Source organism: Gordionus sp. m RMFG-2023, chromosome 2, assembly GCF_954871325.1.
Source record: "Gordionus sp. m RMFG-2023 chromosome 2, tfGorSpeb1-WG-v2, whole genome shotgun sequence".
NCBI classification, from domain to species: Eukaryota; Metazoa; Nematomorpha; class Gordioida; order Chordodea; family Parachordodidae; genus Gordionus; species Gordionus sp. m RMFG-2023.
In genome coordinates, this window is record NC_088776.1 from 6,548,448 (window position 1) to 6,620,536 (window position 72,089).

At 27.9% G+C, this 72,089-nt stretch overlaps 4 protein-coding genes and 1 long non-coding RNA gene across 6 annotated transcripts; 2 read left to right on the forward strand and 3 right to left on the reverse strand.

Moving 5' to 3' along the window:
• Nucleotides 1-272: 272 nt before the first annotated feature.
• On the reverse strand, nt 273-7,352 carry LOC135923729 (uncharacterized). Its single transcript, XM_065458640.1, has 2 exons — nt 7,226-7,352; nt 273-1,889 (listed from the first exon to the last, which is right to left on the reverse strand). The coding sequence occupies exons 1-2, from the start codon at nt 7,318-7,320 to the stop codon at nt 347-349; spliced, it is 1,638 nt and encodes a 545-aa protein (XP_065314712.1). The 5' UTR covers nt 7,321-7,352; the 3' UTR covers nt 273-346.
• A 4,271-nt stretch (nt 7,353-11,623) lies between these two features.
• LOC135923759 (uncharacterized) lies at nt 11,624-16,678 on the reverse strand. The gene is made up of 9 exons (XM_065458685.1): nt 16,546-16,678; nt 16,272-16,441; nt 16,160-16,230; nt 16,059-16,116; nt 15,836-16,012; nt 15,515-15,786; nt 13,039-13,102; nt 12,889-12,985; nt 11,624-12,807 (listed from the first exon to the last, which is right to left on the reverse strand). The coding sequence occupies exons 2-9, from the start codon at nt 16,314-16,316 to the stop codon at nt 12,338-12,340; spliced, it is 1,254 nt and encodes a 417-aa protein (XP_065314757.1). The 5' UTR covers nt 16,317-16,441; nt 16,546-16,678; the 3' UTR covers nt 11,624-12,337.
• A 2,803-nt stretch (nt 16,679-19,481) lies between these two features.
• LOC135925113 (uncharacterized) lies at nt 19,482-20,205 on the reverse strand. The gene is made up of 2 exons (XR_010571540.1): nt 20,097-20,205; nt 19,482-19,612 (listed from the first exon to the last, which is right to left on the reverse strand). It is a non-coding gene; the product is annotated as an uncharacterized LOC135925113 (long non-coding RNA).
• A 5,782-nt stretch (nt 20,206-25,987) lies between these two features.
• On the forward strand, nt 25,988-53,368 carry LOC135923652 (signal recognition particle subunit SRP72-like). 2 transcript variants are annotated; one of them, XM_065458517.1, is made up of 20 exons: nt 25,988-26,096; nt 26,136-26,250; nt 26,292-26,412; nt 26,476-26,541; nt 26,583-26,657; nt 26,699-26,816; nt 26,863-26,932; nt 29,658-29,726; nt 29,775-29,844; nt 29,893-30,021; nt 36,475-36,606; nt 37,235-37,325; nt 39,438-39,502; nt 40,951-41,070; nt 48,266-48,390; nt 49,147-49,224; nt 49,500-49,625; nt 49,816-50,147; nt 50,869-50,908; nt 53,130-53,368. In XM_065458517.1, the coding sequence occupies exons 1-20, from the start codon at nt 26,000-26,002 to the stop codon at nt 53,269-53,271; spliced, it is 2,181 nt and encodes a 726-aa protein (XP_065314589.1). In that variant the 5' UTR covers nt 25,988-25,999; the 3' UTR covers nt 53,272-53,368. The 2 variants fall into 2 exon arrangements, with proteins under 2 accessions (XP_065314589.1, XP_065314590.1); XM_065458518.1 differs by lacking the exons at nt 26,136-26,250; nt 26,292-26,412 and having other exon boundaries at nt 26,067-26,096; nt 53,130-53,355.
• A 4,099-nt stretch (nt 53,369-57,467) lies between these two features.
• Nucleotides 57,468-58,244, forward strand: LOC135923783 (sorting nexin-12-like). Its single transcript, XM_065458724.1, has 4 exons — nt 57,468-57,683; nt 57,726-57,821; nt 57,863-57,987; nt 58,030-58,244. The coding sequence occupies exons 1-4, from the start codon at nt 57,525-57,527 to the stop codon at nt 58,133-58,135; spliced, it is 486 nt and encodes a 161-aa protein (XP_065314796.1). The 5' UTR covers nt 57,468-57,524; the 3' UTR covers nt 58,136-58,244.
• The last annotated feature ends 13,845 nt before the right edge of the window (nt 58,245-72,089 follow it).

Here is a 72,089-nt window from a genome sequence, read left to right on the forward strand (position 1 = left end):
TTTTTAGTATTTAAAGTTACAAATTTGAAGATAAAGTAGTTCTTAATTAAATTGAACCCGTAATTAAGCGCTTGTCAAATTATTTTTTATATACAAGGGCTTTCAGTTCATATTTTAAGAAAATGATAAAATATGATTTTTTAAAAAATATTATATAACATTTACAAACTATGAATATATTTATTTTAATTAGATAATAATCTAGACTAATATATTATAATTTATGATAATCGGATGAATTTGAATACGTTACGAATATAATGTGACATGAGATCAATAATTCAACTACATACGTTCGTCAATTATCCTAAATCAGAAAACGCCAGTCAAAATTAGACATTTAACATTAACTCTTACAAGAAAATTTGTAAATAATAACACCGAGAGGGGTGGTCAGTGACAACAACACATAATTAGAGTCGAAAAGTGAGATATCCATTCCGGTAATGTATATGGCTCCGTGCTTCTCCATAGTTTCGAGCGGAATCGACTTGAATTCTTCCCTAAAATTTAGCTTTTTCGCGAAACAGGGTTCTTTGATATCCCACTCCCTGAGATTTCGTTCGGTATCTTCCAGGTAATAAAGCAGGACCCAGCCGCCCGAAGTGGCCAAACAAAGAAGACTACCCTTGAGGGTTAGAGTAACGATAGTGTCGTTTTGCACGTTGTAAGGGAGCTTGGAAGCGGCTCTGAATTGCCTGTAAGCTATTCCCGTTTCGTTTTGATCTTGCAAACTCATTTGGCTGATTTGAGTAGCTTGATTATATTGAGTTTGCATTGTTTGGGTAGACTTAGGAGCTGCGATAACGCTAACGGAAACGAGTAATTTAAGGTTGGCGGCCAGCACAGAGTTGGATTTAAAGGCAAAATTCCAAGGGGCGGCATAGTAGCAAGCACCAAATGGTAACGATTGTTGATAGGAATGAAAGCCCATGGTTAAGGAATGATAACACTCGAATCCTGTCAAGGCATAATTGCTACTGGAGGTGTAAAGGTCCTCACCAAAAGTAAGAGACCAGAGTTTAAGTTCTAGCGAGACGGAGGCCGTAGCCAGGGTACCGTTCCAGTAAGCCGTATGAACTATCTCGCTGCCATGTGCTCTAAGAAACCGCTCCATCCTAGCAGGAGCAAGTTCAGTTGGCCCTATTAAAGAGTTCAAAGAAGTATTGTTGCTAAGGGGAGATCGAGATTTCGGGCGGAATTGAGGTTGTTCCCAAATGCTTAAAAAACCGTTCCTAAAACCAACGCAAAAATAGTAAAGGGGGAGGAAAGGAGGTGCTTGACAGGGTCCAAGCAAACATAGAGTAGTCATGAAAGGGGCCTGACCCTCGACCGAACCAAATGGATGGGTTAAAGTGAAAGCCTGAATGGAATCGACTCGTTCCAAATCAACGGTGGAACAAACTTTTATAATGTTATCCTGGGCTATAGAAACCAAGATTAAAGGTTCAGGTGCATGAGCGTGATGATCGAAAATAAAAGGGTTCAGAATAATCATATCTCTAATAGCTCCGCTTTGATGCTTCACCAAAATGGCGGTACATTTCGTCTTAGTCACATGACTAGGATCATCATGACACTTAGTTATTTCGGGCTCAAATGGCGTACGATTAGTCGTGATTTCCCACTGGCATATTGCTCCAGATTCGTGCCCCGATATTAAATAGTTGTGATTGACTAGCGCTCTCGTGACATGATCTATTTGTTTAATTAGCCTAATTCGATCATCTAGAGGAGGATCAATGGATGGAATAGATTGGTTTTTAATAATAGGTTGCAGTGTTTTGTATTTCCATGATAGTAACTTTCGCTGAGAGTACCACGAAGCATAAAGAGTTTGCCAATAGAGGTTATATGTTTGAATAGAAGAGGATTCTTGCTCCATGTATCTGTAAAAACATTGTTTACAAAGAAGTTATGAGATAGTTGTGTATTAAACTTTTATAAAGATGCTATACCAAAAAATTTTATGAAGGTTACATTATATTAAAGTTAAGCTAAAACAATACCATAGCGTTCTAGCGCCTAATTAACAGATATCAAGCCAACGAGTGTTTCCTGTAGCAAGAATATGGTAATTTCTAGCGTTTGCAGATTAAAAATAAGATGGTCTGCTAACTAGTTTGACTGCATAACGCCCAATTTCTCAAAAGCTAGAATTCCCTGGTATACTCCAGCCAATAGAAAATTAAACAAAAGGATAGATAGTTAAACTTATATTACCTGACATAATAGTGGGTAAAAGGTAAAAAATAAAGCCTCCTTTCTTTAAAAAAATTCCTTCGGATCATTTAATAACTCATTATTCAAAAAACAAAATATCGAATCATATATGATATTCATGAGTCAATAATTCAAGGCACCGATCCAAACATCAAAAAAATTAATTATATAACTTTATCGAAAGCGTGAGATATCAGAGTTGTTAGGGCACTCTTTTTAAAAGGAGCTAACTCCCGCTCTTATAACTTGAAAAGATAGATATCGGAGTTAGAGATCTGCAAAGTTAGGCTTGGCCCGTACCTCGAGCCCTAATTATATTTTAAATAATCGGTTTCGGGCCGGGCCTAATATTTAAAAAAAATTTTGGACCAGGTCGGGTGGGACTTTGGAAATTTTTTTTAAATATATCTGTTATGGATGTTAGGATTTTAGATTGTCAACTCAAAAACAATATTGGCTTTGGTCAAGTCATCCACCGTGTTTATCCCAATCGTTACCAATACCCTAGGCATGTTCGGAAGTGATGCTCTCAATTAAATCATATAGGAAAAAAAATGAGGTAGATCTCAGGGGACTCCAATGAAATTTTACCTTCGTCAGCAGATTTCCCTGAAAATCTGCCGGTCCACTGGGGTGATTTGTACCCTTTTTTTAAACATTTTATTAAAAATTTTTTTTATCCCATTTCTCTTTTATACATACATATTTTTTAATTCATTTTTTATATATTATTAGTTTTTTTAATTATAATTCGTAAATGAAAAATTGGTGAAAATTTGTTATTTTATATAATAAAAAAAAATATGATAAAATAAAAATATATAAAAGCCTAAAAAAAAGGTAAATTATTTTTTTTTGTTTCCGCGGTTTATAAATTAGTTTATTTTATTTGTGTGTGAATATTAATAAAATAAAATAAAGAGTCCGAATTGTGAGTAACATTTTAAAAATTGTGTGTAATAAATCTTAAAATAAAAAAAATATACTTTCTTATAATGCCGATTCATTAAATTAACAAAATTAATTCCTATTGACCAAAGCCAATATTATTTTTGAGTTGACAATCAAATAAAATCCTTACATCCATAACACGCCCCCCCCCCATTAAAATAAGCGAAATCCTCCACCCTCACTATCGCCTAGAATTTCTTCTAATTCTTCATCCGTCATGAGGAAATTTAACATATTGTCCCATTCCTGGCTTCCTCCCAACTCTGGTACCCCCACCGGTTCTCTGAATATCTCCCATGAGTCGCGCCATTAGAAATGGGAATGAGGAGGCAGAATACAGAGTACGATCTCCGATTCGATTAGTAGCAGTGACAAATACTAGACCGATAGCTGAGATAGTAGGCCAGAGGGCGGACACGCTGCGACAAACTGGAAAATTACCAGAAGCGACCCCGCCATCTATAGTCGAATCGAGAGTAATGCAATGGCCCCTTATAGACATCTCTGGGGGAACATCGAACGGAAATCAGCAGGGGGAGACTATTATCGTAAACGTAGGGACCGGAGAGGCGCAGGAAATAGACCAGGACTCAAGGGAGGTATTCAGAGGACCGGTGGGGGTACCAGAGTTGGGAGGAAGCCAGGAATGGGACAATATGTTAGATTTCCTCATGACGAATGAAGAAGAAGAAATTCTAGTGAGGATGGAGGATTTGGCTTATCCTAATGGGGGGGGCGTGTTATGGATGTTAGGATTTTTGATTGTCAACTCAAAAACAATATTGGCTTTGGTCAAGTCATCCTATAGAAATTAATTCTGTTAATTTAATGAATCGGCATTATAGTAAAAGAAAGTATATTTTTTTTATTTTAAGAAAAAATTTATTATTAATAAATGAATATTTATTTTTAAAAAATAAATATATAAAAGCCTAAAAAAATGGTAAATTATTATTTTGTTTCCGCGGTTTATAAATTATTATACATTAGTTTATCTTATTTGTGTCTTGTGTGAATTATATTTTAATATTAATAAAATAAAATAAAATAGAGTCCTAATTGTGAGTAACATTTAAAAAATTGTGTAATAAATTTAAAAATAACTAAATTTGATTTTATTTATTGAAACTAAACGACATATTGAGTAACTATAAAAATTAATTTCTATATTTAAATAAATTCGGGCCGGGCCGGTAAATTTTTTTAAAAAAATTTCGGGTTCAGACCGGGCGGCAAAATTTTCATAAAAAAATTTAAATTCGGGCCGGGCCTGCCAAAACTTTTTTAAAAAAAATTTCGGGTCATATAAAGGGGTGCATAATGGGGCGCAGACTATGGTGAGATGGAGATAAAGGATACAAGAGTGTGGGCAAGGAATTAACGATACTGGATGATAGTGTAGGGTGGGATAGGGCTGCGGCATCCAGTAAACTGAGAGAAGTTGTGATGATAATGATTCATGCTGGGCATCAGGGAGTTGAAAGAATGAAACAGTGGGGCCACAATATGTATAGTGGCCAGGAATGAATGAAGAAATTTAAAGGCTGGATAGGCAATGTATAGTGTATCTGGGCTATACCCTTGAGGGATAAAAAGAGTACGTGACCGAAAGCGTCAGGCCGTGGGAAAGAGTACATGTGGATAAAGAGTATTTCCTCGTGGTAGATGCATAGTCCAAGTTGATGGAGTCTGAGGTTATGAGAGGATTGACCAGGCAAATTGTCAGAAAATTGAAAAATTTATGAGAAGATCGGAGTGGCAGGTGTTCGTGTCCGATGGAGGTTCGGCTTTTAGTAGTGAAGGGCTCACGAAACTTGTGCTGGCACAATCTTATAATCAGAGCTCGAATGGGCGGGGCGAGAGCATGGTGGGAGTGGTAAAGAGTTGGTTGAGGAAGGCAAAATATAGAGAAGGTGAGATATGGGTGTCGGTGGCTTATTATAATATTAGCCAGAAAGGAGGAGAGTTGTTGCCATCAGAAATGTTTTTGGAGTAGAACTTGGATTGGGTTGGATGTATTGAGGTCAGGAAATGAGAAGGGAGTGGAGATTGAACAAAAAAAATGATTGAAAGTTTGAAGTGGGTCAGACAGTGTGGGCAAGGTTGTATGGAAGTGAAAAGAAATGCGAGTGGAGAGTGGTGATAAAAAAAATGAGGAATGTTACACCGTATAAGATTTCCGGATAGGAGAATGGGGGTCAGACATGCTGAATAGCTGAGAAGTGGAATGGAATCAGGAGGTAAAGGTTGGAGATGATATGGCAGTGAATGGCCTGGGATATAATAGAACAGAGGCGGTCGTGGTCCGAAGCTGTGGGGCTAGAGGTGAAAGCACAGTTAGTGACCTGTAGTTATAAAAAATTCTTTGTTGCTGACTAGCTGAGGAGGGGAATAGAACCAGGTCGGTGGTGGTCCAGAGGAGAAAGGGCTGTGAATGGCCCGGAGTTATCGCTTTCCCAATAAATTTAACGAGATTTTAGATGGATAATATAACTTCCCCTTTGAGCCGAATAGTGGAGACAGTGGGTTTGGTTTGGAGAGAAGAAATAGAACGGGAATGGAGGCAGCTGTTTGATGTTTTAAGTGTGGGATGGAAAGGTATTTTAGGAGGGAATGTCAGCAGATGGGGTTACTATGAAGAATAGCTGAGGTCATCGTAGGTACTAGGAGTGAGAGCCTTGGCATCGTGGAGGTTCTGGGCATGAGGAGTTCCTGCTGAAAATAGATGCCCAGGTACTCGAGGAATTATTCCGACCATAGGACACAGGATCCCTCCCCCCACCAGCAAGAGACTTGGGATTGGGAAGGGTGTGCTTTTTTAAAATCTTTATCATGTTTTTGCTTATGCGCAATTTGGTTTTATTGATCATAAGACTCATGGTGAGTCTTGTTATATTATTTGAAGCCATAAAAAATATAAATTTTCATCTGATAAACCACTATGCCTTCCCCTGCAAAACCTGTTTAATAATACTAAAAAAATCACACAACAGGATTACTAAAATGAAGAGGGGTATATTTGGAGGTGAAAAGCAAGGGAAAATTTCCTTCTGCCCTTAAAAGCTTGCCTGTTTTTGCAGGTATCCTCAGCTATAATAAAAAAAAATTCCCCACCCTCACTTCCCACAAAAGTGTATATAATATATCACTATATACAAAAATTTGAAAGTAAAATAAGCAAAAGTTAATAATTTTTTTAAATAATGATGATAAAATTTATAGAAATAAAAGGTGGAAAATCAAAACTTTAAAAAAGTACCATTGCTTGCATTAAATGAACTTAAAGATCTCCTATAAAATCTATGGTTAAACTTAATTATCACCCCTCTCTACCCAGCAAAATACTTGCTACATATGATTTGTTGATGTCTTAAAAATATAACCTTAAAACAATTTAAATCATCCTGCTAGATTTTAAAAAAATCCTAAAATATAATTTTATTTTCATTCAGATGATAATCAAATCTCTAAAAACAAAGCAGTTTTATTGATTTTTTTAAATTAATTTAACTTTATAAAAATGTTAATTTAAATTAAAGAGGCAGGAGTAAAAAAAATAAAAAATTTATAAAGCTTTATTTTTGATGACCTCTATTATAGAGCTAATATTTAATTTTTAACTTTAATATTCAAATAAAAACATATAAAAATAATTTTTATGAAAATTAAAAGGGGTTAAAGTTAAAAAAAATAGGCAGATTGTTGATTTATGTATGGGAACATGGCTGTTTCAAGAACTTAAACTGGTTAATCTTTTTCTATATTGATATATGATTGTGAAATTTCCAAAACCGAATTTTATAAATCAGATATAAATTTAATAGGGAATTAAACTTCTTGGCATTTTATACAATATTTTATAGAAAATTTGACAAATTGTGTATTTTGGCAAATATTATTAAAATGTTTTAAGAATAAATATATATTTTTAAATTAAATAAAAATATTAGTTTTCAAATATATATGATTTAATTTAGGGCAATATATAATAAAAACATTTAATAAATATATAATAATTATTGGTTTATATATTAAAGTTTAAAATAGGTACTTGATTTCATATGGATACACAAATTCAATCATAAAATTTTTGTCAATCTCATTATAACATTTGTTTTTCCAAATTTCAGATAAGTTCCCCATCATTATTTTATACAATTTATTAAAGGTTTTTGATAAAAATTGTATTCTAGAGAATGATAGGCCATCCAATACATTAAATATTATAACTTGTATTTCATAAGGTAAAAGACTCAATTTATTATCACAAACAGGTGTTATCATTTTTTTAATGTCAAAATATAGACATATTTTCACAAAAATAGCTAAATATTACAAAAATTTAATAATAAATTGTTTCTATATATTTAATTTATATGAATAGATCTGTGGCTACGGAACAATTAATATCTTTTTAAACCTTCATGGAATAAGTGATAATAAGCAGGCTCCAGTAATTCATAAATGTTATTACTCAAAAATTATTACTATATTTTAGTCTGGATTCTTTAGTAGCTTAATATTATCAGGTAAAGTATTTATTTTATTCTGTTGTTCTTGAGTTATAAAAGGTTTTTGTGCCTGGTAATACCCCACCTTGTCATTCGTGCAACTTTTTATCTGCAGCATATATAAACATAAATAGACATTTTATATAGATCATTTTTATTAATAAAAAATATTAATATTTAAACCTTTGATCAATATTTCAAATCATCAATTTTATTAAAATTTTTTTTATATCATATGACATTTTAAAATAATTTGTTCGCTTTTTTGACTCTTTTGACAAATTTTAAATTATAGCATATCTGAAGGAGGGGGAGGGGATTCCACTTAGACATTCGAGTTATTTTTTTACCTGTGCTATAAATAAAGGGCATTAGTCAAATCATACAAAATATTAGTATTTGTAGCTGAGCTGAATTTGTCTATATTGAGTTACACTTTATTCTCAAATACTAAATTCCAAAATTGATTGTTAGATTTTAAGTTATTTAAATAATGGAGATTGATAATATACTTGATAATCAGTTTTAACTTATCCAGTTTCTATAATACATTTTTTTTCCAGATACCGTTGTTAGGGCTAAAGTTAGTATGAAAATGATTAATTTCTTTTTTCAAATTTTGAGGCTGTTATTCTTTTTCGAGAGTCAGTTTCTTTGTATTAAATTTATAGGTAAAAATTTTTTAATAAATTATCAGCAATACAATACAATTCATATTAAAAAATTTTTAAAAAAGAGTTAATATATATTTTTTAAAAAATCACTTAACTTTGTACGCACATTTAGCATGATTTTCTATTTATTTATTTAAAAATTAAGCAATTTTATATTTGTTCCCGGTGCATTATCAACGTTGTAATGATAACTTATTTATTTAAATGGCCCTTATTTTTTAAAATAGAATTAGTATAAAAATTACAAGGATAGCAATGTATCCCTTACTTCTATGAACGCTTAGTCACTAAAAGATAGCTTCTTGACTATACTTTTAAAATTTATAAAAACAGTTAATAATCATATCAATAACTTAATTAACCTTAAAAGATCAAAGGAAATAATTTAATTTTACTTATATTTTTTTATATAACTACATTGGGTAATATTATATTATATGAAAACAAATCGGTATATTTTATTTAAAATAGAGTAGAAGTTGTCTAATTTCGGTTCTTGATAATTCGGGCTGCTCCTTAATTTAAAAATTTTAAATCCTAATTAAATTGCTATCATTTACTATTAGAATACAAAAGGTTAAAAAATTGGGCACTGCCCTTTATTAGCCACAATTTATCAAATCTTTAACAACTCTCTCTATGCCTCATTTGGGGGTGGAGGGAGAACAAGAAATTTGGGCATTCTCATAAAAAATAATAATCATATAATATATTTAAGCATAGGCTACATCCTTCCCCTACATTATAATTGATGGCATAATTAAAAATAAATTATTATATAATTTATTTTAAGAACAGATAAGTAATATTTAAACGATATTTATAATTTATATAGGAGACTAAGGCCATTTTACATTCTTCCAAACGTCCTTTTTTGACCAATTGGGATTTCCTCTCATTAGAATATGTATAATTATTATAATTCAATATTTTAAAATAAAATTGGGTACACGAGCAAACGCTTCTCTTCTAATGTTCGTAAATGAAACAAATTTCATTCATGTTATATCCAGCTTTTTATAATTAATCAAAATCAATAGATGTTTTAAAAGTTATTCGCCGTAAATACGCTTCTTAATAATATAAGAGAGAATATGGTCAAAAGTCAAAATGTGTAATAGTGCTTAATGGTATAAAATATCTGGATAGTAAATATAAAAAAATTTATATTTTCAATAAAATAAAATCATATTTTTATTTGTAAACACTAAATACCTTATTTTTAAATTTAATGTCACAAAAAATTGAATTAATAAAATATAAAAAATAAAAACAACTTTATTTTCTTTTAATAATTTTTTAAAAAAATATGAAACAACTTGAAACATACTTAAAAATATCACGCTACTTTGTAAATTCTAGGAATTTTTTTTGTTTACGAATTTTTAAAAATTAAATAATAAATATTTCAGCGATGTTTTAATACAAAAATAAAAAACCAGGGAAGGTAAATTTTGATCAGTTTTTCAAAATAAGTCTCCGAATAAGGAAGAAATAGTAAAATAAAAATTTTTCCTTACATCAGGGCAAGGCAGGTAGAAAGAAATAAATATAAAAAAATTGTCCTGGCATATAAAAAGATAAATTATATATATTTTCTCACTCTTTATGCTTCCTTTTTTTTCTAGCTTTATATATTTATTTTTTTATATTCCATTTTAATAATTCTATTTACAAATGTATAAATGTTATGGGTATGCTAGTGTTGTTAAACGGCTTGTTTTGAGCCGACAGCTAACTCAATATTTTAGCCAGAAAAATATTGCTTAAGCCTTGAGATTTCGCTAATAGATGTCCAAACTTTTGTTCCTTCTACAAACAAAATCTTCAAGCTTGCGTAATATTATTCTGGATGAAATATTGAGTTAGCCGTTTTTAAAATTCGGCTCAAAACGAGCCATTTAACAACACCATGTATGACTTTGGAACAAAAACCTATCAATTGATGGATGTTGTAATTAGATAAATATATAAAAAAGACCGCTAGATATTGATATCTTGTTTGAGGAGATTATGCTCTCTATTTATCTCTTAAATTATCACAATTAATTCTCTTGTGATTTATTATAAGTTATTTTGTTTATCCCATTCAAATTACTTTTTCTGAAATTCCCACTTTTAATTTAAAATAAAACATATTATTTTATTTTCGAAATTTTAACATTTATTTATAATCAAATCCAAAAAATCATAATTTTTTTTATATAATTAGCAAGAAAATAAATATATTTTATTTATGGATCCTATACCCCTGAATATAATATATATTGTCAATATTTTTTTAGTGTATAGTCTGAACCCCGGGTCTGTGCTCAGAGCAGGCTTGAGCACAAAATTGGGTCGTAAATTTTACGACCAAGCAAATTAACAATACTACTTTGACCCCTTCACTTAAAAGGTTCCAAGTCTGGTGCAGCCAGAATATCAGGGTTAACATCCTTGGTAATAATCATAAATAAGCTTTAGGCGGTGTCCTTAATATATTTAAAAAAAACTCAAAATTTACAAATTTTCGCAAATAAATAAAATTATAAACATGTCCAAAATCTTTAATTCGTTTTTTTTAAAAAAGTTTTGCAAAAATTAAAATAAAAAAACGGGAAAAAAAAACAAGAATAAAATATGAAAAATATCAATGCCACCTAATACTTTAAATATTACTTACTAAAAATAATAAATTTTTGTAAATGACGAAAAATATTTTGGAATAGTATATTTTATTTTTACATTAAAAATAACTTATGTAATTTTTTGTTTTTAAATTAATAGATTTATTTATTTATATTTTTGATAATTAAGACACAGCAAAATAATTCTCCAAATATCGAAGACCCAAAGGATTATTTTAACAATTTACTGCGCATTTTTAAATTTCAAGGAATGTCACCCCTTAGCGTCGGTGGCCCACTTGACTTGATGGCAGAATATCATTAATAGAATATATAATTTATCATTAAAAAAAATAAGCGATTGGGAGGTTGATTAAGACAATATGCAAAAATATTGTCTAGCAAATCTTTATTAAAATTATAATTCTATATAATATGCATCACAAAATGTTATATTGTTATTTATTAAATTATAAAATTTGTAAATAAATAAATAACTTATAAAATTCAAATATATCGTATAGAAAAAGATTAAAAATTGATATATAAAAAATATTCCATAATTTATATATATAAAAAAATATTAATACTTATATATAAATAACATTTTAATTGAAAATAGATTTCGATATTTACTATATTCAAATTCGTGGCATTTTAAGTGATATCGCAGTTATGAGTATATTGATTGCATGATAAATATATGATATAAAAGAAATTATATTTTTTTAACCTTTGAGAGCATTCGGGACATATAGAGAGCCTAGAGTTTAAAAAATAAGTTACTTAAAATAGGAGAGGTACAACAGTCTGGATTTTTCAGTAGCCTTATAATTTTGGCTAAACAACATGCATTCAAAATTTTTGAGTGCTTTTTTTTGGGGGGGGGGGGATATCTAAAATTTTTAGTGAATTTTGATGAGCTTAACATTTTTTGTAAAAAAAATGCTTATAATTCAATATAAATGGGTATTTTTGGCTAGAAATCGTTTCAATTTGTTCATAAATATAAATGATAAAAAAATAAAGAGTATTATTGATGTTAAAAATAATATGGAATAAAAAAAAATTGATAAAATAGTTATTTGGGTCGAATTTATAATAAATAATTATCATATTAGATAGATGAATTTTTAAAAAAATATATATTTTATAAATATTATGGATGAAAAAATAAATTAATGCCTGAGCCTTACCCCATAAATGCTCTCGCGTTACTTTTTTTCTTCAAAGAATACTCTCAAGGATTAAAATGTATCTAATTCGGATCGATAATTAATTATGTATCACTATCATGTTTCCAGTTTAAAGCTAAGTCCCGATTATAAAGCGTAGTATACTATTTTATTTTTTTTAAAAAAAATGGTTTTTAAGTGGGACGCGGAATAGGGCGAATGAGAAAATATCTAAATGACGAGACGCTACAGCTAATTTGCGAATTTTTATGGCGCCCTTTTTTTTCGCTGTCGCAGGGAAAGGGGAGCAATGGTAATCCTTTGCTAACGTGATAATCGACGAGTTCTTTGATCCCACCGTCGAAGATTTTGTTGGCGGATCTGACGATACCCGTTTCGGGGTCCACTAACAAAAAATGCTTAACCACCGATGACCGAACCTGCGCTTGCTTGGTGTTTTTGTCCGATTCCTCGTGATGGATATCCATGGTTTCACTCGATTTCATGCCGACACACGACAAAACAAACTGCCATTGGCACAGCGCACTTCGTCTGACCAAAAAATCGCCGGGAGATTTCAAAAGATGTTCACTCACAATTCGATTGGTTGCGATGGAATGGTACCAAGGTTGGTTTAGGATTGGCATCTCAAAGATTTCCGGATCTTTATATAAAATTTCATTATTTTTTTTAAAAAAAACGCATAATATAAAACATAAATTCTAAAAATTATTTTTCTTTTTACCAAACGTTGTTTTTGAGCGAGCATTAAGTTCTCGATCGAATTCCAGAGTATTTAATTCGTTTAAATTTAGTGCCTGAGCCATAAAATTCTTATTTTTCTAATAAAATATATATAGTATTAAAAACATCGGAAATTAACTTTTAGTTATACCTCAACGGGTGAAACGTCAATCAAATTTCCTAGTAAACGTATCGTGTCTTGTTTAAATTGTAAACTAAATAGAGATTAAATAAATGTAATATTGGTTAATAAATTCTCTTAAACTAAAATATTCCGATTTTACGAATAGATTATTTTTTAAATTATTCGAAAAATAATATTTATGATATTTAATCTAGAATATTCAAATAAATTATTCGTAATATATTTGAATATTATTCATTCATCCAATTCGTTTGTAATGAATATCAGATTTGAAAGAAAAACGGCCAAACTGAATTCTGAGCAAAAAACTCAACTTCCAAGTTTTAAGTCCGAAAAGATAACCCAGCCTTAGAGATAGCGACGGGGGGGGGGGTCAAATCTTATCTCAAGGCACGGTAGATTTATTAAGGTATGCGTCAAAAACACAATAATTAGAGATATTTTTATTACGTATATTTGGCGTGTCAAAATCAACTTCAAATAGTCGAATTGAACAGTTTTAAAAGGATACAAGTTTAAAGAGTCTCCCTTCCCCCACCCATCTGGATTAAAAAATAATTCTCTCACCAGAGAGAAAAAAATATTTTAGTATAGCAATCAGTTTTGCATATCATAAATTTATTTTTGTTATAGTGAAATTTAATATGATATATAGTGGGCTAAGCGTATAAACTTATACTTGTATTAAGGCACAGGAAAATTCTGATCATCATTTTTAAAAAAACAAATTATTCTTTAAGGGCTATAACTTAATTAAATAAGATATTATCTATTCTATATCTTACAAATACCAACTTTTATCTAAAAATTTATTTACAGATATGACATTTTTATAATTTTAAAAAAGCTACGAGGGAGTACAACTTATTACCAGTGACATACGAGTCAGGTTTGGCTCATATTTTAATTTTATAAAATATACCCGCGCCAGGCATAAATTTTTTTAAAATAATACCCAAGCCAAACCAAATATTTCAAATCACCATTATTATATATATAAATTAAAAATAATTAGAACATATTTTAAAAAAATCAAGGATGGGCAGAGCCAAAAAATTTTTTAAATCCATGCAGGCCAAGCAAATGGTACCTCAACAGGCCTCTGTTTATTACTAAACAGCCAGATACATCTTAGACTAAGCAGACTAAATAGTAAGATAGAAAAAAAAGATAAAAAACCATAACCAATGCTGCCAAACACCTAAAACAAGCTTAAATAGGTTGTCCCAGTTCAAAAGATGTTTAGCCTGAGGTTAATAGAAATAAGTATCAAAAATAAGTCAAACCAGTCACACCCTGTAACTTTTTTTTAATTTTAAAGGCAGTTATAAGTGAATATTCTGATTAAAACACTTTAAAAATAATATATACATATTATTTATTATTCTTTACCTAATAGTATATAAAATAATGACAAAAAAAATCAATGTAAACATTGGTATCAGAGTTGTTTAGGATAAATAATGGCAACTTTAGGATTGGTAAAAAAATTGTGGATTAGTGCAGCCCTAACTATAATTATTGGCTCTGCTTCCAGTTCAAAAGTAGTTCTGGTTGGAATTTTTTTCACAGTAGTGAGGGTTCTAAGTTCTAGCTCCCTCAGTTTGGTTAATAAGCACTGTAATAAATTTAAGTGATTAATCCTCCCCTCTATAATTAATCGGAACATTTTCTTTGGTATCTGATATATTGTATTGGTATTGTAAGCGAGCTCCAGATACATACAATATATAAATCATTTGCTCATATTAGAACTAGTTGTAATATTAAAATTTCTGGTTTCCAAATTTAAATTATTGTGATACTTTATCTATTGTTTTCTCTATATAAAAGAATTTCTGCATAACTTTTAAAATTTTATGTAGTATTATCAAAATACATTTCCTATAAATATTTTTTTCTTTTAAAAATTTAATCTTACATAATTAAAATTATATTTCAAAAAATTTTTAAGATGATAAATTCCAAATACCATATTTCACATCTTTGATAATTTTTTATATTATTTACCTGGAGCATTAAACATTATTATCTCAAATTCATTTTTTACAAGAGTTATTCAGATTTTATTTTCTTATTTGTAAAGATTTATTTCAATATAAATATTGTTAATAAGTCAACTGTTTCTGAATTTTGATTTTCCAGATTTATTTTTGCTATAAATGGTTCCCAAACTGTGATTTTTGTTAATATCTTTGTAACTTAAAAGTGGTTAACAAAATACAAATTTTACTTATTTAAAATAACATTTATTTTATAAAAAAATGTATTAAATTTATTGACTAATAGTTAACCCCCTATTGCACCTTGTAAACCGGAGGCAACACATCAAATATTTTAATATATATATTTCAATAAATGATTTGATGTTCCAATAAGCATTGTGTATTTCAGTTGATAATGTAAAATACATAGGAATCCTAAAAAAAAATTTCATGATAGCTTGCAATAGAGGGTTAATGCTATATATTTGTATGGGTACTCGATTTGATCTTGAACATTGTTTGTCCCACTAACAAATATATTGAGATTGTTTTGATTAATATTGAGATTTTGTTGTTTGCCCTTTCTCCTATTTATTAGCCTATTTGCATTTTTCTTTGTCTTAACAATATCAAATTGTATGATAAATATTTTGCCCATTACATTTATTATTTCATTAGATTTTTCAGAACACTCTGCTTTCAGCACATAACATTTACGAATGTTATCATTAGGATCTTTGGCTATATAAGCAAAATAATCCTTTAGATCCTAATTTTTATTTAAAATTAATATATACTTATGTTATATATTTAATTACATTTACTCCAGTAGAGGAAAATGAAATATAACTTGGTGATACTTGTGATATGATCTGATTATTGTCATTTAATTTTAATATGATTTCATGGCAATTCATATGTAATGTAACATCTTCATTAAAATGGTCTAAATTTAGTTGTTGATCTAATTTTTTCACATTAGATATAACAAATTGCTAAATAAAAATGTATAATTAAATTTTAGATATAAAATATTTAAACCTTGAGATTCATTGTATTTTTAGAAATATTATTCTCACTAATTTTTTTTATAGAATTTCTAAAGGTGTAATTAATAATAGAATTTATTAGTTAATACTAACAAAGTTAATTGAATTTTGGTTGAGGGTTCAAGCTTTGATATAGGCGTTTTAATAATTTGATATCCATAATACTAACAGATAAAATATAATAACACGCTATAAAAAATTATACTTTAACAGGATAATTAATCCCTTTATAAAATTTATCACATTCCATATAATAACAAAAATTAAAAAAAGGGTGTTGTTTAAGTTATGTCAGGCATGTCCTCTAACATCGAATTATCTGATTAACGAATTTTATTATTGGATGAAAATCTTAGAAGGATAACGGTGACTAAGCTTTATATATTTATTTTTTTAAAACTACGATAAGCTCTAATTTCTTTAAAATAAAATAATAATATTTTTTGGATCATATATTTTATATGGTTGAACTGAATTACCTATACTATTGTAAAAAGCCCGATGCGGGTCGTCGATTTTAAAAAACGTCCCGATTATAGTTATAACCAAAATATTATTATGTAACCCTGGAAATTTCGCTCATAACTGGCAAGGCTTATATAATATTATTTTCTTAGTCGGCCCAGACTTTATAAAACATCATTATGAACAATAATTATAATCATTAAGTTCAGGCAAATATTTAATGATTTGTTTCAATTTTTGAAACGGCCAAATTAAATTTTAGCCAAATTAATATTATGTCTTGATGTAGAAAATAGAGGTCAAAATCTTTTTTCATCTATATCTCCTGGCTAAATAGTATTAAAGAGTGTTTTGGTTAATGATACTTACTACCAAGTGAATGTATGGCAATATTTTAAATACCAATCTAATTTGCTAAATACCGACCAAAATTTATTAAAATGTAATAAGACCCTTATTATTTAATATATTAATACGGAATCACGTGGTCGAGTCCGGCCTTCTATATATCATCCCCCCAAGGATGGAACCACCAAGTTAGAATAAGAAAAAAAACATAATCATTCCCGGGATTCGAACCCGGGAGCATAGGATAAGTAAGCCAAGCTCTTGCCTACTAGGCCATAGAGGCTTTCCAAAAATTACGATTTTTCAAATATATATTATAAATTTATTTGGTAGTGCCTATCCAAATGAAAAATGAACAAAATTCAAATTTGATAGATGGTACCTTAAGGTACCAAGCATCATTAACCTAGTGTTTTAGTATCGAAATGCACCGAATGCAAAAAAGAACCTTCTATCGATCAAATCCTGCACAGGGATGCGCTTGAATCACAAAAAAAGGAAGATATTATTTTCAAAAACCTCTATATCAAACCATAAATATTACAAACCATATCCCATAACACAAAACAAACCATAATTTCATAATAATAAGACTCAAATTTATTTATTAAAAACATCAACAACAATCTCTATACATTAACACAAAAAAATATACCAAAATTTAATATAAATATTATCCATTTCTTCATCTCCCAAAGGTTCACAGTTGACATCTTATTCAATAATTTCCCATCTCCCACTAGGGGTTTTTCCTAACAATGAAATACACCCCGTGATCATCATCTCCTCTTCTTCCCCCAAGGAAAACTTAATTCCCCTGTCAGAAAATAACTGACATTTCATGTATTATATTAAATTTATTTCTTCTTTTTTCAACAATTACAACACGCCCACCCTTCACAAGCCCAGCGTCCCTCTCTCTGTGGTGGTGTTGTATCGAATCACCTCTTTGAATTGTATCGAATCACCCCTTTGAATTGTATCGAATCACCTTTTTGAATTGTATCAAGACGCCTTGAAGACGTTCAGGGAATCTGTCGAATCAACTTCCCTTATAATGATTTATAATATAATAATTCCAGTACATTTCAATATAAAATCGCCAAAACAGACATTATCAATAATGACATGTACATTGGGGTATCTGCATTTATAATCTACGGAACATTAATATGGACAATGTAATATCCGCAAAACATAATAATTTATTCATTTTAAGACATTTGGGAACTACTAGCTATAATATACATTATTAGGGTATGATTCATGGTAATTAGGAAATAATGATCTTACATATAATAATGTAATGTGAAAACATTGTCTAAGTGTGAAATGCAATTTCAACACATGTAATTTTCCTTCTATCATGTGAAAAAAAACAAAGCTACATCTTTATAAATATTTCCTAAAATGAATATAAAAATCCATCTTTAGGTATTAAAATTAATTGCGAAACTTGGCCGAACAAAGATTATAAATAAAATTACAATACATACGTATATAAATACATTTAATATTATATATGAAGGAACAAATATATAATATGTAGAAAATACAATATTTTCCATCTAGGAATTACTCAGTATCCTAAGAAAAATATACCATTTCTACCTAACTCTGTCATCACAATTAGCACAAATTCACAAAAATGTAGAATGCAAAGTAACAAAAATTGATAATATAATGAGCTATATGGTATATATGTAAAGAATTTTTAATATACCTTCACATTATAAAATAATTTGAGTCTTTTCTTTAAAAATATGTTCATAATTAAATAGTAAAATGTGATGTGTTATAAAATTATTAAAAAGATAAAAAAAATGTATTATGCAGCATAAATTTACAAAAAAAAACTTTCCCCAGTATGCAAACTAAACAATATTTTCACCTCAAGGCATACCCCTCAACACGGGCTGACCTTATCTGTAAAAATATTTTCCCTTCACATCATTGCATACCACACAAATAATATAATAATTGCAAATAAAACTTCTTATAAAAATTTATAATTTAAAAAAAAATATATATATTAAATATAAAGATTTCATAATTTGAAAAAAAAAATATTATACACCATCTAATGTATCATATAAATTCCTATCCAATTTATATATACACTAAATGCAGACACTAAATCAAAATAACTATCCACATCTAACATTATAGATATTATTCTGACTTCATCATACTTCAATTCCTTCAAATTCTCATTCATAATTAAATATATCATATGTTACCTATACAATATATTAACATTATAAATAATAATTCATAGTTAAATATATCATATGTTACCTATGCAATATATTAACATTAATTAATAATAAATTATCCAATTTATATATACACTAAATGCAGACACTAAATCAAAATAACTATCCACATCTAACATTATAGATATTATTCTGACTTCATCATACTTCAATTCCTTCAAATTCTCATTCATAATTAAATATATCATATGTTACCTATACAATATATTAACATTATAAATAATAATTCATAGTTAAATATATCATATGTTACCTATGCAATATATTAACATTAATAATAAATTATCCCATACATATTCATCCCTTTACAAACCCAAAATGCATAATTAAATAATACACACTTTATTACAAAAGTCTATATCCATATATATTTTCATAAATTTCACATATTTAAATATTTAACAATCCTTTCTGTCCTGCTGTTCATGAGGTCTTTCAGCTTCCTATGACGGAATACCTATAACACCATTCAATGAGTTTTAAGGCATCCCAAATAATGATCAAAATTAGATGTACCATATACATCTAGACATAAGATAATATACCAAATATTACTGTCTTAAATTCCTGATCTTATTTCCATATTTCTGCCTAATACTCATTACCTACTTTCAATCTTACATTTTTTACAAGTTAAATATAAAAGTATAGAAATTTTTAAACTCACGTATCTGTATAGTTTTTAGTACATTGCATGGTTAAAATTTTTCATATAATATTTATACAAAAATTTTGTTTTTACCTTTAAAATACCGAATAACCCTGGAATCGAAACTATCCTGGTCACGGCACCAATTTCAAAAACCTCTATATCAAACCATAAATATTACAAACCATAACCCATAACACAAAACAAACCATAATTTCATAATAATAAGACTCAAATTTATTTATTAAAAACATCAACAACAATCTCTATACATTAACACAAAAAAATATACCAAAATTTAATATAATTATTATCCATTTCTTCATCTCCCAAAGGTTCACAGCTGACATCTTATTCAATATTTTCCCATCTCCCACTAGGGGTTTTTCCTAACAATGAAATACACCCCGTGATTATCATCTCCTCTTCTTCGCCCAAGGAAAACTTAATTCCCCTGTCAGAAAATAACTGACATTTTATGTATTATATTAAATTTATTTCTTCTTTTTTCAACAATTACAACAATTATAATTGGGAAAGTCATCACCCGACAGAATAATATATGCCGACGATAAAGATAACCGCAAAAGAACATTAAGAAAACATCTTTATCTAATCAAATCTAGGTTATCAAACAATTATTAAACGTTAAAATATAATAAACAAGCCACTACAAACATGGCTCGGACAAGGATATGAGCCATTGACAGCAATCCTTTATAGATAGGGAGAAGTCAACAACAAGGATTAAGTCTTGAATAATATTTCCAAAAAACTCAAGACTTATCTGAATCAAGCAAATGTCCAAACATTTTAAAGATTACGTTATGTACTTAACTGATGCATAAATTGGTGACGCCTTGAGACGTATATGAAAAATAATATATAAAATAATTTAAGCTTATGTCTATAAGAACACAGCGATGGTTCTCTTAGAGAGTAAAAGGTTTAGATCACGCGTTACTTTTTATCGTTGAAATAATTTACCTCAATTAACATTAACCATTGTTTGATTTAAATTGATGTTATGACCTCAGTGAATATTACATAGAATATTGATATATATTATTAAGGTTGGTAATAAATGAGAAAAACAGATACGTAGGTTTATTTAATAAATTTATTTTAAAAATATATTTTAACTGATAAGTACAATAATTTTCTAAGTTTATATAGTTTACAAAATCTATCAAGTAATATATGTCGAATTATTGAGTTAATTTTATAAAACGAGTCCGCTAGGTTAAGTTAATATAATATAAAGAATAAAAAAAAATCAATCTTTTATTTAATAGATCGCGATTAGTGATCAATTCGAACATCACAACATTTCACCCCTTAAGAAACAAACTCCGCTCAAATTCTTCTTGTACGTGAATTTCTTATGTTCAAAATATAATCTTGATATCATGTGGGTAATGTTCTATTCCGGCTAGGCCTCGTAATGTCGGCTGTGCAATCTTTCTTGTTCAGTAACATTTCTCTTCTTGTAAAATGTAATCGTTGGTAAAGTATTTGGGTCATGAATTGATACTTCGTCCGTGGTAAATCTTTTCATAAGTTGGTCTAAGTGCCTCCTTAATATACCATTTTTCGTTTGAATTAGAAATAACATATTACTTTCTTTTTTAACTATTAAGCCTTCATCCCACTTGTTTGCTCCAAAATTTCTATACCAAATTTTTTCTCCAAATTCATCGTTTTATTTTTTGGTAAAGCAGTGTACGAAGTGTTGTTGTCGTCTTCCTTATATTTTACTAAATCCCAATTTGTTCTAATATCATGATTGAACATGAGTTTTCTTGGTGGGATGCCAGTCGTACTGTTTGGCATGTTTCTGTAATTTAACAAAAATTTCTTCAAAGCGATATCTATGTCCATGTTATTTTGTTCCATGCACTTCTTTATATGTGATTTAAAGGTTCTTACCATCCTTTCAACTTGCCCGTTTGACTGCTGATGGTGAGCTGAAGTCTGAAAGTGATGTATATCATGGTCTCTACAAAATTTTTTGAACAGTTGACTTATCAGAAACTATTTGTTCTGGAATACCAAATAAGCTAATTGTTTTCATCAATTCTTTTATTGTAAATTACGAGGTTATTGATTTCACCGGCGTGATTATAGAAAACTTACTGTACGCATCTACTATAAGCAACTAGTACTTGTTAAAAAACGGCCCAGCGTAATCAATGTGTATTCTTTCGAATGGCTTCGTCCCACGGATGCTGTGTATTAATGGGATGCCCAAATGTTACATGATTTGCATTCTTTTACTTTGTTATCAATGTCATTGTTAATTCCAGGCCACCAAAGGTATTCTTTAGCTAAATGTTTAGTTTTGCCAGCACCCAAGTGTCCTTCATGTAAATGTTATAGTTTTGATTTTCTTAAAACTTTAGGTACAACGATTTTATTTTCTTTAAATAGAAAATTTCCCATAATTAATTCCGTCACCATATTGTTATATGTTTTATTTTTTATCGTGTCACTGTTTCTAATGACGTTCATTATTTCCGTTAATTCTCTGTCATTAGAAGTTTCTTTTTCGATCATTTTAAAGTTAATTGGTACGTCCCATAAATCATTATTTTCTTTCATATCATCCATAATGTGTATTTCTTCTTCCGAAGGTGTTAATGGCAATCTGGAAAACAATCTGGCACCATGTTGTGTTTACCCGCTCTATTTCGTATTTCGAAATCCTAAGCTCCCATTGCAATATTCCACTTCTGCAACCTCATCGACATAGAAGAATTTTCTTTTAAACCTTTGGAAAATATATAAATCAACGGCTTGTGATCGGTGATGATTATAAATTTAGTTCCGATAAGATATTCTTGAAATCTTTTCATCGCAAAAATAAGCGCCAACGCTTCGCGTTCAATGTTAGTGTAATTTCTTTCGGATTTAAGTAAGGATCTTGAGGCAAAAGCTATCGGCTTTTCTTTGACATCCTCTTCTAAGTGAAATAAAATAACTCTCAAACCGCGTTTAGATGCATCCGGGGCTATACGTATGAGTAAATCAGGATTGAAAAAGTTCAATGTGGGAGGTTGACTGATTAAAGTTTTTAATTTTTTATAACATTCTTGATGTTCGGTATCCCAAGACCATTTACCTTTGTTAATTATTTTGTATAGTGGATCTGCCAGATCAACAAAACTGTTTAAAAATTTACGGTAATAGCTCGCCATGCCTAAGAAAGTAGATAATTCTTCTGAATTTTTTGGTTCCGGCATATCTATAATTGCTTTTATTTTATCATTGTTGAGATGTATACCATGTTTGTCTATATCATGTCCCAAAAAGCGAATTTTATCTTGCATGAATAAACTTTTGTCGAAATTGGGGGTTTATCCATACTTGATCTTTTTGAATACTTTTTTAATGTTCTTCAAATGTATCTCATCGTTATCACCTGTAATTAACAAGTCGTCAGTAGAATATAACATCTTTTAAATCTCCGAAAACCAGTTCCATAGTCTGTTGGCATATGGCTGAAGACGTTTTCAATCCGAACGGAAGTCTCGTGAATCTGAAGTATCCTTTATGCGTGGATATAGTTAGCAAATCTCTAGAATCTTTGTGAATAGGAATTTTCAGGAAGGCTTGTTTGAAATCAATTCTACTAAATTTTTTTACTCCAGCTATGGCAATCAAATCGTTAATTCTAGGTATGGGGTATTTGAATTCTTCAAACTCTGGGTTAACTGTGCCTTTAAAGTCGGCGCACAATCTGAGACTCCCATTGTTTTTAAAAACTGGTGTGAGTGGACTCGCCCATCTAACGTCTTTTATCGGCTTGATGATTTTATTTTCCAGCCAGGTATTTAACTCTTTAGTTATAATATCTACTCTAGAATAAGGTACCCTTCTCGGTGGTATAATTTTTGGCTTAGCATTTGACTTTAGTCGTAACCTGACTTGCATTTTTATAACAGGTTTATTATATAATTTAGACTTACAATTGGATATTAATTCCGCCAAATCGTTTTTATGATCCCTATCAATTAAGCCTATAAATCTTTCAAGTATGTTTTTAAAATGTTTTAACCAAGATCTTCCTAATAAAGGCATCTTGTTACTGTTTACTATCAATGCATCTAAAATTTGAGAACTTCCTTCGTATTCTACATTCAGTCGTATTGAGCCTCTATCACTTGTATGGTCTTGTCGTCGTAACCAGATAACTTAATGTTAGCCTTCGTAATGTTTTTTATGCCTACTTTCTCAATCATATACTTTGGTAGAATTGTGAATTTCGTGCCCGTATCCACTTGTAGTGAAGTCAAGATGTCATTAATTTTGATGTTCACCAATATGCGTCATCTTTAACATTTTGTACTTCGTTTTCTACGTTATTAATATCAATATTTAACAAATTATAATCTTTCTTATCGATTGATATGATTTTGTCGTCTTCGATCTCTTCTATATCAACTGTATTAATGGTGTGATTATGATTCATGTAATTTTTATTGTCACCTTCGTAAAATTGTTGATGCATGTTAGATCTATTATAATCTCTAAAATTTTGAAACGGTTGTCTGGTGTTGTCAAATCTGTTGTGGTTTATGAAATCATTAAAAGGCTTGTAATTATTATTATGTCCTTTGTTGTTAATATTAAATCTATTATTATTGTTATCTCTTGAGTCGTGATTATTGAAAGGAATATAAGAAGTTTACCATCTATTTTAATCATAAAATCTATCATAATTTCGTCTTGGAAAATGATAGTTATTTTGGTTGTTGAATCTTATGTTGCTATAATATGGTCGAGTCTGCCATGGTTGTCTAAACAGATGGCTTTAATTATTATCATGATATCTGTTTCTCTCAACATATGAAATCATCTGGGTGTTGTCATATCTTATATTAGTTGGTTTTAGTTCATAAATTTTCGTATCTTGTCTTGCTCCCTCCTAATGTTTTAGATCGGAGTGTGTATTTTCTTTGATAATCTTATGTATAGATGTTTTGATGTCTGTTTCGTCTAATTCTTTGCCTAACTTTATAATGTCATCTAAAATGGGTAAATCTTAAATTCTATATTTAATTTCCTTAGATGAGCTTGATACCTTTATTTTTTCTAAAACCCTGTCGTAGCCGATAAAGTTGCAGTGCATATTGAGTTGAGAAATATAGGTAACCCAATCTAAAAAACTTTCTCTCTCTTTTTGAACCGCTGCATTAAATTCGCTAATTTTTTTGTTTCGAATCTTGGAAGGTTGTAATAATCTAAGTTTGTTGATGAGTATCGACGATTTCTTGAGATCGGACTCAGTGCATATCGATTGTAATTTTGAAAATATATCACGTGGCGTTATCCTCATCTGTGCTGTTATTTTTTTTAAAAATAAGTTCAATTTTGGTTAAATATGTATCGATATTTCCTATATATCATTAGAAACATTAATTTTTTTATCTTCCGTCATATTTAATTAATTGAAAAAAAAAAATTTTATTCTTGTTTTTTTTTATATAATTTAATTATTTTATTTTTAGAAATATGAAATTATATTTTAATAAAATTTTAATTTACAAAGAAATTTACAAAGATAGCTGCTGCCACCATATTAAGGTTGGCAAAAAATAAGAAAAACAGATACTTAAGTTTATTTAATAAATTTATTTTAAAAATTATTTTAACTGATAAGACAATAATTTTGTAAGTTTATATAGTTCACAAAATCTATCAAGTAATTTAAGTCAAAATATTGAGTTATTTTTATAAAACCAGTCCGCCAGGTTAAAGTCAATATAATATAAAGAATAAAAAAAAAATCAATCTTTTATTTAATAGATAGCGATTAGTTTATAGATAACGATCAATTCGAACATCACAACATATATATAGATTAAATTTATACACATAAAGATGCTGATTTCAAATATGATAAGATAATAGACATTATAACATTGAATAATAAAAATATAAATATACAAAACATTTCAAAATGAATTGAAATAAAACTTAAATTTTGATATTATAATCAACAATCCTTAACAATAATGTTGCACATTACATTACCTATCACGAAATATATCACCATATGTTATAAAAATAATATAAGGGAATGATTTTTTTGCAAACATTGCCATTAAAAAAAAACACAAATAAAAAAATTGTTGTCATATGTTTTTGTCTGAATTTATCATTAGTTCATAGATCATAGAATTAGACGTGAACATGGTTGTGAAGGAAAAAAATACAGATTTATATAACAAATTTCGTAATTACTACTCGGAGGGAAAATTAAATTTGGCACTTGATGTTGCTGATAAAAGTATATTCATTAATGAAGTTTTTTTTAAAATTTACGAAGTTATAAGAGAAGTCCCAAATGATCATGATATGATGTATGCAAAATTTGTTTGTTTGCTCGAGGAAGAAAAATTTATTGAGGCATTAGATTATTTAAATCATAATCAATATATGAAGTAATATATTTTACTTTAATAATTCCTTTGAAAAAAGATAGGGGTTTGAAATTTGAAAAAGCTTATTGTCAGTATAGACTAAATAAATCTAAAGAAGCATTAAATACCTTAAAATCCATTAAAGATCCTAGTTTAAAAGAAAAAGAACTCATGAGTCAAATTGTAATGATTAAAAAATTTTATAAATTATAACTAATATATTTTCATTTATTTTTATTAAAAAAGCTTTATAAATTAGATGATTTTAAATCTTGCTGTAGCCTTTATTTGGATATCATTAAATCCACACAAGTAATAATTTATGTTTGAATAGTTTATTTATCATTACATAGGATGAGTTTGATGAGGAGAGAATATGTAATTTGTTGGCTAGTCTATCGTATTCTAGTGATCAAACTATATTGAAAGTTTTTTAGAATTTTTTAAAAATTATTTATAGCAATTTTAGAATTTTGAAGATGATGAATCAGATCGTGTCAATTATGAAATATATTTCAATTTAGCATCATTATATTTAGTCAAAAAAGACACCACAAAGGCAAAGGATTATTTGGTTAAGGCAGAAAGTTATTTTGTAATAGTTATGTATTTTAAAATATAATCATTATATAGAAGTCTGTCGCAAATTTTATTCCTCACATGATCAACAAGATGAATTGCTCAAAGAAATTAAAAACATTGAGTTTTATACATTACAGTTAAACGTCATTATTAAATATACAATAAAAGTGGGTAAACAAAGTACAATTTTATTTTATTAATACATATTGAAATAATATGTGGACAAGCAATTAATTAAGAATAATAGTAATATTTAAATTATATTATGTTGTAAATATATAATTTATGTTGAAAAATAAATTTTTTTTTGACCTCCTTTGAGAATGCTCAAGTAAAATTTTTAATTAAATTTCTTCAAAAATTCTAAATTTTTTTTTTTGTAAAAAGTCTTTTTAATATTTAAAATTTTTTAGAATTTCTTAAATGTAATCTATTTTGTATCCATTTATTTCAATAAAAATATGATAATACTATAAACTTTTTTAATAATTTTGATAAAATAATAAATACATAAAAAATATCATTAAAATTTATCAACTCATTCTATTTGATCACTAACTTGATGATGGTACCATTTTAGAACATAAAAGAATTAACTAGAGCTGTGCCGATCTACATATTTTTCACTAATCTGATCCAATATTTCCCAACATTGCTCCAAAATCTATCTGATACCTATACCGATCCGATATTTATACTGATTTTTCACCACCCCCCTTGAACCAAATGTAATTAAGAAATTAATGTTTTTTATGCAAAAAATCAAATTATGCATTTTAATTTTTTATTTCTACAATTAAGATAATAATTAAAAAATATATATATTTAATAATATATCCATATTATGTTGATATGAATTATAAAATTGTAATATTTAATATATAAAATTAATAATATATTAGATTTTTTTAATATATATGTGAGAGCCTCTAGATTTTCTGGCAATAAGCTTCTACGATATGGACTATCTATATCCCCTGTCGTACTGAAGGCAGACTCAGATGATTCAGCAGATAACGCATTTTGCAAAATTTTCTTTAACTTTAAATATTTCCATAATTCAGATACCATATTTAAAAAAATTCTTTTATTTAAAGTATAAATAATAAAAATTGGCTTTATTATTTAAAAAGATTCAAAATAAATAAAATTTTGGGTGTTCCTTTCTATTTTTATAAAATAACTTTTAAAATACTATAAATCTATTTTAATAAAGAAATAAAATTTAAAGGGTGTTGATCTGCATTCTTTAAAAAAAAATTATTTAGAAATATTATAATAATGTAAAATAAATATACATAACATAAAATATCAAAAAAATGAAAAGTAAAAAGATTGGATCGGGTTTTTACAGGTATCAACCCAATAAGATATTTTTGAAAAACGCCAAATATCGGTGCCGATCTGACCTGATATTTAATATCCACACAACTATAGAATTCATTAAAATTATAAATACAAATCAATTATGAGGTTGCCTTAATAATCAGTTCTCAATGATAACCTAACGACAAATAGCGTTGATTGTAAAAGTTGGTAAAATCATAAACAATGAATAAATCCATGTAAGAGTGGACGGAATAAAATTCCTAACAATTTCATCTTTTGTATCAGGGCGGGGATTGATTGCTAGATATTTATTTTTCAAGACTCCAAAAAAATTTTGATCGGATTTAGCCGAAGTGAATATGGTGGTAGATATTCAATCCTACCTTTATAAACATTGATAAGATGGCTTCTATGGATAGATGCATTATCCATTACAATGATTGCATCTGGTGGTTAGATACTAATAATCTGTCATTGAATCATGGAATAATACACCATTATAAGTTCCTTTGACTATAGTGGTTTATCTTCCCGCTCCCCCCCCCCAATTCCAATTGTACAAAGTATGCTTACAATTTTACCCTTGGAGGATGGGATTTTTATAATTGGGTAGACATTGCATGGTGCCCAGCCATAAATTGGTACAACATGCAAGTTTATTCCAGTTTCATCTAAGAAATATAAGTTTTCTCTTGAGATATTTAAGATTTTTACACAATAGATTTGACGAATATTAATTGCCTCTTGAATATTTCTTCTATCAAGCTCCTTGCCAGCTCTTTTTTTAGACCAACTATATTTTTGATATATTTACTAATGGTTGTTTTCGTTTTTGGACTACCAGGGGGCAAATTTTCTATTATCTCCTAGATAGTAAGAGTATAATCTTCCATTAATGAGCTAATCATGTATTTTACAATCATGCAAGAATCTTTTTTCTTATTTCTCTTATATAATGTATTCTTTGCGGATCTCCATTTATTTCTGGGAATGTGTCACATCTAAATTTATGAACTGTTGCTGTAGACATTTCAATGTATTTTCTGATGATTTTTATTTGTTGTTTTTCAGACATTGATATTATTTTAATAACTATAATATCCATTTTTTCTTCGTTCCAATATTTGTGTATTCTTTTTGGTCTTTGAATTTTCAACAAAGATTGGGAGTTTTCTTTTAAATTGGAAAAATTAGTATTATTATTGAATAAAATTCTAAAATAAACATTTTTTTATTACTTTAGAACAATTAAAAAAAATTTATATTTATTTTTAATTTAATTTAAATTTCAAACACAATTGCTTTTTATATTTAAACATGAAACTTAATTTTAATTAATTGCTTGTCCATATTTAATTTCAATATTTATTAAATTAAAATAATATCTTACTTTGTTTACCATTTTATTATATATTTAATAATGACACCCATTTCACTGTATTACATTTAATTAATTCTATTAAACTTATTTTTTATATGTTTGCATTATTAATTTATAAATTTTATTACTTAATTAGGGCCCAATTCGGATATATACATCAATTAAATGGGGAAAATGAAAAGGCCTTGAAGATTTATGATTCAATGTAGAACAATATAATATCCACATTTAATTCTTTCAATTATAACTTTAGGGTATTGTCACAAGATTCTTCTTCTCCTTTACCAATCATCATCACTAACAATAAATATATCATCAGACAAGTTTAATAAAATAATTAATATATATTTAAAAAAAATTTTTTTTTTTAGGACAATGTGAATGAATACAAAAAGAGTATCAAAAAAATTGCAGATTCCAAAATATCCCAGAAATTAAATAACCAGCAAATGAAGGAATTATACTTAGACCATGTTATATTTTGCCTACAAAACAATCAAGTTTATATTTTGATGAATAAATATATTTTATGGTATAAATTAAATAAATATTCCACTTTTTTTAGCCACACATTTTCTTTATTTAATATTGGTGCTACCCTATTAAATTCATGACTCTTAGTCAGTTCCTATTAAAATAAATAAAAAATAATATTTAATATTAACGAGTTGTTGATTGCCACCCTTTAGTCCCCTCTATATAATCAGTGATGTTAAGTTACATATTATGAGGGGAAAGTAACTAGAAGGTATCGACGTTACTTAATTTGAGTAACGAATAATTTTTAAAAGATGGAAGAACTTAAAAATTCTACCTGCCAAAATATCATGGATTTGCAAACTAATTTTTATCGTCATTATCACAGATTTTATTATTTATAGTTTATTTCTACAGGGATAGGGTAGTCCTCTCCAAGATTTCAGTGCCGCTATCAGCTATAAGAGGGGGTAGGATTTTTTATGCACAATTTGCGTAAATTTTAACTTCATCAAAGGTCACACATTTACACCGAATCATTAGAAAAATATTCTGAATCTTTGATTAAGGTTATTTCAAACATTTCTCATCTGTGGCTGGCATTAAATGACATTCCCTTCTCACTATTTATCTTTAGACTTCAATTCTCAGCAAATTAAGGGGAAACAAACTTGTTACCAACAATTAGTAATAATATGACATTCATAATCTATCAACACAATATAATGTTATTATTAATTTTCTCATACTATAACACATTTAAAAAGACTACATTTTAGAATATATACTATTCAGACAAAAATTTCATGGATGGAAAAGATATAATCGATTTCACCAATCTTTTCCTCGAAAATATAACAACATAACCACAATGTAAATATCGAATCTGCTAATATAATTTTACTTTCCCCCAAAAATAATAATATTAACTTTTTTAAATTAACACTTTTTAAATTTTTTAATAAAAATTAGTAACTATGAATAAACTTAAAGAACAAATTCGAGCATACTTTATCAAAGCAAACGTAAAACATACAAACAAGATGCGAACTATAAAAATGGATACCCTCGTTCAACTACATCCTAATGCTCTACCAACATTTCTATTTGTGATAACTATTATGAATCGGTACATTATTAAATATAAAGTTTAGATTGACACATATTCACAACCATCCTGATGAATCTGAGGAAGAGCATTTTGTTATTTTAGTAACTATGAATAAACTTAAAATTAGAGTATACCCTATTAAAGCAAACAAAACATTTAATCAAGTTATGCGTATTAGAAAAATGGATCCCCTCGTTCAACTCCATCCTAATGCTCTACCAACATTTCTATCTGAGAAAACTATTATAAATTGAATTATTAAATCATATGGACCACCTTTGCCTCTTATAAATTCTGATATCCCACTATACGGCGATTATAAATTAACACTAGATAATAAAACATTTTTAATTTGTAATGAAAATAATGAATTATTAATATTTTCTACACATGAACCACTTGAAAGCCTCTGTAGTGCCTACCAAATTTTGATGGACGGTATATTTTTTTTTTCGTGTCCATTATTATTTAAGCAATTATACACTATTCATATAATGATTAATCATACAATAATTCCTTGCGCTTATCTATTATTGCCAAATAAATACAAAGAAACGTATCTTAAAAAACTATTGTCGATCTATAGGTATTTTCTTTTCTCCTCCTAAAGCACTTATAGATTTTGAAATGGGAGTACTTACAACATTCGAAAAAATTTTTCCAATCATTTCTGTCAAGGGATGCTATTTCCATTATTGTCAATGTATTTTAAGACGTATACAGGGTAATAGATTGACATCATATAGTCGTCTTAATCCTGATTTTAAGAGATATCGCAGACTAATGGCGATACCCTTCTTAACCGAAATGGACATACCATTGGTATTGTTTGAATTAAATAATGAAGTAGAGGCCTTTAATTTAGATCCCATAACAGATATTTTTACATACCTTAAAAGTACTTAACCCAAACGCTAAATTTAAATATCAGATGTGGAACATGTATGATGTTCAAGGATCGAGAACAAATAACCATGTTGAAGGATTTCATCGTTCTCTAAATGAGTATATAACATATTCTTATCCGAATTTATATCTTTTTATTGATATATTAAAACAAATAAATGGGAAGAAAGTTACCGAGAGAAAAAAAATAGTGTATAATAGACAAGAAACATTTCTATATTGCACTACTTATACAATAATGCAGTATTTAGATAAAATATCAAGATATTTATTATCGAAAAAAAATAACAAAATGAAAAATAATTTAGTCAGCAGGTATAACCATTCAGTACCACGGTATTAAAATGACATTTGCACTCTGATGGCCCCTTAGCGACCATTTTCAAATTCGAACTTATTTCTATTCATAATATTTATTATCATATGTAGATTATATGGAAAATTATGGCTCATGAGCCTGACCCTTATTCAATATGTCTCACCATTTTTTTTAAAATTAATATATCTACCAATATTTCGTATAATTTTTAGTTTAGTCAAAAAATCAAATACTCTTCGAAGATATTTACTTTCGCATTTCTTGATAAGATATTTAATATCGAAAAAAAATATTAAATTATATTTTATCTAAATACTGCATTGGTGTATAAGGTTAATATAAAATGTTTCTCAACTGATTTTCTCGTCTATTATACAATATTTTTTCTTTCTTTCGGTAACTTTCTTCCAATTTATTTGTTTTTATATATCAATAAAAAGATATAAATTAGGATGAGAATATGTTATATACTCTTTTAGTGAACGATGAAATCCTTCAACATGGTTATTTGTTCTTACACCTTAAACATCATACATGTTCCACATCTTATACTTAAATTTAGCTTTTGGGTTAATCCAAGTACTTTTAAAGTATGTAAAAATATCTGTTATGGGATCTAAATTAAAGGCCTCTACTTCATTATTTAATTAAGACAATACCAATGGTATCTCCATTTCGGTTAAGAAGGGTATCGCCATTAGTCTGCGATATCTCTTAAAATCAGGATTAAGACGACTATATGCTGTCAACCTATTACCCTGTATACGTCTTAAAATACATTGACGATAATGAAAGTAGCATCCATTGACACTGGTTGGAAAAATTTCTTCGAGTGCTGTAAGTACTCCCATTTCAAAATCTATAAGTGCTTTAGGAGGAGAAAAGAAAATACCTATAGATCGACAATAGTTATTTTAAGATACGTTTCTTTGTTTTTTTTTGGCAATAATATATACGCGCAAGGAATTATTGAATGATTAATCATTATATGAATAGTGTATAATTGCTGAAATAATAATGGACACGAAAAAAAATGTACCGTCCATCAAAATTTGGTCGGCACTACAGAGGCTTTCAATTAGTTCATGTGTAGAAAATATTAATAATTCATTATTTTCATTACAAATTAAAAATGTTTTATTATATAGTGTCAACTTGTAAACGCCGGATAATCGGATATCAGAATTTATAAGAGACAAAGGGGGTCCCTATGATTTAATAACATGATTCATAATAGTTTTGACAGATAGAAATGTTGGTAGAGCATTAGGATGAAGTTGAACGAGGGGGCCCATTTTTCTAATACACATAACTTGATTATATGTTTTACGTTTGCTTTGATAGGGGTATGCTCGTATTTGTTAAATTTATTCATAGTTACTAAAATAGCATAATGCTCTTCCTCAGATTCATCAGGATGGTTGTGAATATGTGTCAATATAAACTGCATATTTAATAATGTACCTCTTGCAGTACAACGCCTTAGTCTACATTTTAAAAAAATCCAAATTTATGGTGTACATATAGATATTTATTTGAATATAATAAATTGCGTTTTTTTTGGAGGGGGGGGGGAAGAATAAAATTATATGGCTGTTCTAATTTAAATATGAGGATTCTATCTTATTAACTGATATTGGTAAAGTTACAGAGCTATTAGCTGCAATGGAGATATCGACCACTTCTTCATCTATAAAACTTTCATCTAAAAATGGTAAATCTACAGGGAGGTCTATCACTGGAGGTACAGTCTCTTCTTCTCCTCCAACAAGATACCAGCTATCCCCACAATACTGTCCCTAGATTCTTGTGCAGGATGGATCACAGAAGACACAGTATCTTGATCTTCCTCCAACAAGATATCAGCATTCCCCACATTACTCTCCCCAGCCTCTTGTGCAAGATTTATTACAGAAGGCACAATATCTTGATCTTCCTCCAACAAGATAGCAGCAATCCCTACATCACTATCCCCAGCCTCTTGTGCAGGATTGATCATAGAAGGCACAGTATCTTGTTTCCTTGCCAACGATACATATTAACAAAATTTTGATTAACTATTTTATAAAATTTTATGGGATAATATTTCATATTATTTTGTAAAATACTTCCTCTTCTTTCAGTCAAATATTTGCAAATATCTAGAAAATAATAAATCATATCTCGTATATTGCCACTGCATTCTGCTGTCACATTGAATACGCTATTTACTGTATAACCTTTCCTAGGGCAGTTTGGAGATGTACAAATATAATAAATTTTATTTTTGTAATATTTTGATCTTCTATGTGAAGAAGGTGTCATTATTGGAGATTATTACAATTATGGTATAGAGTTAATGACTTTACTACCTAATTTAAAGAAAAGTGTAATAAAAAAATCATTTACCATATAATATAGCACATCTAATCAAAACTGTATTTAATTTACAATATTTAGTAAGTTTAGAAAATGTATCTAAATATTAGTTATATAAAATATTATAATTAAAATCAATTACTTGCCTTTAAGATTCACAAAAACTTGCTAATATTGAGTGGATAACTTTAATTTACAATTTACTAAGTTTAGAAAAATATATATAAATATTAATTATGTAAAATATTTTAATTAAAACCAATTACCTTTGACAAGGTTAACAAAAGGTTGTTAATATTGAGTGGATAACTTTAATTTACAATTAATTTACTAAGCTTAGAATGATAATATAAAAATTTTTCGAAATATTCTCGCCAAATGGTATAATGACAAAACAAAGTCAAATGGATGGGCCCGATAGCCATTTAAAAATATTCGCAACGTTTATGGGAGTGAATTGTAGTGTTATGAAAGCTAAATCGAGATTTTCGCTAAAAATATTATACCTAAGCCTCGAAATTTTGCTAATAGAAGTTCCCAAACCTTTCTGACATCTGTGGACAAAATCAATAAGAGCTCGAGGTAATTCACTTTTGGCCAAAATATGAGAACTCTTTTATAAATTGGCTAAATCTATCCGTTTCAGATAATATAACAAAGGATAGTGCAATATTTTTAACTAGTGTTGTTAAACAGCTCAGATAACTCAATACTTCATCCAGACAAACATTATTCAAGCCTGAAGATTTTGCTTATAGAAGGAACATAGATACAGACATATATTGTCGAAATCTTGAGGCTTAGGCAATATTTATCTGGCTAAAATATTGAGTTAGCCGTTTTTAAAAATCGGCTCAAAACTAGCCGTTTAACAACACTATTTTTTAACTATATTTTTTTTAAAACCATTTACAAATAAACCGTATTTTAGTTCCTTTCATTAATTTATTATTAAGAAATTATTTATAAAATAAAAAAAAATATGTATATATTATACAATCATATAATAACTAAATCACAATTAAAAAAAAATATATGATCGGTTCGGTTATCGCTAAATATCTGTGCCAATCCGATCTGATATTTAATATCGGCACAGCCCTAACTCACATATTTAAATTTTTAAGATCTATTTTTCAAAGTTTAGCTTTTTTTTTAAAAAAAATAAAATAAATACATACAATTTAACTAAATGAACGAATTATAAAATGATTTGTGTTGATTGGGAAATTTTGCAATAAAACATTTGCTAGATTATATTTTTTTCTTCGAATTATAGTGATAGTAGGAAATAGAAATAAAAAAATTAATATTTTAAAAAAAATTTCGAGCCAAAAGAGAAATTATTGATCAAATTTGTTTACCTAAAAATAGTTGTTGTGCCGATTTTTAAAAATGGTTAGTCAGAAAAATATTACCCGAGCAACGATATTTCGCTAATAGATGCGCAACCATTTGTGCCACCTTTGAGTAAAATTTTGAGACTTGCATAATATTTTTTCTGGATATAATATCGATTTGAGCCGATTTTAAAAAAACGGCTAACTCAATAAACCATGAGATCTTTTAACAACATGTAAATTTATCATGCTTTTCAAGGTGAAAATCGAAAATAAAATAACTCTAAAAAAACAAAGTTCGTCCTCCCCCCCCCACCCTCGAAAGAAATTTTATTTCCACTAGGTGTGACTAAATAAAATTCATAAAACCTTTTCATTTATAAATATCGAAATACTTAAATTTATTATAAAAAAAAATAAATTTCGATATTACGATTCAAAGTTGGATCTCTGTAGAAATTTAGTCAAAAATTATGAACAACGATTCCCGGACGAAAAATATCAGGCTATGATCATCAACGTGGCATTGTTATGTAAGGATAAAAAGATGGAAAAAGCGCTACAGATTACAAGGGTATTAATTTATTTTTAATCGAATGGAGGCAATGCGGCCAGATTTAACAGCTGTTCGGTTATCAATTTAAAAAAAAATATATATTTTACTATTTAGATTTTATCTTGATCAACTTTTTCCGCTCTGAATTCAGCCGTATGCCGCATCATAATCATTGCGTATGAGCCATTGGTCCCCGTGATTACTTCACGCGCGAATTGGAAATTAGCATTCAAATGCTCATACGCTCTAATTAGGATGCAGCTTTTGTCGTATGGTTAATTTGTAAGCCTACCTTATTTCGTTTTCACTAGTTTATCATTTTTTGGGCGTTTCTCAAAAAAAACAACATATTTCTTGTTGATATAGAAAATATTTTTTTGCGCGTGCGCTAAAATTAAAATAAGCATGTTCCGAAAGCGCGTCGGCGTCTGAATTTCGATACGATTGTTGCTCAAAGAATAAACTCGCATAAAATGGGAGGGATGAATTCATTATGGAAGGGAGAGAGGGGAGGGTATAAAACATGCATTGAGCTATGGGAAGGGTGTTAGAATATTATATATTTGAAGGATCTTTGAAATTTCAATCCAAAATTGTGATAATAAAATATCTTATTTTTTCTTTATTTTATTTTTTTAAAAATAAGGATTTTATTTCTGAAAACGTAGATAAACCCGACGATAATTCGTCCCTAATGTGCGCGTATCTAACCGAGGCTCAATTATACATGGACATTGGTTAATATATATATTTTTTTTAATTTTACGAGAAGTAAATCTATTTAGATAGGCCAATTTATGGTATAAATTTAAAGATCCCACTCCCCATTTTTTTCCTCTCGTGACCGGACAGAATACCGTCAACATGTTCCAAGAAAAATCAAAATGTTCCAATAAAAATCCCGGCAGACATAAAGATTTAATTTAAAAAAAAATATGTTAAGTAAAAGTTACTTTAATAATCAAAAACCATATGTTGACGACGGAGCTTCAAGTTTGAATCCCATTCAGAAAAAAAAATTACAATTTTTGGTTCCACCAATCAAATCCAAATTTTTTTTTCTTCTCGAAACATCCAAATTGAAATAATTTTCGATCCGATACGATTTAAAAAAAAAAAATTGGACTGTCAAAAAGTACGATAATTCGAAGCGATAATAGGAAAAATTTTTAAAGCTCTGAGAGGATAATTTAAAAAAAATTTTCGATGTTAATAATGAATAATATTCATAAGAAAATATTAGATTTAATCAGGTCCTGTCCGAAATAAATTTTAAAATCGGGGTATGAATCGGACCGAGTTTGAGAGAATATCTTTAGGTCGGTCTCGGATTGGTCAATACAGGGTTCTAATTAGTCTACAGCACTTTCAAAATCCGATTCCATCTTAACACATGTTTTTTTTTATCTGCCAGATTTTTTTTCCAATTTACGTTTTGACATCTCAACTATATTCCCACTTAAAGTTGCTAAATCGCTTCGATTTGGAACGATTTTCAAATACGCCTAAATCAAAGTTGTAGCCACAAAAATTTTGCCTAAGCCTCGAGATTTTGCCAATAAGATGTCCTGAGCCATCTATGAGCAAAATCTTTAGACTTGCGTAATATTTTATATTGACTTAGCGTTTTTATAAATAGGCTCAAATCGAGCCATTTAGCAACATTTAATTCCCACCATTAACTAAATCTACTATTCGTTTTTAAAAAATCGCCGTATTTATCGATGATATTAGGCTCGTTTTTATGGATAATGAGTTGGGCTTGAGTTTTTTTGAAAAGACGGAGTCCAGGTTCAAGGGGGTTCAGTGAGGGAGGGGTAAATATTTTATTTTCTTTTAATAGGATTTTAATCATCTATCCTATGAACCCTATATTACAAAAATAGTTTAAATTCAGTAATTATTGTAAGTTATTTCTAATATTATTTTATTATCGTTAATTAAAATGGGAGTAATAAATTTAGCCTGATTCATTAATTAATCCTTTTTTTAAAAAAAATGATGAATATAATGCTTATATTATTTGTAATGTTTCTTTTGTTCACACATGATGATTCCTTTTCCATATTTTGATACATGGATCTGGAATTCATTTCGATATCGAAGGTCCAATAATATTTATGAATATTAAATTTGGCAAGTTTTATTTGCCATGATCAAAATCATAAGATGAAAGCTCTTTTCACACTCGGCAATAGAATAAAGTATCCACAAAAAAAAATATTTTTTTTGCCTAAATATAAAATAGATATTGTTGATTTAGATATTAAAAGAATAAATTGTTCTGTACTATATTTGAAATAAAAAAATATTGTCTCAAAATTGGGTAAAACGCAAAAAAAGGAATAAAATAAAATGAACGAGGGAAATAGAATTGAAAACATGAAGTTCAATTTTGTGGTTCTTTCCATAATTATAAGGGGGATCGGATCAATTATGATTTTAGTTTTTGATGGTTTCAGAAAAATCAGATTCAAAGTACGGGGCGGATCAGATTTATCTCCCCCCCCCACACCCTCGGTGTTAGGTATTGATTCCTTAAAGTGTTAACACGCAAAAAGGCACTTTGTATTATATTATAAACAGATATGCACCGGTTCCACCATTAACTAAGAGTATCAGTTGAAACCACCTAGACCAATAATCAGCTGATACGAGCCGATACAGTTAGTATCGGTGCATATTTGAATATAATTATGCAAAGTGATCTATTAAATATCATAAAATAATATCATTCAAGAATTGTCAACATAATTATGCAAATCGTATCCATCTTTTTTTTTAAAAAATAAAAATTTTAAATTAATTTAATAAATATTGCAATTTATATATATATATATATTTTACAGATGATTATATGAATGCTGCCAAAACCTTGGAAAAAATTCCTGATATGTATCGATATCCACAAATAGTTTGTTTTTTTTTAATAAAAAAAAATTAATTTTATGATGATATTTATTCACTTATATTTTTTAAGGATTTATGGCATGATTTGATTAAATAATGCTACTAATTCAATTATACCACATCTTATTATTTATGTATGTCGTATTGAGATATGAAATTAATTTGCGAACGATGAAAAAGAGATTTTAGCAATATAAAAAGAAAAATTTTCTCGTTTTGCCTCACTCTTGTGCTCCAATTTATTTTAAGGGCAAACCTTTTGCGGCAGATTGGAGATTTAGTCAAGTTATTTGACTTGATCATTCATAACATACTCCTCCTGGAGAAAATCTTTCATCCGCTCTTAGGATTCTTATCGGTTTAACCTCTCATATTCCAATATAAAATAGAAATAATTTTATATTTTCTAGCGAGCCTAGACCAGGCCTGGATTTTTGTATTTTTTTGTTTAATGGGGTTATGTCTAAAAATTTTTCATTTAACTTGTTTAACAAACTTAAAAATGTTTTTTCTTCTTCTAATAATAATTTTGAGTATTATAAGCAAAATGATTACCTTAATATACTGAAATATTCTTTATTTTCTTATTGAAATAAATAAATTATATTTTTGGTTATGGGTTTTGGCAAAATTTTTGAAACTTATTATGGGCTTGGGAATTTTTTTTAATATTGAATATGGGCAGACCAGGGCCTACATATTTTTTTACTGCAGGCCAGAGCTGGGTTTGATCATAAAATCTAGACCATACATATTTAGTCAAATCAGATTTAATTACGAATCCCCCATATCCCAATACGATATGTATATATTGCTTATGAAATAGAAAAATTATATAATTGAGATGGTATATTTATTTCTGTCTTCCTTTCTTCCTTCCTTTCTTTCTTTCTTTCTTTCTTTCTTTCTTTCTTTCTTTCTTTCTTTCTTTCTTTCTTTCTTTCTTTCTTTCTTTCTTTCTTTCTTTCTTTCTTTCTTTCTTTCTTTCTTTCTTTCTTTCTTTCTTTCTTTCTTTCTTTCTTTCTTTCTTTCTTTCTTTCTTTCTTTCTTTCTTTCTTTCTTTCTTTCTTTCTTTCTTTCTTTCTTTCTTTCTTTCTTTCTTTCTTTCTTTCTTTCTTTCTTTCTTTCTTTCTTTCTTTCTTTCTTTCTTTCTTTCTTTCTTTCTTTCTTTCTTTCTTTCTTTCTTTCTTTCTTTCTTTCTTTCTTTCTTTCTTTCTTTCTTTCTTTCTTTCTTTCTTTCTTTCTTTCTTTCTTTCTTTCTTTCTTTCTTTCTTTCTTTCTTTCTTTCTTTCTTTCTTTCTTTCTTTCTTTCTTTTTTTCTTTCTTTCTTTAAAAACCAATTCAATATTAATTACATCGACGTGCCTTTCATTAAGTTAAAATGCGGAATATTCGTTTTACCATAATTCATTTTCTTTCCCAAATAGCCAATTTCTATTTATTTTTTTGTAGGTTCAGTTTTTGATATACCTATACCAGAAAGCTGGCAAAAACAACGCAAACGAACTTAACGAGGACATCATAGGTGATTTATACCTTAACGCTATTACCTGGAATTCAGCCAATAAACAAGTTACAAAATTTAAAAATGAAATATTTTTTAAAAAAATAACTTTATTCGAACATATATGGATGGGAAGAATGCATGACCTAAGTTATAGAGTCTTTGGACATATCCTGCCTCGGAAATAAAAGACGAGGGACATTTGGGGTTAAAGTGCCGCCGAATTTATTTTTGCTCTGGGCCACCAACGCTCTTAACACGGCCTCGTGCATTAGTGATCCTGTTCTGCATCGGGCCTAATTTTACAAATCTAACCCTCCTTTTGCCCCACCCGACTTTGAGCGCATTTTTTTTATTTGTCCCGAAAAGCCCAACCTAATATAAAAATTATTTATCCGCTTGGCCCAATCGTAAAAAAAGTATTTACAAACTTAAACATATTGGCGCCATGTAAATCCGACACAAAGCCCGCTCGAGCTTGGGTACGGGTCGGGCTTTGGCGATCTCTACCATGCATACCATTAATTACAAATTATACGTATAAAATGCATAGAGATGACTTATTGCATGCACATATAAAATCAGTCAAATTTAGTTTAATACCTTGAATAGAAAGAGAATTACCCTGCATTCATGGTTAACGCGAATTCGCGGCAAAGTAATACAAAAACAGCATATTTTGTATACTTCGTCTTGAATACAAATGCAATTTTGTATTAGACTATAAATTTTTGTAAATACGGGCATATGAAGACAATTCAGTCATAATTTGACACCGGATACATTCGCCAATCGCATAACTTTCTCTAAAGCCTTTTTTCAAGGATACCTATACTATTAATTTCTTCAAATTGCCCTGGTCTAAATATTATTCTTTATAATTCTTTATATTCGTCGAACACTATTCCATCAAACTTGTTATCGATTTTATGGCAAAATATTTTAACCCAGTGATCTTCATGACGCCTAATTTTTTAAGCTAGGCCCGGCCCGAAATTTTTTTTAAAATATTTGCCCTACTTAGCCCGATCCCGAACGAGATTTTTTTATTTGTCCCGGAAAGCCCGAACCAAAATAAATATTATTTGCTAGAAAAATGTAATCTTTTTTTATTGTAAAAAAATATTCTACAAATAAAGCAAGAATTTTAAAATATATCAATTTATTTGACAAAATGTAATGATATTAATATTTAAAAATTTAAGCCTCACCCGGTGACCCGAAATTTTTTAAAAATATTAATCCCGAACCTAAATGGCCGGACCGTTATTTACAGATCTCTACTTTAACCCTAGAGAGGTCTATCGTCTTTTACAGGCGCTCCTTCCCATTCGTCACTGCTACATCCCACATTGTTCGACTTGTTAAATTAGCACAAACAATGAGTGAATTTAATAATCAATATTATATTATTAGTGGGTCATTCCATGACAAATCAACAACGATTCGGCCGACCCCTTCGATTTTTTTAAAATTTGTAAGCAAAGAAAGGTCGATGTAACTAAGAAATAGCCAAAATTTTAGCCTCCTAACATTTATATTTTTGAAGATATTAGGGTTCAAAGTGTCAAAAATGACGTATTTTTACCATTATCTGCCTTCATTCAATTAAGCATATCTTAAAAACTACATAATTGTAAATAACAAATTTAATATCAAAATTACGTACAAAGATTCTACTTTTTAGATAAAAAAAATTTTTTATTTTTTTCCCCAATTTCCGGTCATTTTATTTAATATATAAGGACTAAAAACGATTTTTTGGAAATAATACGACCTTCAATTTTTTTAAAAAATTTAGTAGACATTATTAAACTCTTCCTTTATATTTATAAAAAAAAATTGGTCTGGGACGCGGCCATCTTCATTCTCAAAATCGATAAAAATGTCTAGAAAAGTGTATAAATATTTTCCCGAAAGGGGGGCGTCTTTGTATAAAATTATATATTAATTAGTTTTTAATGTTTTTCTTTGGACTATTTGATATAATTTAAAGGATTATTCATCTTGTAAGTGAAAATAACATTAAATGGGGCTTTCATTCAATTATAGAAATTGTCTATCGATAAAAGAAATTCAATTTATTACTTTATTATAAAATTTTTTGCCCATATAACATATACTTAATGAATATTAATAAAATATATTCAACCAAGTTTATAGTTCTTGAATATATGAATCAGAATCTTGTTCATTTCATAGACGCCAAAAATAATATCAAAATTTTCTCTACTCAATTTTTTAAAATAATTTGAAATTTTTAAAAATATTACAAATATTAATTTATTATTATTATGAAATTATATACAAAATAAAAGTATTATCATAAAATTACCCAAAACAATATAAATATTGGATCGGATTTTCTAAAATCGGCATAGTCTTTCTAAATTAGAATAACAATAAATAAGTGTTTCAATCAATAAAATAAATAAAAATTTTAAAATTGATTAACCCTTTCGCGCCCAGCGAGATCATTTGTCATTAAAATTTTTAATCAATTAATTTTTATATTTAAAGAAACTAATGGTTGGTACTTAGAGATATTATAAAACAATATTTATTATTTCATATTTTATCATTAACCTGTCAAAATCATTATTTTATTATGTCAAAATGATTATTTTATTATATCAAAGTACAAGTATTTTTTGTTTATGGGAAATATTTCAAGCGCGAAAGGGTTTTATTCATTCAATAACACATACTCACTATATTAATTCATTTTTTAATAAATTTCTTGGTATTTTGATTTCTATCAACACCTAACCCCAAGCCTGGAAAAACTATAGATGAATATACAGTTAAAATTGTACAAGAATTTTATTGTATGGACGAAATAAGCAGAATCATACCAGACAAGAAAGATTGCGTTTCGATTTTGACCAAAGACGGAAAAAAGAATACCATAAGAGATTAATTTTAGATAATTTGGAAAAAATTTATATATTTTTTAAAGAAATGAGGCCTGATGTTAAAATTGGTTTTTCGAAATTCGCAAGCATTCGCCCAAAAATTGTATACTCGTTGAAGGTAGTGGTACACATGTATGTGATTGCAGCTACCACCAAAATTTAAATTAATGATCATTGGATCAAATTTAACCAATGATATGTTGCCCTTTAAAACATACAAACATATTTTACACTTAATAATTTGTAATTCGCCTCAACCATCCATTTATATGGGCAAATGTGATAATTGTCCAGGGTCAACACATTTACGCGATCAAATAGAAATATTGTTTCGTTCTAAGGACATCGAATTTATAACATACAAACAATGGCTATCCGTAGATAGAACCACCCTTGAAACAATAACCAAACCAGTAGGTGAATTTATTAATGCCTTTTTAAAATAAATGGAATCTTTATCATTTTTTTATTTCAACGCAACAATCGTTGTATCAAAACAATCTAAAATTGAACTTAAAGATAATTTTGCCAATATTTGTTGCCTAAATTATGTAATGATATCCGAATCTTTGCAACACAATACAATAACAGTACATAATTTTAAAAAGACATTGCTAAATTTTTTTAATTAATAAAATTTTTTATTTTCCGGTGGATCCGCCGCACAGTACAAAAACGTAAAAATTTTATTAATATTTGCCATCATGAGATGGATTTCGGGGTACAGGCGAAATGGCATTTTTCTGCTACAGCACACGGGAAAAGTGTTTGTGATGGGATTGGTGGCACTGTTAAAAGATTAGCCGCTAGAGCTAGTTTACAAGGCCTTACTTCAAAGTACACATCATATGAATTGTACGAGTTAGCTAAAGAAAATATTAATGTCATATATTTTGAATAGAGCACCAAAATAAATTATGCATTACGAAGATCTATTACTCAGGGAAAGATTTTCAAAAACTAGATCTATACCTGGAACACACAAAATACACCTTGATTCCAACAGATCTACATAATTTAAAAGTAAAATATATTGCAATTTAATAGAAAGTACTTTGGAATAGTTATCATATAATGATGAAAGTATAATTATTGAAGAAATATCATGATACCTAACTTATTTTTATGATTCTAATTGGTGGTTAGCTTTGTTTTAGTGAAAAATCAAAAGCAGGAAGAAATATATATAAAGTTTCTACACCCATCCGGACCTTCTAATTCCTTTACATTTCCAAGTATAGACGACACTCTTTGCTTGCCCAAATGTCATATCTTAACATTAGTTTCACTGTTAAATGCTACTGGCCGTAGTTATACTATACATTGTCGTCACAAGAAAGTAAATGCGCTACCGAAAAATTAGAATCTTTTAAAAGTAAGTTTAAATTTAAATTATAGTATTTTTTTTAATATTTAGGGCGCCATATATGAAATGCACAAGATTCTGATTCATATATTCAAGAACTCGAAACTTAATTAAACATATTTTATTAATATTTATTAAATATATGTTATATGGGCAAAAATTTTTATAATAAATTATAAATAAAGTAATAAATTGAATTTCTGTTATCGTTAGACAATTTCTATAATTGAATGAAAGCCCCATTTATTGTTATTTTCACTTACAAGATGAAATAATCCTTTAAATTATATCAAATAGTCCAAGAAAAACCATTAAAAAATTATTAATATATAATTTTATACAAAGACGCCCCCTTTCGGGGGAAATATTTATACACTTTTCTAAACATTTTTATCGATTTTGAGAATGAAGATGGCCGCGTCCCAGACCAATTTTTTTTTATAAATATAAAGGAAGAGTTTAATAATGTCTACTAAATTTTTTTAAAAAATTGAGAGGTCGTATTATTTCCAAAAATCGTTTTTAGTCCTTATATATTAAATAAAATGACCGGAAATTGGGAAAAAAAAATAAAAAATTTTTTTTATCTAAAAGTAGAATCTTTGTATGTAATTTTGATATTAAATTTGTTATTTACAATTATGTAGTTTTTAAGATATGCTTAATTGAATGAAGGCAGATAATGGTAAAAATACGTCATTTTTGACACTTTGAACCCTAATATCTTCAAAAATATAAATGTTAGGAGGCTAAAATTTTGGCTATTTCTTAGTTACATCGACCTTTCTTTGCTTACCAAATTTTAAAAAAATCGAAGGGGGTCGGCCGAAAATCTCATTTTTTTTGCTCATTTGACGTGGAATGACCCAGTAATAAAAAAACCTCCATGGCAAGTTGATTTGAATAATTCAATTCATAATTATTATACCCACCTGGTGTTCTATTTAATTCCAATGAGCTAGAACATTAACAGATTGAAAACCTATTTCTATAATGAATTATAAAATAAGGTACAAAAATTTAAACCAATCAAAACTTGAGTTTCATTCAAACAGAAACTGATTTTTTTGTTTGAAAAAAAAGAAAAAACTCATAAAATGATAATCCTCGAGGAATGTATTTGTCATAATTGGGAGACTTTGATTTGTAAGATTTGATTTTTCGTAAAGTCAGTATGTATTGCGTTTGATGAGTCATTTTTATTTTCATAATTTTATGTTTTAATTAAATTGGTGAGTCATTGTTATTTTTATAATTTTATGTTTTAGTTTAATAGCGTTAACATTTTATATTTAGATTTATAAAAGTTAATTATTGTAAAGTAGTGCTGTAAACATTTTAAAAAAAATCGGAAACGCGTTCAACGTTCATTGACAAAAATCGAACAAACGCGTTCACGTTCAAATTCAAAAAGGAACGCGTTCAAGTTCGCTGGTACGCTTTCATGTCACGTTCAAAAATTTTATGATAAATTTTTTTTTTAAATTTAATTTAATATAAATAAATGCCTTATATTTTTCAACCCATTATATTAGCCATGATAAAAAATAATAGTTTTTATTTTGATAATATAATTATAAATACAATTTAATAGATCGATAAAAAAAATAAATTTATAAAAAATTTTTCTTATTAATTTTTAATAATAATTGCTTTTCAAAAATTTTCATCTGATAGGCATGAACGCTTGGCACTTAATACAGCGTTAGCTATACTAAAAACTCGCTCAACAGGGGCAGATGAAGGGATTGCGGTGTTATACTTGATAAACAATTCTTTTAAAAGGGGGAATTTATTGAAAACATTTAATGTTTTATCCATTGTCTCAAAAAATTGAGCTATGTTATCATCCTCCAATCTGCCCTCTTCTTCCTCGTCAAAAAAAAGGACATCTCGGAATTGATTTTAAACAGTGAAATATTTTTTGATAGGGCCATGGTAATTCTAATTCATCTATTGAATTTTTATTTTCAGAATCTGATGATGAAATATTTATATCCTTGCAAATCCTAATCTATTATATTAAAATATAAAATATTCAAATTAATAAACTTTAATCTTATCTTCTCTAGCAGTAGCACGTTATGGTACGTTAATTGCATGAAAGAGGAAAAAGTAAAAACAGCTGATTAAAAATATAAGAATTTTTTTGTTAAAAAATTGGATTAAATATTAATTTTTCAAATAAATAAAAATATAAGACTTTTTTGTTAAAATGCTGATTAATATTAATTTTTCAAATAAATAAAAATAAAAAAGTGCTTTTAAAATTGAACGAACGTAAAATTGAACGCGTTCATCAAAGAAAAGGAAAGTTTTTTTTTTTTAAGTTCGTCAAAAAAGTTGAACGCCGTTCATCACCTTTTTTTCAAAAAAACGAACTTCGTGTTTACAAATACTATTGCAAGTCATTATAATGTGATATTTTATAATTTCTAAAAATGTATTTTTAGCTTATAATTTTTTATAAATTGAGGCGATTAGGTGCTTTATAATTGTAAAAGAAGATATTTTTAGATTGTTAAATTTTAATTATTTATTTGTGAGATTTATTACGTCTCTATAAAATTTTTTTTTTTTTTTAAATTATCAATTCATTTTTTTTGAATAATTTTTTTTTTTACACAGCTAATTTTTTTTTCCGTTTTAAAAAATTATAATATTTTTATTGGTTAAATAAAGAAAATTTGTAGTGGTGTTTCTTTATTGGTTAAAATTTGTAGTATATTAGTAGTTGCAAGTGGACAACGTGATAGTATTAATATATTTATAAATTAATAGCTAAATGAGATAAAAAAATCTTGAATATATATTTTGTACAAATTTTTTTTTGATCTGCCTCTTTTTTTTCTTTTAGCATCATCAAATATCTAAACTCTCTCCCTGATTCTTGGGGAAAAATGGTCTCTCGTGGGCCAGTTGCACGTTTGAATTTTCTCTGTTATAAAATACTTTTTTTTTACGATATCTGTATTATAATAGGATGGGAAAAAATCGTTTGTGCCCTACTATCTCCAGGAATTGATTAATTATACGACTGCTAATAAAGCTACCCTTTCCCAATCCTTCAACGAGAAAGTAGCCGCACTTTTGGAAGATCAATACAGGTTTGTTCCCTAAATTAAATCGATTGTTAATTATAGATAATTTAGCTCAACTAAAGGAATTATTCAAACGGGAGGAGTTTTTTTTTTAAAATTAAAATAAAACGGGCATCTAAAGTAAGGAGTAGGGTTATAGAGTTAATTTAAGACCTGAGGCAATATGGGTTAGGGTTAATATATATTTAGAATAGAATTGTTTTTTTTTATAATAATAATCTGACAGGTCATGTGAATATAAATAAGCGAGTACAAATTTAGATATTGTAACAGTAATTTCCCTGAGTTGGACCATGTTATTTTTTTTTAAAAGAACCATAAATATCACCTGAAAATATTTATTAAATTTATATAATATATTAAAAAGTATCAGTGGTGTTATGTAAGGTCAAAGATTTTATTCTTTTTTTGGAAAAAGTAAACGTTTCATTTAAAAAATAAGGGTATTGTAGTGTTGTTACCTATTTAGTCACCTTCAATACAGTTATAGCCAAGTTTTTAGCCTAAAAGGAAAAAAATTAAGTTATACCTCTAAGTTGAGATTCAATTTGAAGATAGAGGCGATTTTTTTTAGTAATAAAAACTTGGCCTTCTGTTTTGGAGATGGCTAAAGTTGGGTGATTTAATAACGCTACCGTAATACGCTTATTACGAGCTCTAATTTTAAAATCTCCCATCAAAAATTTTCTCTTTAAACATCGATTAAATATGGGAAATATTTATAAATTTCTGCCCATAATGATTATTAATTTTATTTTAAAGAACAGATCCAGAAAATTTAATCGTGCAAGGAATGTTGCTGAAACTGTATGATAAATATGATACCGATAAAGCCAAAAAGTTAGTAATATTACTACATTTTATCCACTTATTTAAAAAAAAAAAATATATATAAATTTTTAATCTTGGTTATCATTGAGTTAATTTCCATTATATATTGATATTTTAAAAAATATATCTTCCCCCTAGTTATCTTCAGAAAGAGTTAAACGTACTAAGTTTAGGAAAACTAAGGGGTACACAAAACCAATTAAAAATAATTATAATTAAATTTAACTAATTCATATAATTTTGTATTTACATATATAAGTATGATACAATAATGTTTAAAAAAGATTGGCCCACGATATTCTCAAAGATAGAGGAGGCGATGACACGAATTCGCTGACGATACTAGATGAACAAGCTATCGATGCCATATCGAAAGCGATGTCTGCCCATAAAAAGTCAAAACGAAAAAGGTTTGCATATTTTAATCTAACTTGGAATTGTTTATTTTACATTTTATACTCCATGATTCTTTTATTTGTCTATTTTTAAACTTAAATAGTGATTTTGATTATGCACTAACCTTTCATTTATAAGTAATGATTTATCTGTTTTGCAATTCAATTTTAATAATTAAAATACGTAATTTTATTTTTCTATTAGATTAGCCTCTGATTCCCAACAGAAGCCTTTGGTGACCGCGGGTCCAACCAGTGTTACAGAGCCTGCAATTGATGTGTTGGTTACCTCTGCCAATCAACCCACTTCCTCACTTTCTAAGAAAAACAAAAATTGTGCCTTAAAACATAAATTAAAGTGCAAAGCTAAGAGGATAGCTGCCCTAAAAGCTAAAAATGTGTTTGGGACAACCGGGGCCGATCCCGATAGGTGGTTACCCAGACACTTGAGGACTGCTTCTTCATTGACTTCAACCCATCATTATTACAAGAAAAAGAAAGGAATCAAAGGAGGGGCTGCCAAAAATGCTGAGCTAGGTTAAATTATTTATTAAACAGAGAGAACTGGAGGTAATGTTGCGTAAAGAGATTATCTTAAAAACTGGCTTAACCTAATCACGTTTAGTTTAAAAGATCGCTAAGTCTAGTTATGCCTAGCGGCTTAACTAAATTAGGTTTTTTTAAATAAATTTCGTCTTAATTTGGTTAAAGCTAATTAGTCAAGTCCGATGGAAGCTTACCATGCCTAATAATGACAATCTCTCGTCACACATTTTTAATCTAATATGTTCAGCGCGGTCTTTTGAATCACGTGTACCGTTGAAAAGTTATAAATTTCAACTCTGTCATTTTACCAAGGGCAGTCATTTCATTTCTCGCTTCAAAAACATTGGCTATTTTTTTGTTGAAAATAAATCTATTGGGATTATAATGATTGCGATTAATCTTACTGCAAAAATTAATCGCTTCAAAAACATTGGCGGCTATTTTTTTTCTATGAAAAAAATGACTGTTAAAAATATTATTTTCTAACCCAACCTGATTGTTTTTTGCTTAACTCCTTCAATTGTTATTTGTGTTATTGGTTATATTTTTCTTATTTGCAAATGGAATCAAACGTCAATCGAAAACATAAAAAGCGACGTCGTATGAATGTCTAAATGATTTATCTTGCGTAACATTATATAGGTCGTTAGATTTTTGATTTTAATGATTATCTGCATTATATTCATATTATAATTTAATTTATGTATTTTAGGAAGAGGAACTCAAGGAGCTGCCCCTACCGCTACTGATGGGTAATTTTTTTTTAAAAAATATCAATCAATCTCATTAACCAAAAATTTTTTTCAGTAAGGAAGGCACCGGAGAATCAATTTATTTCTTTTGAAAATTTGAATGAATTTTTTTATATAAATTTTTAAACTTGCTATTTTAGTTTAATAGTATTCATTTATTTTAATATAGTTTACTAGCTATAAAGACTATATTTTTGAATGATATCCTTAGATTAATATTATTATTAATTATATATACCAGAAACTAGCAGGGGCCCTAAGCCGGGTACAAGCCCCGGACCTTATTTTTTTTTTAAATACACCCGACCAGGCCTGAATTTTTTTTTAAAAAAATACCCAGGCCGAGCCATATTTTTTAAAACCAAATATTTTAAATCGCCATTATTAGCTATAAAAATTAAAAATGTCATACATTGGCCCAAATTTTTTTTGTTAAAAACTTATATTTTGCCAAGTCGTCCAGTGTTCCAAGCTACTCTGAACCATTTGCCGAATCTTCATCTACCAAGCCCATCCCTCTTGCCTTATTCGTTCCTCCGGAAGCAAACCGCAATCTGCCAACTACCTCTATGCCTCAGTTTCACTAATTTCGTCTTGTTCCAGCTCCAACGGACCCCCAAAAGGACCACCCGCATTCCTCCCCTGATCAACTTCTTCAGTTTCCACGGTCTCTACTGCGCACCACCGTAGCTTTTGGTCTTGGTTCCTTTTCCTGTTACGTTACAATCCTCCCCCATCTGCTCCGCCCCCTCCGACGCCACGATTCCCGTATCCCCATCATCATCTGCTCCACCGTTCTCAAATCGGTCTCCTCCCGTCGTCTCTCCATAGGACACGAACGGCGAATGTGCCCCCGTTCTCCACATCCGTAACACTGGCGAACATTCCCGCGGGCTCCTTTAGGGTCATCTATTCGAATTCTCCGAACATTCCTTAATTCTTCTGTTCTGCGTGGTCCCAGCGCCCTTCTTGGCGAGAACCCATGTAGCGTCGTTTGCCTGGGCGTTATTATGAAATGAACCTCGAAATCCTCAAAAAAGGCTTGGTAGATAAAGATTGGGCAAATGGTTCATAGTGGCTTGGAACACTGGACGACTCGGCAAACTACTCAGAGTGGCCGAAAACATTTGGCCATTTTTTGGAATTTATTATATCTGGCACGGAGCGGGAGGAAGAGGATTTCTTTTGAAGGGCGGAGTTGCTGCAGGCAGTCAGTTAGTATTGATGTATTAGTTTTTTTTGTTATATAAAATAATCGGTTTTTGGTTTGTTTTTTCTTTAATTTTCTTCTTATTACACAAAATACTAAATTCTAAAAGCTAAATTTTTCTTTATTTTATTTTCAAAAAAAAATAATATTTTTACAAACTTTTTAAAACAAAAAAAAATATATAAATCTCTTCTTATTTTAAAACAAATTGAATAAAAATTTTTTTTTTTTAAATATAATAATAAAATCCTAAAAATAATAACCAATGATATATATATATATTTCCTATAATAATAATTATTTTTTTTGCAATTACTAATTTAAAAATAAACAATTATATAAAAAAAAATAACTTACCAAAAACCGATTATTTTATATAACAAAAAAAACTAATACATCAATAATAACTGACTGCCTACAGCAATGTACAATAAAAAATACATTTGTATTTATGGTTTATGATCTAAAAAATTTATCTTGCTATGAGGGGTTTTGTCAATAAATCGAAAATAAGGTATGCAAACCCCTCACTAAAGATTATATTATGTCATGCGTGTAGAGACAATTTTTTGAAATATTATAAAAGTGATAACTTGAAATTAGTATATTTCCAAATATTTGTTTATATTGAAGGTACTAAATATATTCTTTATTAACATAATACTTTATCAAAATAATAAAAAAAATCAACTTATCAAAATAAACGCAAATTTTTCATACCTCATAAGATAGGCAATTTCGGATGCACTTATAATCAATAAAGGACACATTTTTTATTCACCCGTCATTTTTGATGGTCTATCTGCTAGTATATAATATTAACTCACTTTATCATTACAATATATATTTATTAGGAAGTAAATTTTTTATTATATTCCATTAGAGTAGTGTCATAAATTTACCACCTCATAGTTACGGCCCTGGTGTCAATTGCAATAGAATAATATATTCTATTTACTCCTAATCTTTATTTTGATATTTTAAAATGGTCTTTTATAAATATTTTTTTAGTAAACCTTCTACTGAGAATCAAGCTACGAATTCCCAGCCCAGTACTAGTACAAATGTCAACATTCCATCGAATCCCGTTCTGAAAGCTAATGCCAATAAGAATATTATTAAGAAAAAGAAGAAGAAAGGAAATAAATGGTGAAATTATTAACCTGTAATTTACCATAATATTATAATTATTTATCAAATTTGGAATAAAAATTGCATCATTATAAAAGTTTATAAATAAGCCTTTCAAAAATATTATTCTTATGAAATTTTTTAAAATGAGAATTATTAGTTTATGTGGCCTATGTATTTTTTTTTATAGAACGACTTTTATAAATCGTGTAGGGTAAATAGTTATAACTTTTATGATCTCAGTTAGATTAATATACGATTTTATGGCGAATATAGAAAAAAAGTATTATCATTCGCCTTGAATTTATTCATAGTCTTATGAGTTTTTATTGTAGTTTGGCCGTATTTATTCGATCGTCTTTTATCTGTATTATTTATCAAACGACAAGATTATTTAAAAAAAGAAGAAAATCTTATGACCCGAATATTAGTAATAATTTTTTTAAACATTTAATAAATTAAATGTATAGTTTGGTTTTACGAAAAAATTATTAAATAAGAACTAAAAATTTATTATTATAAATGTAGTGTTAAACGGTTCATTTTGAGCCGATTTTTAAAAACGGCTAACTCAGTATTTTATCCATAAAAATATTACGCGAGCCTGAAGCTCATAGATGGTACAAACGTCTAGACATATCAGCGAAATCTGGAGGCTTAAGCATTTTTTTTCTGGCATAAATATAGGGTTAGCCCTTTTTTCAAAAGCGGCTCAAAACGAGGCGTTTAACGACACTATTATAATGTAATATATTTAAAAAAAAAATACTATTGTCATTTGTTTAGATATTAAATAAATTCAAAAAAAAATTTCTAATTTCGAGAATTATAAAAATATCGAGGGATTTGATATTGAACCTTGCGAAACCAGTTGTTTTGCTAGAATCTAATCGAACTCATTTTATTTATATGGCTATCGTACTGATCAAATTCGGATTCAATAATTTTTATGTTTTTTTTAAATTTAATATAAATTAATTATTAATTTTAAAATTGCTAACCGCGCCAATTAAAATGTAGATTGATATAATTTGTATCGCAATTTGGATTGACAAAAAAATTTAATAGAACAAGCCTCATTTCGGGAATTGGCCAATCTAAGACTGTCTACATCTTTGTGATTTTTAAGTTTTGGAATCTTATGGTGTCTTACTTTTTTTTAATCATAACTAACTTTTGTTCAAAAATTGTCAAGCTTCTACTAAAATAAATTATAAGTATAGTAAAACTAAAAGGGGATAAAGTATGGCATCAATAAAAATTATTTAACAATGGATTATTAGAAGAAACCATTAAAGATAGCGAGTTGAGTAGTTTTAATGTACCTCAGTAAAAATGCCACTTAGAGATTGAAATTATCGTTTCTCTTGCCATAGATTTAACTATTTGATAAAGAAAAAAATGATTATCCAGCTATTATTTAATATTGAATGGATTCCTATTATACTCCGGTAAAGGAGTCTAAATTAAGGTAGATCATTTTTGTGATGAAAGCAATTAGATTGTGCCCTTAAATTTTGAAAGTAAAATTAATAACTTCCATCTTGTTTGGCATACCAACCCTATGAATTCCAGATAATTCGCAATGAATTTTTGAACTTAATAATTTATATTAGTTTTTACAATTTTTATATAAAGTACTCGGTTAACAGCAAAATTGTCAACAATAGCTACGATTCAGAGGCGTCACTAGCCTTTACAATCTTAGGATACTTTAAAAAATTTTAAAATTATTTTCAAAACTTTTTTCTAGCTAATATTTTTAAAATAATCTTTTTTTTTAGTTAAAATATTTAAATTGACCTTTTTTAGCTAACATTTTGAAAATGACCTCTTTTTTAATTTTTCAGGGGGCTCAAACCCCTGCTCCCCCTATCCCATAGCGACGCTGTTGGTACAATTCAGTGGCGTAGCTAGGAATTTTTCTTAGAGGGGGTCCATACATATAAAAGCCTGGGGGCTCGGGCCTTCGGCCCTTTTTCCCGGCCCTCGGCCGGGTTAATCATACAAATTATAACCATATCTTCTATAATATATACATTTTTTAAATGTATCAATAATATGTTATTATAATTTAGTAGATTATTCTCAATGACTTTATAATAATACTATCCAGAATAATTTCATAATATCCTTTCACAAACATCAAAACTAGAAAAATATAAATATTAATGGCATTTATTTAATATAAAGTCACTTTTAAGTCTTTTGAACGTATAATCTGAAAAAAGATTTAGCTCTGGGAGGGGTCCAAACCCGAAAACCATCCCCGTAGCTACGCCACTGGTATAATTATATAAAACTTTCTTAAACATATAAAAAATAAGAATTTAAATTTTTTTAAATATATTTATTTTGTTTTTTAAATGGCATTGTTCTTTTTTGCCAATTTCAGATTCAGGAATAGGTTTTTTGAGGAATGTTACTCGGTATATAATCTTAAATAGGAAACCTTTTCGGATTAATAGTGGGATCCTATCTGGTGTTGTTAAATCCGATTAGGGTCGATTTTTATAAACTGCCCGATTAAGATATTAACCACAATAATATTAACTAAGTCTGAAGATTTTGCTTATAGTTGGCAAAAAGGTTTTAATCTGTATTTGCCAAATATTGAGGCTAACATATTATTTGCTAAAATCTTAATCTGGACTAATCCCATCCTACACAATTTAACAGCTGAAAGATTTTAAAAATCTTTTACTGGAATCCATTTTTCACTATCAAAATATAATTCTTAGATTATTATCAAGATTATATCCGACATGATTTAACAGCTAATTGATTTTAAAAATCTGTCTGTGAGATCAATTATTCTTTATTGATATTTTTAGTAAGCATGATTGAGGTAACTATTGGAGAATAGATTGAAATAGAAACAACTGAAAAATAATAATCAAAATATATAAACATAGATAAAATAAATTTACTATTACTTTATTGTATAATTTTAAAATAATAAGACATAAAAATTAAAAGGCAAAGGGTAAAAAGAAATAAATTACTTTCCGCCAAAATTAAAAAGTCCTATATTATTTACAAAATCTCAATTATACATCTTTTCCTTAGTAATCATTTACATTTTATTTCGCTCAAATGTTAAATCGTAGGATCGGATCCATCTATGAATTCAGCTTTAATAAAAAATTTAATTACGTGATAAAAGCGTTTTCGCCCTCTGGTTGTAGATACAACAGAGCTACGCTAGGTTTTCCTCAAAAATCCATCAAACTATGTAGTTAATTAAGGGGAGAAAAAATGAGGAGCCCTTCACACGTTTGTGGAAAGCCGCACGTACTTGTACGCGCAACAGTCCGAGAACTGTTGCTTAAACGTCTATAGGCTAATATAATAGACAAAAAGAAATGGGCCAAACAAAAGCCTATACCCAAGAACTGCAAAAATAATTTAATTAGTTTAAGGGTGGGTGGTGGCTAAGTTTAAGTTTAACATCTTTAATGTAAGCCTTGATAATTACTAACAATAATTGAGAATGTGTTCTTATCAATTGAAATTAGAATTTATTCATGAAAATAAGAAAAAGCTAATGGGTTTACCGCAAATTGTTTAAATAGGTGAAAATTCCAGTGAATAGGCAAAACTAGTCAGTAATAGGTTAATTACCATCCAGCAACGAACACCACACAACAAAGGTTTTTTTCCCCTCTTTTTCCAGAGAAACAAAATACTTTACGGAGTGATAGATAGATTATATAGCGAAAAAGGTCTTTGATATGGATAAAGATATGAGAGAAAGGAACTATGACGCAGAAATAGGAACCAGCTCCGTAAGTTTTAGGAAATAGAAAGTAATTGTTGGCAAGGATTAACAAAAGGCATGTTGTCTTGATTGTTATATGATAGTCTATCACTCACTGAAAGACTCTACCAACAAACATAATTACAAACTTCCCCCCCCCCCTGTCGATTGGTTTCTCCATAAATGAAATACCAAGTGGTCAAAAACTAAGGGAAAATGAGGCTATTATTATTATTATTATTATATACAATAAAAAATGGTGCGGTTCATAGCATGTTTAGAAAAGATATCAAACGCAGAAGGTTAATGTCACAATTGTTACCAGTTTTTGTGTGATAGGTAAAGGTTATAAAAAGGTTCGTTAGATACAGAGAAGAGTAAATATATATTTGGAAGGGAGTTATAAATTTTGCCAGATACTGAATATCATTCTGATTTTTTGACAAGAACTATTTTTATTTATTAAATGAATGAATGACATATTATTTTGATTAATTGCATATCTATTTTAAATAATGGTTGATGTCGATGTGACAAAAAGACTTTCGATTAAAAAACAGACTTTGGATGATGCATATGCGGCCCCAGCTAACTTTTTAGAAATCGACATAATAAATCCTATTACTAGAGGTGAAGGGAGAACAAAATATACTGATTATGAAGTTCGAATGAGGGTAAACTTAAAATTACTGTTTTTTAAAACATTCATCGCTTAGACAAATCTTCCAATTTTTAAAATAAAAGAATCAAGTGTTAGACGAAGATATAGTGATTTTGAATGGCTTCGAAATGAATTAGAGAGAGACAGTAAAGTATATATGACTATTTTTTACATTCCTGATGATTTTTTAAGATTGTAGTTCCATTACTCCCAGGGAAAGCATTAAAAAAACAATTGCCTTTTAGATCAGATGAAGGTATTTTTGAGGACAACTTTATTGATGATAGACGGAAAGGATTGGAAATATTTATTAATAAGTTGATATATTTAATTTGAATCTTTATTACACTATTATAAAGAATTGCTGGCCACCCTCTTGCTCAAAATGAAAAATGCTTACATATGTTTTTACAAGACTCTATTATTGATCGGAACTATATTCCAGGAAAAATAAGGAATCATTAAAATTCTATTTATATAACTTGTGTGCTATATGATTTTATCATTAACTTTGACCAATTTCAATTATTTTCATATTAATATAATTTTATAAAACAATCTGATCAATTATATTTTTATTTATATACATGAAATAAAGTCTCTTTTTTTAAAAAAATATTTACCTCATCTTTAATATCAAAATTTTTATTGTATATTGAAAACAATTCCTTGATATTAATCTAGTAGAATATTTATTTATAATTAATTAAGTTTTGTTGATTAAATCTAACTATATTGAGCCAATGGCTTTAAATTTTCAATATATTTGACAAAAAAGTAAATGATATTTAATTACATAAGTAGACAATTGAGTTGATTTAACCTCTTTATAGAATTGACTTATGAAAATTATTATATTAATTGTTTCATAATATAATTTATTTAGTATTTATACCAAATTCAAGACAATATTGAAAGTGAGTAATAATTATGAGTAAAATAAGTATTCAAATTTTATGTAGTAGTTCATTATTATTCCTATATTTTATAATATATAAATTAATTTCATAAATAAAATGAATGCATTATATATAAAAAATATACTAAATTTTTATCATTATATTATATATTATAATGTATGAAATATATTGCAGATATATAATAAAAACTTTATTTTTTTAAGGACTGGAACTAAATTTTTCTTGAAAATAATCAAGATTTCATTTGAGGCTGTAAAAAACATATTCTGTACACCTTTGTTGTAATTTATAGATGATAACTGTAATGCCAGCTTACTGTGTTATATACAGAGACAGATAATACAACTCTACCCCAGTTTTAGAGTAAGATGTTATATCCTGACAAATTCAATATTTTTCTGGCATGGCCAAAGTTCTTAATTTATTCTTAGGTATTGATCTAACCAGAATTTTGATTTTAAACCTGAGCCTTTCTCAAAATTGTAATTGAAACATCCAAATTAAATGCATTTTTATCATATAAAATTAAAATTAATATAATTTCCAAAGAATTCTATTTTTACAATTTTTATTTTTAAACTTGGCCTCTATAAAAAAATTTTAAATTAAGGTCCAATTTTAGGAAGGGCTATATGACACCATGCCCTTATCAATGCCAATAATGTTGTATAACGACTAGATTATAAAAAGCTAACCCAATATTTAGCCAAGAAATACTGGAGATTTTACTTGCAGATGCAGTAAGCAGGGATGTGAACTCAGATCCTGAACCCTCGTATTTTGGCTCTACCAGGACCCAGACCCTTTTTAAAAATAGAGATTCCAAGGGTTCTAGGTGTCAAAAAAAAAATATAATTTTATTTTCACTTTTTTTTCGTGAAATAATTGTTTTTTTCCGCATTTTTCTTTCCATTTCATTCCTGGACTTCCATTTTATTTAGAGAGTCCAAAATTATATATTATTTTCTGTAGTGTAGGTAATAATATTTTATTATGTAAATCTATTAATATGCTTTATAAAGAAATACCTAGATTATTTGAATTAAAACTGAAACATTGGTAATTATTTTGTAGTGCAAGTAATAATAATTTAATTTTAAAGGATGATTTATTAATGTGCAAATAGAAATACTTTGTTTATTAAAATAATTTTATTAGGTGATTATTTTGTAGTGTAAATAAGATATTTTGTTATAAACAATATTATTTTGGACAGATTTAAATTAATCAAAATTGGCAGTGTTGCAAATAGATCTTTTTGTTATTAATTATATTCTAATCTTTAAATCAATTTTGAATTTCAAATCTAAATTTAAAAAAAAATTTATTAAACAAACTTGTTGGTTAATTATAAATTTTGTTTATTTATCTTATAGTATGAAAATAAAAGATATTTTGTTAGAGTATTATAATGTAACTAAAGGGCATTCTGGTCGTAAAACCACATATTAATAAAAGGTTCACACAATGCTAACCTACTCTATTAAGGCATTCATCAAATTCTCCTCAGACATTACAATATCAATACATATTTTAAAGCAAAATTTTTCAGGTTTAAAAAAAATTACTGATACTATTAGTAAGGCAATTGGAATGTCAATTATTCCTGTTATAAGGTTAAAGACTTAGTAGTAAATGAATCGAAAAAAATAGAATAAAAAAAACAAACAATAAATTAATTTCATTAATAATTGATTTCGCAGATTTGAGAGAAATATTCTAGGAATATATATATATATATAAAGAAATAATATAATATTGAGATATTCAGCTACGAAGAAGATTAAAGAGTGCAACTTCTGAATATATAAAAAGAATGTTATTAGAAATATTAAATAAATTTCATCTTACTAAGAAATATTTATACAATTACTACAAATAATGGCGCTAATCTTGTAAAATCAATTAAATTATTAAATGAATGTTCACTGGAAGAGAAGAATGATGTAGACTATGATGGATAATTATGATGACATAATTAATTTTCAGTATAATATAGGATTTTTCCCCAAATATATATGCATTAGGTGCGCAGCCCATACTCTACAATTGGCTATTAATGATTGCCTATAATACTTTCTCTTCAAAACTATCATTGATAAAGCAAGGGATGTTTCAAAATATTTAAGAACTCCCACAATTGGAAGAATATAAAAATTAATGAAAAGGTCAATGGTAATATTAGATAGATTGTACTACACGTTGGTCCTATTTATATGATGCTACAACGATTATTAAGTTTCTGATTTTATTAGAGCACGTGAAGTCGTTTTGTCGGAAGATGATTGGTGCCAAATAAAGGACCATACTAGTGTATTAGTTCTTTTAAAAATAACAACTTTAATATTACAATCAGAACAATTATGTTTATCTGATTTTTAATAGATTAGATGCCGATTAGATTTAGAAAGATGTAATAGTCATTTTTCATACTAAATATTAGAAAACATGAAAATTCGAGAGCAAAAATATTTGCAAAACAGTGTTGTATACTCTTCTATATATTTATATCATCGATATCCAATTTATTGAATATTGAGCATAAACAGATGTCTAAAGATCATCTTAAGGATTTATGGCAATCGCAAAACTTCATTATTTATATCATTGGAAACTACGACAATACTATTCTTTGTAATGATAATAATGATAATGATCGCAATATTGTTAATCTTGAAAATTTATCTTAGATAGAGAAAAAAAAATCAAATTATCATCAGATAGATAGGAGGATAAAAAAAATACCTATTACATCTTTAATAGAAAAGTTCTCAGAAGTTTAGATAATAAATAAATTTTAAATTTTTGAGATGAAAATTCTATAATATATTCGAATTATATATCTTGTCTAGAATCGTCATGGTTATACATGCGATACAAGTACAATTTATGTATTATAAATTGTTCTATCTTTTTTAGGTAAGCGCAGAACGTGCATTTTCTTCTTTGATATATATATTGTCTTATATACATGTAAACCTCAAGCATGATATTTTAGAAGATATGATTGAGCGATTGAATCTAACATTTAAAATATAAATTATTTCATTTTAAAATATTTTATTTCTCAATTATAAATGTGTATATATGAAGTATAATAATAAAATGATTGAATAAATGTTTTATTTTCAGTCATTTTTTTTATGCTCTCGAAACCCTGATCACGAACCTTTTTTTAAATTTTATTCCTGTAACCCCACCTTGACCCTTTTTTCCCAAGTGTTCACATCCCAGGTAGAAAGGTTTGAAAGCTTGCCTAACATTTTTTGGCTAAAAAAGACCAGTCCCGATCTAAGTAAATGTTGATCAAACAAAGAGGGGAAAATAAGAATCCAAAAGTCCGCTTAAATTAGGAAAAGGTTTGATAATAGAAAAAGTCATCAAAAAAAATGTTAAATTCCTATTCAAAAAAAGAAAATCTTGATTTATTGTAAAATGTCTTTTTTTTTGGCATTACTTTAATATTATTGGTCACTTATCTTATTTTTTTTCTTCTAAATTTAGCGATCTCTTTAATTTTATGTCAATCTGTTTTTGTCATCATTTTAAGATTTTCTTATTGTTTCTTCTCATTTTTGATTGCTCTTTTCTTTTGTCCTTATATAAATAATTTATTTATTTTCACTCATCTTACTCTATTATTTTGGCATATTCATTTAACCACATTTTTTCGCCTTAAGAATTTTATGTTTTATCATTTTCTTTTCTTTTCCTTTAATTTTAACTTATAATACTTTTTTATTTATTTGACAATGAAATAATGTATATTTTTTAAAGTAAGACATAATTTATAAAAAAATAATCCAAAATGAGATTACAAAATAAGCAATAAATAATTAGGATAGGAAAACTTAATATTTTATTTAGACTACATCTTATGGTATTTGGGCTTATTTAAGAATATCATGGATTTATAATATAGATTCGATCTTATAGTATTTGGCCTTATCAAATATCTGCCTAATTTTTTAAATATATTAGTTATATTTGTGGATTGGCACTTTTTGAAATGCGTTTTTAAATAAAATTTAAAATCTAATATTTTCTTAAGCTTTCTCCACATCAACTGTGACTGGCACAGAGTGAATGTTGTGGTAAGGAAAGTATAACTTTACACTCTGATAAAACAATATATATACAATAAAAATTAAAAGAGCGGAGAAGCCCTCCATCCCAGAAGGAAGCTAGATTCCGAGTTTTTGAAAAATAATGCCAGGTATTTTTGGCAAAATGTCGCGGCACTCTTTATCAACACTGTTAATAATAAACCAAACTAAGATTATTCATAATTATTGGGTATATTTTTTTCAGCCCTTAATTCTGGTCCTCCAGGAATTCTTTTTTTTTAAATATAATATTTTGTCAAACTCACAATTACAAATAACATTATAAGAAAAAATTCAATGTGCCCCACCCCACCTTAATATTTTTAGAGCACTTAAAAGATTTATATTGGCAAGCACACATCATCCATCGATCGCCGATTTATAAGGGTTAAATTTGATTTGAAAATCTTTTAAAATTTTATTTTATATTAAATTTTTTTTTGATTATTTATGCTGTATATGTGATCAACTAAATGATATCCCTGAATGAATGCTTTATCAATCGTGATTTTATGAGAGCACTGCATGACCTGTTTTTGATAGTCTGAGCCAGTTAGAACTAGAAATGGTGAGCCAAACAGATTTTTGATAAAAAATAAAGGAATATTGATAGAATCGTATAATTTTTGTTGAACAAGTTAGGTGTTTATTCGTCTATATAGCTTTCCGTAGGTTACGGATCTTTGTGACTCGTTAGAAACATTATCATAAACACTTTAAAACAATCCAAAATAGGGTCTCCTAGTTCAAAATCTGTTTAGCCTAGGTTGACAGAAATAAGTTTCAAAAAATAAGACGAACCAGAACACGACCATTTATAAAATAGATCACTGTCCACCAATAATAGACTTTAAACCTTATTAGAATTTATTGCGTTCATAGTGAGATCCGTTCCGACACGATTTAACAGGTCCGCGAAGTTAGCGGAACCACTTGAGAATCAATTAACAAAACTTATGCCAATATTTAGAGTCCTAATTGATTTTCAAACCAGCACCGGCGGAAAGGATCAATCTATAAGCTACACATTGGCATAAGTTTCGGCAATTGATCCTCAGTTTATTCAAAAAATTCCGCCAATTTCACGCTTTTAAAATGGATATAACTCGGTTAGGTATGTGATAGAAATATCCGGTTTAGAGAATATTAAAGAACAAATTACTAGATAGTTGCCAAGTTTTAAAACATGATCTTTCCTATTTTCGGTTTTGGCAAATGGCTACACTTTTTTTATTTTTCTTATAATTTAGTAAAGTTTAATTCCGTTTTTGTCCAGATTGAAGATCAATTAGGATAAATTAACGGGCTACACATTGGCTTAGGATTCGGTAATTGATCTTCAAGTCGTTCCGGAATCTACAAAATTTCACACTTTCCTTATTTTGCTTATAACTTGCTAAGCTTTAATTCCGCCGGTGTTTGGTTTGAAGATCAATTAAGATTTTAAATATTGGCCTAGTCTTTGTTAATTGATCCTCAAGTCGTTCCGTCAGCTTCACGGACCTCGATTTAATAGCTGATGGATTTTTAAAATCTTTTATACGAATAATTTTTCTTTATTAATCTTAATTTTATTCATTAATCTAAGAATTATCGATTCTAACAGATCTCATTAAAAAAATTTAAGGACGTCACTGAGACTAAGGGTAACCCTAAAGAAGCGTTCTCATTATCCTAGGGGATAATAGAGGAACCTGATTTTAGATACTCTTAATCAATCACGTTAAATTTTATTTATAAAAAAAAAATTATTTTTTGGAAATAAATCTTAATTCAATTTATTTATTTATATAATTGGATTTGAAGTAATATATTTTTTTTCCCTATAAAAGATTGGCAAACGGAAATGAAATTTGATAGCTAATCTTAAATATATTAAATCAATAAAATTATATAAAATGTATTTCTTCAATGAATTTAAGAAAAATATATATAATGCAAAAAATTATTGTTTTTTTTAGAAATTAATGATTATAAGATGTATTTTCATAAAAGGGTGGAAGGGGGGGTGGGGTAGAATATATTTTCCTTTTTTTTATAAAAAAATACTTTTCTTATTTTTAAAATCATTTTATAATTGAAAGGGCTCGTTTTGAACTTAATATTTTAGCCAGAAAAATATTGTTTATGCCTCGAGATTTCGAAAATATATATCTAAACCTTTGTTCCTTCTATCAGAAAAATCTTCAGGCATGCGTATTAGACTATTTAAAATAATCGGGTTCGGGCCGGGCTTAATATTTTAAAAAAAAATTTGGGCCGGGTGGGACCTTGGATATTTTATAAACATATCTAAATTTATCAATTTTATATTGAATTTTTTATATAAAAGTAAAATATTTGATTTTATTTATTGAAACTAAACGACATATATAACAATTTTGAGTAATTATAAAGATTAATTTCTATATTTAGATGAACTCGGGCTGAGCTGGGTCGATAATTTTTTTTAAAAATTTCGGCTTGAAAAAATAAAATAGGGCCGATGCAGATCACCAATGCGTATTATATTTCTGGATGAAATATTTAATTAGCAGTTTTTAAAAATCGGCTCAAAACGAGCCTTTTAACAACACTAATAGTGATATTGAATCAAGGTAAAAAGAAAAGAGGAAAAATACATAATTAATATTTTTCGGGCCTATATTTTATTGACGTTCGTGCCGGCCCGGCTGTGCAGGACTCTAGAAGGCATCCTCGCCTCCACTTGATTGAACAAGAATTTACCCAATTCAGCTGGAGATAAAAAAAAATGAATATTCAAAATTATTAGAAACTCGCTATTTTAATAAAATTCGAAATATTCCATTTATGGTCTAACTTAAAAGTCGGCACGGGTGAAAATTTATATGAAGGTTTTTCGGCCGGTACTTTACCCCGCCTGGAATAAGTTTTAAAAAACATTTTCAAGATTTTTGACCAATTTATTTGGCCCAGCCACAAACTTTTTCCTTTCTGACCGCGCCGACTTCTAGTCTTATTCAGCATACTATAGCTCTAATATTAATTTTTATCAAAATAATTTACTTTTATCTCATTATTCTGCGACCTGCAATTTATTTTCTAGAAGTGTCATAAATTCTATCTATCATATGAATTATCAATACATTTTAGTTTATAGTGATATCTCTTTCGTCATAACGTTTTACAATCTTCTTTACCAAATCTGACAGAAGTCCTAATTATATATATAAATCTGACAGGAGTTTTTTTTAAAAAAAAAAAATATTTAATCGGGTATAACCTCAAAAGAGTATACCCTCTATTTTATTTTCCTAGTATTCTTCCTTTTTCACAAAAATATCCGCCATTTAATAATTTGATTAATTTTTAATTATAGTGTGGAGGAGGATATAATAAATTTCTATTAACACAATAATTAAAAAAATATATATATAATTTGGATGACCTTAATTCTATTATTATTATTGTAATTAAATACCGCGCATAATATATTATAATAGTGCTTCCAAAATAATGCGTTTTTTTCCTTAATTCCAAATAAAGTGTCTTTTAAATAGTATTTTTATTTTGCGACTTATGTTTTGGCAAAAAATATCCAAGGACAAAAAAAGGCAATTGGCGGTTTAGAAATTTTTATATGTTTAAATAAAGGGGTAGGTTATTTTTGGAATTTTTACACATGATATTTATGCTTAAACAACAATGCTACTGATCAAGAAGTCTTTAGTTATTAAATAGTCTTGGACAGACATAAAGGACAGGCCTGTTTAAATTAGGACCTAATGGAATTGGACATATTTTTATAAAATATTCCAGGATGGAATAACACAGGACTCTTAATTAATTAGATATTAAGAAAAATAGGAATATCTTATTTAAAAAAAATCATGCGGATAATAAAATTTCGATTTAAAATTTTTTAAAAATGTTTCCACTAGAAAAATAAATAAATAATGATTTTAATTTTGTAATAAATGTTGTATAGATATGTAATTAAAAGATCTAAATTATCAGCTTGTCAAAATTTGATTTGTCTTAGAAATTTATATATATATATTTAATAATTTTCATTTACAGTAAAATTATTATGTTCTTATCTTACAAGAAATAGATATTTAAAATTATATATATACTTTTCTTCCTGATATTTTGATGGTGATAATATTTTCAATTGATACAACTTATTGGGAAAATTCAAAAATAAATAAATAAAGTTGGTTAAATTATACGATGGAATAACGAGGAAAATAATCTGTCAATTTTAGTTATTCATATCCGAAAATAATCGTCTAATAATTCGATCATAGATCTAATATATTAATTTGCATAAACTTCCACATTATATAATGGCTTAATCTACATTTTCCCGAATAAAAATCAACTAATAAAAATTAATGCAATAAGATAAGCTTATTGTACCAGCGAAGAACAAAAAAATGATAGGTTTGCCCTCAAAGTAAAGTAGTATAAAATTAATTTTTAAAACACGTAAGGTAGAGATGTAAAACCTCGGCCCATACTCACTCGCGGGCTGGTGGTAAAAATTTTTTTAGACCCTGAAAATCAGGGATCTGGACACGGAAAAATTAGAACAGGTTTAAAAAATTTTTATAATATGAATCAAGGTGGAATTAAATGGAACTACTCCTTGCTGAGCTTGCTTCGGTTCCAGGTTTGGTATAAATAGATATCACCCAAGCTATCAATCGAATAAGTTTATTTTGTAAAAATAACAATTAAAAAAAACATTTTAATAACTCTATTTTTAGCCAAAAGTTTTATTAGTAAAAAAAAAAATTGAAAGACAGTTATTAGGGCAGGTATGTCAATGCTTTTAGGAGTAAAAACAAAAAAAAAAAGTCAGTTAGGAAAACATGATAATTTTTACTTTTGTTAGAACTTAATCAAAAAATGACATACAAACCCAGTCTGGACCTGGGTTCAGAGAAAATTTGGGTTGGTAGGTTCATGAACCTAAATATTTTTGGGATCAGATTAGGTGGATAAAAACGGAGACTGGTCATGAGTTATAGAATTCTGGGAAAAATACTTTATATTTTAAGGTTATGCATTAAATCAGAAATAATTTTTATATATATATTAGATTTACTATAAACATATTACAAAAAAATGTTTATTTCCCACTTCTGGATTTTAAAAATTTTTTTATTTCATTTGTGATTCAATAAGGCAAACAAAAAGAAAATATAACATTCAAATTTTTTTTTGGCCAAGTATATTTTATTAATGTTCCAAACCTTACAGGATTCTAATGAATGATAAGGTTAAAAATAAAAGTCTAATTCGGAATAAAATTTATTATAAATAGAAGACTTCATAAAAATTAAAAAATGGAGTTAACCCATAAAAAAATGAAAATAATACATTTGTAAGAAATTCTGAACCTTAAAATGGAAAAAATAATAATCTTAACAAGTGGATTATGCCAAATTCAGAGGTTAAGTATAGAGGTCAAAAAATGTGTGAGGGGGCATGGTCTATTTGTTGCTATGGGATTAATATTAGTGATAAAAATAATTTTAAAAAGTATAAGGTTTGTATGGATAATTTAATTTTTATTACTAAGATTTTAATGAAATAAATTATTTTCCAAAAGAAAATTATTAGAATCTTTAAAATTAGAAAATATTTAAGATATAATAAAAATACAAATAGTCTAAAATAAGATTATTAATCAAAATTAAATAGATGTAACTATTTTAAAGATTCCCTCATACCCCTTCAAATTCAATAATAAATATAATAGGCTATTTTTATAAATATTTATTTTATATAGATATATATATACTATACAAATACTTTATATATTTAAATAGTTTACATATATTTAAGTGTTTACATATATTTAAATAGTCTATATGTAATATAAAGATTGTTATTGCATAATTTAATTAATTTGAATTGCATGATTAAATATTATTTTAATATATTCTAATTTTAATTAAATTCCCTGAGCAAATTAAAAAAGCTATTTTATTTATAAATATAATTTAATATAGTGATTGAAAACTAACTAATGATGAGGAAGTGAGTCACTGACTTTACGAGCAACATTAGCTACACCTTCAGCCACATATTTAACACCATCCCCAAATTTATATCCAACATTTGTAACACCTCCTTGAACTGTCTCTTTAGCAGCATTAACACCTGCAGCAGCTTGATCAATTTTACCTTTAACCCCTTGTTCGACATGACCATAAGCATTAGCTGCTCCTTTTTGTATGCCTCCAGCCAAATTTGAAACTCCTTCACCAACCTGAGCAACACCATGTTCAACCTGACCATAAGCATCACCGACGAGATTCTGTGCTCCTTGTCCTACTTCAATTACCTTGTTTTTGGCACCCTCTTTTACTTGATTGATATTCTCTCCAACTTGTTTAATAGTTGCTTGAGTACCACCCGAAATACCGCCAGCAATATCCCCACCAGCACCAGCAATTTTCCCTGTGGCCGATTTGAATCCTTCACGTACTTGATCCATATTAATTAAGATATTTTGGATAAGTTATTAAAAATTTTATATTTTATTATAAGCCAAATATGTTACTACACTAGAAACGTATAGATATAGATTCAACATCCTAAGTGTAGATAAATTATTTTATAATAGAATATGTCCATACAATGATTAAAATAAGTTTTAAATAATAATTAATGACTTCTTGCTTATTAAGTAAATAATGTTATAATTGTTATGAAATAGTATTTTAAATGTAATTAAAACTTTTTCTTAATAAATCAACATAGCGATCTTCCTTTTTTTTTATTAGCATTATACATAAAAATTTTCTTCCTTCTAATATAATTTGCCTAAAAATATTCATAGTTAAAACTGGATAATTGCGAAGCGCTGGGTCTGAAAAAATTTATTTTTCCGCACTTATCTGATTTTTAACAATTATAATTCTAAATATAATTATTTGTTAATATAGCCAGTTTTGTTAAAATAAACCAGTTTTGTGATTATTAATAATATATTATATTATTTACATAAAGATATCAAATTTGCATATGTTTTATAAAAAAATCAAAATGATTAAATGTATTTTTTTTTGTGTCTAATCTGGATATCATCATATGTTATTTTTTTATATAAGATAATCCAAAATACACATATTAATTCATATAAAGTTATATTTAAATTTTACACAAATAATAATTGTAGAGAAACATTTAATAAATATATAATGTTTACTATAAAAATATTGTTTGTATTACATCTTTACAATTTATTTTCCTTTTAAGATATTCCTATAATTTATATAAGTAGAACCTGCTAAATAAATCAAAATCAATCAGAAAACTTTTGAATATTTAATTCATGGATTGTAAAAATTACTCAGTTGATATTCTATTTTCGTTTATTATAATGAATGTATAAATAAATAATTTTTATAAAATTAATTTTGTAATGAATTAAATACACCTTCTACAATGACTTCTAACCTTCTTAATATTTCTTGTTCCTTCAAGTTAGCATATACCTGGATAAAGATTTTCATATGCATTAATAGCTTTGCTTTTATTATGTAAATAACCAGGCTCGGGCATCTCTTACATAACATCTAGAAAATTAAATAAATTTCATTATTTATATTAAAAACTTTCTTAGATCGGCGCTCTCATCGCAGATTGTATGAAATTAATATTTTGTCTTTTCCGAAATCTCTGCAGCTAATATATTACAAAGCCCGATATAGATCGATTAACGGCCCCAATTAAGATTTTAGCTAAAAAAATATTATGTAAGAATCAAGATTTGGCAAATAGATGTCCAAGTATTTCTGCCAGCTATGTACAAAATCTTTAGGCTTGCATAATTTTTATTTTGGTTATAATCACAATTCGTTTTTAATCGACTTAAATTCTTGATACATAATCTGATGGATTATATTTTTTATTTGAGGCTAGGCTCTTAATTATCTCGTATCAAGTAATTATTATTTTATCCTTGATTTGTTATTAAATTTATAGAATCATAATTATCACCTTGCCTTGCAATGAAACCATATGCTAATAAGAAAATTAGATTTCCGAAAAAAGCGGCATTATTAATTTGGGTTGCACAGATATGGAACACAAATCGCAGCCACAATGGCCTTGTCATGTTATAAAAAAATAGAATTTACAGCAAAACATTTGATGAGGCAGTTTTAAATTTTGAAAATATCTACAATTTTTATAATTATAGGTGGCTGCAGATAGTGTTGTTAAAAAGCCTTATGGATTGATGTAAATTCAAAAATAATTTTTTAATTATTTATGGTTAATCAATTAAATATATCGTCGCTTCGCAATTATTCGATAGAAATAGCGTTGTTAAAATATAAATAGAACCTTAAATTTTTCGCATCTAACCGATATTTCGCAATTAACCAATTTGCAATTAAAAATATATTATAAATTATGTCATTATAAATTTTTAACGGAATGGTGGATATATTTCGCGTTTAAAAATATTTGCACTTAAGCGATATGCAAGTAAGCGGTTTTGATTGTATTATTTAAATCGCATAAGAATTCAACCAATGCAATATATATTTTCCATAATAATATATGAAATAAAAAAAATGGTATCAGATCATAGGGAATATTTTCTAATCTTTTTCCTATTAAGGATAAAGCCTTCTATACTACTCAAATGAATTATGTGAATAAATAAATTTAAAAATAAAACATTTTTTAAGAGAATCGTTTATAAGTCCGTTGTCAAAGTATTCTAGGCTATTATATGAAATTTAAAAAAATTAACTTATGACTTAGATAGGATGCAGATAAAACCAGGTTGTGTATTTGATTGGTAAATATGACTCGGTAGATTGACCGATAACTTTTTTTTAAATTCATGGTAATTCAATAACTAATGTTTCGCTCTCTATGGCAAAATCTTGTTCTGATGCATATTCAATATTATCATTTTCTTTAATATTTTTTAATCCATTTTGCTGTTATCGAGATCTTAAATCGATTTATATTTTTCGTAAGAAAATAAACCCAAATCGAACAATTTCTTTTTGAAGAAGGAGTAGAAATAGGTGTTAGTTAAATGCCACTTCTATTAATAAAAATGGTAGGTGAAGCCCAACTAACTTGTGACCGAAATCTGATTGTTTATTATGAAGTAAATGCTTTCCACATAATTTGGTATTAAACTGGCCGCTTTTACTTCTGAAATTTTTGATATCCTTCGAAATATTTTGATCATCACCACTTTGTAAAATGCCTAATTCTTGTATTATATGACATATTTCATTAAATTCACTACTAGTACGATACTCCCTTTGACATTGGGGACTCAATAAAAGCAGTATTCTGATTACCTGTATTTATATCGTTTTTTTATTTTTTTCAAACATATTTTTAGTTATTTTTTTAAAGATTTTTTAGAATATTTAACCTTAT

Coding starts and splice junctions, on each gene's coding strand:
- LOC135923783 (XM_065458724.1), top strand. CDS start 57,525: ATGGTTGATGTCGATGTGACAAAAAGACTTTCGATTAAAAAACAGACT. Junction 57,684..57,725: donor ATTATGAAGTTCGAATGAGG/GTAAACTTAAAA, acceptor TTCATCGCTTAG/ACAAATCTTCCAATTTTTAA. Junction 57,822..57,862: donor AATTAGAGAGAGACAGTAAA/GTATATATGACT, acceptor TGATTTTTTAAG/ATTGTAGTTCCATTACTCCC.
- LOC135923759 (XM_065458685.1), bottom strand. CDS start 16,316: ATGGAATGTGATAAATTTTATAAAGGGATTAATTATCCTGTTAAA. Junction 15,787..15,835: donor TTTCCTCTACTGGAGTAAAT/GTAATTAAATAT, acceptor AATAAAAATTAG/GATCTAAAGGATTATTTTGC. Junction 12,986..13,038: donor TTGACGTTTCACCCGTTGAG/GTATAACTAAAA, acceptor ATATTTTATTAG/AAAAATAAGAATTTTATGGC.
- LOC135923729 (XM_065458640.1), bottom strand. CDS start 7,320: ATGATGGGGAACTTATCTGAAATTTGGAAAAACAAATGTTATAATGAG. Junction 1,890..7,225: donor GTGTATCCATATGAAATCAA/GTACCTATTTTA, acceptor ATGTTTTTACAG/ATACATGGAGCAAGAATCCT.
- LOC135923652 (XM_065458517.1), top strand. CDS start 26,000: ATGGTTGTGAAGGAAAAAAATACAGATTTATATAACAAATTTCGTAAT. Junction 26,933..29,657: donor AAAGAAATTAAAAACATTGA/GTTTTATACATT, acceptor TTACTTAATTAG/GGCCCAATTCGGATATATAC. Junction 50,148..50,868: donor TGCCAAAAATGCTGAGCTAG/GTTAAATTATTT, acceptor TATGTATTTTAG/GAAGAGGAACTCAAGGAGCT.